Source organism: Rhinoderma darwinii, chromosome 2, assembly GCF_050947455.1.
Source record: "Rhinoderma darwinii isolate aRhiDar2 chromosome 2, aRhiDar2.hap1, whole genome shotgun sequence".
NCBI lineage: Eukaryota > Metazoa > Chordata > Amphibia > Anura > Rhinodermatidae > Rhinoderma > Rhinoderma darwinii.
Window position 1 is genome coordinate 355537592 of NC_134688.1, and position 72089 is coordinate 355609680.

The window sequence follows — 72089 nt, forward strand, 5'->3', positions numbered from 1 at the left end:
TGTTGTGCAGATTTGGTTTTGTGGAGGGTTTTATTAAATGGGTTTCTATGTTGTACCGCTCTCCTATAGCTCAGGTTTTGGTGAATGGGATACTGTCCCCTTCCTTTTGCCTTCATAGGGGCACGATGCCGGGGTGTCCCCTTTCGCCACTCCAATTTGCATTGGCCATTGAACCCTTAGCTATTCGAATTAGACAAGATTCTGCATATATGGGGATTAGAATAGGCCCTAGAGAGGACTGTATAGGTCTTTATGCAGATGACATGGCACTCTTTATGGCTAATCCTAATGCTACTCTTCCTAGAGCTATTTCCATTATAAATGTCTTCGGGAAGTATTCGGGTTTATTGATAAATTAGCCGAAGTCGTATTTGATGCCACTGAGACGGGATGATTGTGGGTGGGGTTCCGAATTTTGTGGTTTAAGGGTTACCCCAGACTTCAAATATTTGGGGATTCATATTGCTAGGGACAGTTCTCGATCTTATGATTTAAATGTCGCACCCTTGTTGAAATATCTTAGGGATAAATTTCAAGCGTGGAAACTTCTGCCTCTGTCGGTGGCGGGTCGCATTCATTTATTGAAAATGATTGCTTTGCCCAAGTTCTTGTACGTTCTGGAACACATAGATGTGATTGTGCCTAAACTTCTTTTTCAAAATAGTGAACTCACTGTACTGTTTGTGCCATTTGTATGGGGGGGGGGGGGGATCTAAACTTAAAATTTCTACTCTTCAGAGACCTAAGAATGAAGCTGGAGCTGCGTTGCCAGATGTATTTTTGTATTATCTGATGGGCCAGCTTCGATACCTGGTGTCTTGGGTCTCTCCCCCTTGAATTCTAATGCTGAATTTCATTTGGCTCATGTCCTGGGATTGACAACTTTGTGGCCAGTACTGGAGCCACATGACTTACGCCACCGCCCTTTTTTACCCTTGCATAAGTTAGCCAGACGTGTTTGGCAACAGGCGGACGTTCCACTATGGAATAATCTGAGTTTTTCCCACCTTTTTGGATTATTGGGGAAGAATTATTGGATTTCTAGAGATGTACATGCCTTGTTACAAATTCTTACACCAGATAATTCTGTCATGTTGTTGAGTGAGATTCGAGCGGCTTTTAATATACCTCCTGGGGATACATTCTATTGTATGCAATTTCATCATGCCATAGTTACTCAGTTTCCACCGGCGTCCACCATATTTTCTAGTAATCCCCTGGTGACACCCAGACTGCGAGGGGATACGTCTCTCTGATTTACTCTTATTTATTGGATGCTAAATTGCGATTCGAACCCATGGTGGTAGAGAGTAGATGGCGGGAATTAATTCCATGGCTGTCTGATGAGGATTGGAAGGAATTTCGGAGATCTCATCTGTTTGTCTCTCCTACTGCAAATAATAAATTGGTGCAGTTATATATCATGCATCAATGTTACTTAACACCGATAAGACTGCAGCATATGGGAAGGATAGCATCCTCGCATTGCCATAGATGTGGGGAGGATAGAGCTGATTTGATACATTTAATGTGGCACTGTAGGTGGATTTTTAGCTTTTGGGAGGATGTAGTAGCCTTATTAACTGCAGTCAGGGCCGCCATCAGGGGGGTATTAGGGGTACTACTGTAGGGGCCCCTGCCAAACTTAATTGAAAGGGGGGCCCGGCAACTGCCGCGACTTGCCTTTGATAGAAAAAAACAGGCCCCTGCAATGGGGCCTGTTCTTTTCACCAAAACAATGTCGTGAGCTGCGAGCCCCCCTCTTGTCAAACACCGCCGTGAGCTGCGGGCCCCCCTCTCAACAAACACCGCCGCAAAACACCGCCCACTTGCGCCTGCCTCTGACTCTGCCTCCTCGTCCTCCTCCTCCGCCTCCTCGTCCTCCTCCTCGGCCTCCTCGTCCGACTCCGCCTCCTCGTCCGACTCCGCCTCCTCGTCCGACTCCGCCTCTTCCAGAGCGTAGCTACGTAAGGAGAGGGGGAGGAGTCCAGTTCTTGCGTGGCGGCAGGAGTTCTACGAACCCCGCCATTTTCTGGAGCCTGGAGGTGAAGGACTGGACCGAAGGCATCGCCTGAAGAGGACTGGAGTGGGAGCAGCTCTTCTGACACAGTGAGTAAAGTGTCTCAAAGTGCTGTTTATGTATGGCCCTGTTCACACAGAGTATTTTGCAGGCCGAAAAAAAATCTGCCTCAAAATTCCTTAAAGAATTTTGAGGCAGATTTTGACCTGCCCACACTATCTTGCCGCGTTTTTTGCTGCGTTTTTTGCCCGCGGCGATTGAGGACAGCAGACAAAAAACGCAGCGAAAAATGCATTTTCTGCCTCCCATTGATTTCGATGGGAGGTCAGAGGCGGAACCGCGGCAAGAAAGGACGTGCTGCTTTTTCTTTTTTCCATGACTGGCTCCCATTGATTTCAGATTAAATCAATGGGAGGCGGTTTTGGAAGTTGTTTGGTGCTGATTCTGACGCAGTGTCCGAGTCAATATCAAGGCCCAAAAACTCTGTGAACTGGGCCTTATGGTTAGGACTTATTCAGACGAACGTGTAATACGTCCGTGCAACGTGCGTGATTTTCACGCACCTCGCACGGGCCTATGTTACTCTACGGGGCCGTGCAGACTGTCCGTGAGTTTCACGCAGCGTGTGTCCGCTGCGTAAAACTTACGACATGTACTATATTTGTGCATTGTTCGCGCATCACTCTCGCCATTGAAGTCAATGGGTGCGTGAAAATCACGCCCAGCACTTCCGCAGCAGTATAAACTATGAATGAAAACAGAAAAGCACCACGTGCTACAAACATACAAACAGAGTGTCATAATGATGGCGGCTGAGCGAAAATCACGCAGCCACGCATCATACGCTGCTGACACACGGAGCTGTTATGGACCTTTTGAATGCGCAAAATGCCATGTTTTTTGCGCACGCAAAAAGCACACGCTCGTGTAAATCCGGCCTTAGGGTAGGAACACACTAGGCATGAACACTGCAGATTTTATGCAACACATTTTATTGCGGAAAATCCGCAGCGTATTACAGTCGCAGCCGAGTGGATGAGATTTGAACAAATCTCATCCACACGCTGCAAAAAAATTTGGCCTGCAGTGTGGCTTTTTAAGCCGCAGCATGTCAATGTATTCTGTGGTAATCGCTGCTCCTCTGTTGCGGAAATGCTGCGGTTCTGCCGCAAAAAATCACAAATGAGAAAAAAAAAAAGGTACTTTTTAAAATTGATAAAAAAGTTTAGACTTACCCCGGCCGTAGTCCTGGTGACACGATCCTCTATTCTTAGCGCAACCCGGCCTCCTGTCATGACGTTTCATCCCATGTGACTGCTGTATGTTTTTTTGTGAACCAGCTTAAAAAAAATACAAAACTTTTGTGTTAGGGCCTGTTCACATCACCGTTCGCTTCCGTTTCCGTCACCATTAGCGCAGTCGACTACGCTATTGATTCCGTCCGAAAACCAGCCGGAATGGTGACGAACGGAAACCATTAGCGATGTTTCCGTCACCATTGAGATCAATGGTGACTGAAATGGAAGCTGTGCTGTCACTTTCACTTTCCGTTGCGGGGTTCACCCGACAGAAACCTCAGACGGAACCCCGGAATGGAAGCGAACAGTGATGTGAACAGGCCCTAACACAAAAGTTTTTTATTTTTTTAAGCTGGTTCATAAAAAAAAATAATTCCAAATTCTACTGGACCAACTGCCTATTTAGAGACAGGCAGCAGCTCCAGGAGCGACATCACAAGGGACACACTAGGCGGATATGCTGAGTAAAGCTACACAGCTTATCCACCCCGGTAGCCGCAGGGAATTCTGCCAGCAAAACCGCACCAAATAGTGGCGCAGGTTTCGTGAGGCGTGTCCGCTGCGGGAATCCTGCAGGGAAAAAAAAGTTTAGACTTACCCCGGCCGTAGTCCTGGTGACGAATCTCTCTCTTCTGAACGTAGCCCCACCTCCTGGGATGACGCTGTAGACCATGTGACCGCTGCAGCAGTCACATGGGATGAAACGTCATGACAGGAGGCCGAGCTGCGCTAAGAATAGAGGATCGCGTCACCAGGACTACGGCCGGGGTAAGTCTAAACTTTTTTATAAATTTAAAAAAGTGCCTTTTTTTTTCTTTCTCATTTGTGATTTTTGCGGCAGAACCGCAGCATTTCCGCAACAGAGGAGCAGCGATTCTGCAGCATAAATTGACAAGCTGCGGCTTAAAAAGCCAAAAGCCAGACTGCAGGTCCATTTTTTTTGCAGCGTGTGGATGAGATTTGTTCAAATCTCATCCACTCTGCTGCGACTGTAATACGCTGTGGATTTTCCACAATAAAATGTGTTGCATAAAATCCGCAGTGTTCATGCCTAGTGTGTTCCTACCCTAAGGCCGGATTTACACGAGCGTGTGCTTTTTGCGCGCGCAAAAAATATGGCGGTTTGCGCATGCAAAAGGTCCATAACCGCTCCGTGTGGCAGCAGCGTATGATGCGTGGCTGCGTGATTTTCGCGCAGCCGCCATCATTATGACACTCTGTTTGTATGTTTGTAGCACGTGGTGCTTTTCTTTTTTTCATTCATAGTTTATACTGCTGCGGATGTGCTGGGCGTGATTTTCACGCACCCATTGACTTCAATGGGTGCGTGATGCTCGAACAATGCACAAATATCGGACATGTCGTGAGTTTTACGCAGCGGACACACGGACACACTCTGCGTGAAAATCACTGACAGTCTGCACGGCCCCATAGACTAACATAGGTCCGTGCGAGGCGCGTGAAAATCACGCGCGCTGCACGTATGTATTACACGTTCGTCTGAATAAGCCCTAACAATAAGGCCCAGTTCACAGAGTTTTTGGGCCTTGATATTGACTCGGACACTGCGTCAGAATCAGCACCAAACAACTTCCAAAACTGCCTCCCATTGATTTAATCTGAAATCAATGGGAGCCAGTCGCAGAAAAAAGAAAAAGCAGCACGTCCTTTCTTGCCGCTGTTCCGCCTCTGACCTCCCATCGAAATCAATGGGAGGCAGAAAATGCATTTTTCCCTGCGTTTTTTGTCTGCTGTCCTCAATCGCCGCGGGCAAAAAACGTGGCAAGATCGTGTGGGCAGGTCAAAATCTGCCTCAAAATTCGGTGCGCGGTTCCTGGCGGTCGCGGGTGCGCATGCGCGGGAGTTTGCGGGTGCGCGCGATCGGTCGCACGGGCGGCGGTGTTTGACGGCCCCCATGACGACCCCCATGCTACCCAGGGAGCCATCAGGGGGCTATTAGGGGTACTGATGTGAGAGGCCCGGCCAAACCTAATTGAAAGGGGGGCCCGCAGCTCACGACATTCTTTTGGTGAAAAAAACGGGCCCCATTGCAGGGGCCTGTTGTTTTTCTACCCAAGGCAAGTCGCGGCAGTTTGCCGGGCCCCCCTTTCAATTAGGTTTGGCCATGCCTCTCACATCAGTACCCCTAATACCCCCCTGATGGCGGCCCTGTGTACCATGATATAGTGCTGGACGGAGTACCGTTAACAGGCGGTGCCACGGTAGGGGGGCCCAGAAAATTTAGCTGTAGGGTCCCTGAAATTCCTGATGGCGGCCCTGACTGCAGTATTGGGGAGGGTGGTTCCACTTAAGCCTGAAGTGTGTTTGTTGGGATTGGTATCGGAGGAGCAGTGGTCGGTACATGAGAGAATCTTTCTCAGGGAATCACTCTTTATGGCAAGGAAGGCGGTGGCTATACGTTGGATGGCTGATAGGAGGCCGACGGTAGCTCAATGGCGTAAACTGATAAATGATATCCTTCCATTTGAGAAAATTGTATATAAGCATCGTGGTCGTCCGGCTAAATTTACCTTGATCTGGGTTGATTGGTGCTCATCGAATCTCACTCACTGTACAGTTCAGGGTTTATCCGATTCTTTGACGCATGCTTTGATTGGGAGTGGCTAGGGTGCATTGGTGGAGTGGATCATATTCACATGGTCATGTATTTCTGGGCCAATAAGAGGGGTGGATGTTTCCTATCTGATTGTATTTTAGTTTACATAATTTTGTAACATTTGTCTAATTTTCCTTTAACAGGTTATACGGCCAGCGGTCAGGGTCTCTGAAGTCCGCCGTATAGACTATTTACGGCGGCACTTCAGAGACTGTGCACGCGTGATCGCGTGCACACAGCTCTATGCCCTGGCTGTTGCTAACAGCCATGGGCACTGGGCAGAATTTCAGGGGCCAATCTTTTGGCCCCTGAACATGTGATCGCTGTGACAACCAATCACAGCGATCACATGCATTTCTGCATATAAAACAGTGTGCACGCGATCGCGTGCACACAGCCCTGTGACCACGCTGTTACCAACAGCTCTGGGCACTGGGCAGAGTATCAGGGACCAATCTGATGGTTCCTGAACATGTGGTCGCTGTGAAAACCTATCACAGCGACCACATTTGTTTTATTTTGACTTTTCTGGCAGTAAATCTCCTGCCTCTTTTCTTCTCCTCAAACATTGTTTGAGGAGAAGAAGAGACTCGGGAGAATTGCTGCCAGAAGATTACAGTTACAGTTACAAAAAAATACAGTTACACTCATAAAACATTCTCTGTATAGATAGATTTCTATCTATCTATACAATCTATCTATCCATCTATCTTTTTTTCTATCTATCTATCTACCTTTCTTTCTTTTATTCTATTAGAATAGTCAGGTAGGGAGTATATAATTATATATATATATCCACATATATATAATATATATCGCAATAGCGGTTTATTTTTTTGTTAGCGGTAGTGTAGATATATATACCAGTTAGTTTGTGACGTTATGGCGAGGAAGTTGTTTAGCGCCGAGGAGGCATACGCCATGCTGTGGTCTGAGTCGGAGACCGCATCAGAGATGGCGTCCGAGATGGAACCTGTTTTAGGTAGTGACGATGACAGCGTCACTTCAGGTTCATCTTCAGGGGACGTTATCCCTGACGCAGTTGAAACTGCAGAACATGAAAGCGCAGGGCCAAGTAGCGCTGTAGCACGGGACAGCCTGGTCCCTCCAGTCCAGGCTATTGTATGGGCACCTGCCCCATCTTTTGGGCCTAGAATCCACGGATTTACTGCCACTCCTGGCATAACCGTGGACAATACAAATTTTGTCCAAATGGATTACTTCCATTTATTTATAACGGACGACATGCTAAATCAGATTGTCCACGAAACAAATTTATATGCCACTCAATATATAAGGCAGAAACCTTCATTCACCCATGCCAGAGATTGGACGCCCACCAATTTGCAGGAATTAAAAAAAAATTTGGGGCTCACCCTAAATATGGGTATTGTCAAAAAGCCCTCCATTAGGTCTTACTGGTCAACAAGACCCGCCCAAGCCACCCCAGTATATTCTGCAGTAATGCCCAGGTCTCGTTATGAGACAATAATGAGGTTCCTCCACTTCAATGACAACGCACAGGCCCCCCCAAGTACCGATGCAAACCGGGATCGGTTGTTCAAAATAAGACCGCTAATAAATTCCCTGAATAATTTATTTCTACAACTTTACACCCCTGAGCAGAATGTAAGTGTGGACGAATCCCTCCTCAACTTTCGTGGCAGACTTAGCTTTCGCCAATATCTACCTTCCAAAAGGGCAAGATATGGCGTTAAGCTCTACAAATTGTGTGAAAGCGGGTCAGGATATACCACCGCCTTCAGGATTTATGAAGGGCGGGACCGCTCAATAAATGTTCCTGGATGCCCACCTGATCTTTCCACCAGCAGCAAAATTGTGTGGGAGATAATGCAGCCTCTGCTTCACAAGGGGTACCACCTGTACTGTGATAATTTTTATTCCAGTGTGCCCCTGTTTAGGCATTTGCATGCTGCAAGGACTGGGGCATGTGGTACCATGCGCAAAAACAGAATTGGTTTTCCACAGCAATTAGTGGGCAAGCGCATGGTAAAGGGGGACTCCTGTGCTTATGCATCTGAAGAATTGGTGGCGGTCAAGTTCAGGGATCGCAAAGATGTGTATGTGCTAAGCACGATTCATACCGCAGGAACAGTGGCAGTGAGGGAAAGAGGGGCAACATCGGACAAGCACAAACCTGTGAGCGTGTCCGAATATAACAAGTACATGGGGGGAGGGGGGGGTGGATTTAAGCGACCAGGTTTTACAGCCCTATTTAGTAAAACGCAAAACTAAAACCTGGTACAAAAAAGTGGCCATTTATTTGTTACAGGTGGCAATCCACAACTCATTTGTGCTCTACAAAAAAAACAGAGGCAGAGACATATACCTGGATTTCCAGGAAAAAAATATTGAAGGCCTCATTTTTGAAGTTCAGGACACCCGAGAATGCCCCCAGTCTGAGGATGTCACGCGACTGACTGAAAGACACTTCATCAGTCGGATTCCCCCAACAGCAACCAGAAGCAACCCCCAGAAAAAGTGCCGCGTCTGCAGAAAAGACGGGCACCGCAAAGATTCCCGATATTTCTGTCCCTCATGTCCCTCACAACCAGGCCTGTGCATTGAGCCATGTTTTAAAAAATACCACACTGTTCTGAATTATTAGATTTTAGTTAATTCGTTGAAAATATATTTGCCCTACATTACGTTTTTATTTTTCCCCTGATTTTACTCCAAGGGTGAGGGAGGGAATGGGTGGGGGGTGGATGTCATGTTTGCATGTTTTCTAAAGTTCATCTGCTGAATAGCTCCATTTGCATAAACCTGCAATTTCTTATTTTAGAAAACCCAAAAAAATCAATTCCCATTATACCCCTAGATGAATATTTTGGGATTTCTGCTTCAAGAGCAGATATTTTGGAAGTGTTCTAGAAACTCTGTTGAGTTTTGTAAAACCAGCTTTGAAAAAAAGCGATTTGTGAAATAAGCTTCTTCTATCGTCCGCCCTCCTACTTCTCTATGTGATAAATAAGGCACACATATTTGGTATCCCCATGCACGGGAGAAGTGGAAGAATGTGAAAGGAGATTAATTTTGGCCGTGGTCTATGCCGTGTGTGAAAAATGCTGGTATAAACTGACGCATTTGCTAAAAAATTGCTAATTTTATTTTGATCCATCTTATTCAAGAAACTTTCAGAAGAAAACTGGACTGTCTAAAAATATGATAAACCCCTTGAAGAAAACCTTGTGGGGTCTACTTGCGTGAATGAAGTAATTTATGGGGTGATTCTAATCTTTCAGCAGCATTAGGCCCCCCAGAAAACAGTATGCGGCTATAAAGTCAAGTGCAGAATTGCTGGACCGAAAAGGCCAAAAAGCCTCATTTATGCCAAGCCCTGGCACATGCCCGTGAATAAAGCACACATATTTGGTATCCCCATGCACAGGAGAAGTGGAAGAATGTGAGTTGAATCCAGCGATGTAGAGGATAAAATGGAAAGTTTCCAAGTTTACTAAATATCAAGGTTAAAACAGGATCCAGTGGAAAGTAATCCTGGTGTGCAGATAGAAGAGTGTCTCGGTCCAGTCTAGGGGCCTACGCGTTTCAGACGCTGTGCACGTCCTTAATCATGGCTATTTGGTGTTTTAGAAACTGGGGCTCTGTTTTTATGTGTCTGTCAGTTCCGGTTTTACCAGCTGTCATGCTTAATTGCGGTTCACACTTGGGTGAGTCACTGAAGCGCACGCTAATGAGGTAAGTAAATACAGCCAATATTAGATATGCTTTCTGATAAGAATACTTACAAAAAACTCGACACAAATCCTACAGTCAAAATAAAGTTTCTAATGAAAAGTCTACTAAATGAGGGTCTCCAAGGGGGGTTCATCAATCAGAAACAATTCAACTACCTGTATGTTGAACAACCCATCACACCTATAATTCATGCTTTACCTAAAACTCACAAGCAAATCAACCCTCCACCAATGAGACCCATAGTCTCAGGGATAGGCTCGATATTAGAAAAACTATCAGAATGGCTCGACACCCTTCTACAACCTTTGGCTCAGCGAACTCCAGGTTTTTTGAAGGATACAAAAAATGTCCTCAACTCCCTGAAAGACAAAGTTTGGAACGATGATTATACCTGGTTAACCTGCGATGTCGTTTCGCTCTATACATCCATCCCCCATCATGTAGCCTACACTGCTTTAGAAAACCATCTTCAAAAACACAGTACTTATGAAAAAAATTTTCAAACCTACATTCTAAATGTACTGATGTTTCTAATGAAGCACAACTTCTTCCAATTTGATGGCAAGTATTTTCTCCAACTGAAAGGCGTCTCTATGGGAGCCAAATTCTCCCCATCAATTGCAAACCTGGTAATGGCGTGGTGGGAGGAATTATACATCTTCTCCAGCAACAACATATATGGCAAAGACATCGAGTGGTACGGAAGATACATCGATGACCTCCTGTTGATTTGGAAAGGTTCCATCGATCTCATCCCAAATTTCATTGATTATCTTAACCATAATCCCTACAACCTCAAGTTCACCTATAACCACGATAAAAAGTCTATAGTCTTTCTAGACTTAGAATTAGAGGGAAAAATAGGTCAAATCATCTCGACCCAAACACATCGGAAACCTACCTCCGCCAACTCCATTTTGCATGCCAAGAGCAACCACTCCAAACATACCATTAAGGCCATCCCAGTAGGAGAACTCCATCGTGCAAAAAGAAACTGCACCTCAGCGAAACAATTCAACACAGAACAGGAACAAATAACAACAAGATTAATCAATAGAGGTTATCCATTATGGTCCCTTTCCAGGGCTCGCGACATCATAACTAAAAAACCAAGAGCTCAACTTCTAGAACACCATCAAACATGTAAACTGGATTCCAATCAGCCGACACTGGTTTTACAGCAAAGCAACCAGTTTCAGGAAATAAAACACCTAGTAAATAGGTATCTACCTATCCTTATGGAGGACAGTGACCTGCGGTCTATACTTAAGGAAGGATGCAAAGTAATAGCAAGAAAAGCTCCATCAATAGGCAGCATCCTCTCACCATCTGCATTCACATCACAAGAGACCAAATCGACCTGGCTAGAAACCAAAGGGTTCTACAAATGTGGACAGCACCCCTGTAAGGTATGCCAATTTGCATATCCCACGAAAACCTTTTGTGACTCCACACAGTCAGACACATACACCATCCAAAATTACATTAACTGTAATACTGAGTCGGTCATCTACGTCATCGAATGTACTGAATGCTTATTAAAATATATTGGCTGCACGAACCGAAAACTAAAAATTAGGATCCTCGAACACCTCAGCTACATAAGAAATCCAAATATTACAAATATCTCAAGTGCCTCCAAACATTTCATACATTTCCATAACCGCACAATTAATACTTTTCGTTGCTTTGCCATAGAAAAAATGAATCTCCCTAAAAGAGGAGGAGATTTGAAACACAAAACTCACCTGCGAGAGGCATTTTGGATATATAGATTAAAAACAAGGTTCCCTCTGGGACTCAATCTCAAGAAAGAACTCATGTTCCAGTACTAATCCAGGTCATTACATCCTTCGTACACCGTGTCCTCCCATAGTTGTAGTCATGCCAGAATAGGATTTTTTCACAACATGTACTTTCTCCACTTGTATACCCGAGTCTACAATATCTTTTTGCTGACATAACATGTGCTTTTTGTACAGCAAATCAACAAAATATTCGAGACTTTTTTAGCCACTTTTCTTTTATTTTTCAATCAATTTTTCTTCATTTCTTCTGCATTCCCTGCACTCTCAAATTCTCGCTCCATGCATAGAAACTCAGGGCCTCGCCCCTCCTCCAACATGAATCTCTTCGCAAGATCATGTTAAATCATCAACTCTAGTACAGTTCCGCTACAGGTCATACATTTAGGCGAATAGATGATTATAAGTCTTACAATGGCCAAAATACTGTATGTCACAAACCACACAAGAATAACAATCCAAATGTCACAAATAATCACGCCAAATCCTATCTTCATTAGACATGCAAAGAGTTTTACTCAACCACAACATACTTTGGAGCACTCCAGCCGCCATCTACGTGATCAGTGTGGCTTGTTTTCACTGCCGGCTGTTTCTCAGACTTAGTATTAAAATCTGTTAATCAAATAAAAACCAATGTCAACAGCCTTAAGAGACGAGAACATAGCCTCAATCGATATTACTACATAGGGTCACATGTCACTTCACCGTACTCCTACAGTGCTTTCCATTCGCGTTCAATACCTAACCAATACATGTCATTCCGTTCATTAATCTATAATCTACAGTAGTCTCCTACTAGTAAACAAGGAATATATATTTACCTTGCACCACATCAAACTGGAACACCGGCTGATTGCTGGAGGCCTGCCAAGTGCCCTTGCCTCTGATTGGTCCGCACCGTGGTCCAGCACTATACATGGAATCTGGAACGCCAACAAAAAACCAGACACTATGTAACACACCAGATGAAATTTCTCCAATAATGACGGGAGCAAAATCATAAAGTCCTCTTTAGTGTCGTTAGTCGGCCAGACCTAGTATAGTTATTCGCCATTTAATAAAGGCTGACGTCTATATCTTCACAAGACTATAACATAGCCCTAATTGATACTGCCCTACAGGGTCAAACGTTATTTATCGTATTTATGCATGTCATTATAGCTGAATCAAAACTTAACTAAAACATGTCCCTTTCCATATCTATTAGAAAATATTCAAAGTTCTGTTGATAGAAACCACGGCACATACATATTTACCTTGCTTTTCATCAGATCGGAGCGACAGCTGATTGCGGGAGGCCGGTCAGTTTCTCCCGCGTCTGATTGGTCTGTTTTGCGGTCCAGCACCACACAAGATTCTGGAACGCAAACAAAAATCCCGATATTACGTAACATACCATATGAAGTGAACAAAACCACAGAGTCACCAGACAAATACAAGTTTGCTCTTGTCTTTATGGTTTCCTTCCTCTCCCTAATGATAATTTCTTTTAGATCACTGATCACTATGTAGTAACCCCTGGCTGTATTTACTTACCTCATTAGCGTGCGCTTCAGTGACTCACCCAAGTGTGAACCGCAATTAAGCATGACAGCTGGTAAAACCGGAACTGACAGACACATAAAAACAGAGCCCCAGTTTCTAAAACACCAAATAGCCATGATTAAGGACGTGCACAGCGTCTGAAACGCGTAGGCCCCTAGACTGGACCGAGACACTCTTCTATCTGCACACCAGGATTACTTTCCACTGGATCCTGTTTTAACCTTGATATTTAGTAAACTTGGAAACTTTCCATTTTATCCTCTACATCGCTGGATTCAACTCCCTGCCTTGCCTGTCTTCATACATCGTGTGCCGACACGAGATTCCGTGCGATGTCCGCGACACACATGCCAAGTGTCAGGTGAGCTGGAGGATCTCTCCCATATCTTCTGTGTTATCTGCTCGGCTTTTTCCTCTCGTGCTCACCCCCTCAACATATACGTCCCAGTGTGGACAAACAAGACCCTACTATCCACGGTTGTGTATAATTATCTTGTTTTGAACAATTGTGCTGCAGAAGGAGTTCTTCCATACAAGTCTGTTACCTGAATAAGTCTACAGGGAATTAATTATCTATATATCTCAAGATTTATAATTGTCATATGCTGGCTAAAGTTTTTCTTTTTCTATTGTTTTTAAACCAAACTGAACTTTCTGCTCTCTAAACATTTGGAGAAAATACCTACTGTACATAGGCAACCGGACATACAACACTACAACTATTCACTGTTCTCGAGACTTAATACAATATGTCTAACGAAGCTCAGTTAACCAGATCTGAACTAGCCGCAAAAGTTTTTGGCAATAAGGGAAAAACCTTCGAAAGAAACCTTGATCTGGAAGACTTATTCCACAACTTGGAAAAACATTTGGCACAACAGGCAAAATTGTGGTGGGACCTTACCACCCTGAAAAATTATGTCTCAAAAGACATGATCCCAAGGGGTCTACGCCTAAGAAAAATGCCCTCCTTTGTATACTCTGAGGATTTCCAGAAAGAATGGAACCAAACCTTATCTGACTGTTCAATCAAGCTAATGAATCTAATTACAAAACAAGAAGAGCAAAAACTAACAGAACTGGAAATAAAAATAGCAGATATCAAAAAGGAATTGGATGCTCTTTCAAATTCACCTTCTTATTCACAACTTGATGCTCGCATGTCTTCTCACATTGATAAGCTAGATCTTTCTATAGCAGAAACAAAAAAATCCAAATTTCAACGAGATACTAGAGATTACATGAACAACGAAGTATACAATTGGAACAGAAAAGAACGCAATTTTAATAGACCCAGACCCATTTTGAAAAAACGTAATCAACAATACAAAAGATACAGAGACATGCCCAGTAGAGTAAGCTTCAGCTCTACGGAACCCGACTCAGCAGAAGGTTTCTCAGAAGAAGACAATGGGGGAAGATATCCCCGTCTCTACCACAGACAAGAAGACACTACACAATCATCAAAAAACGAGGAAGGAGGGGCGGGAGGAAGCACAAATCGGCCCTATCAAGAACAAACCCGCCACCTCCGATCCAGAAAATTTCAACACCATTAAACCCCAATATAACGAATCTTTCATCTTGTCCCCTCACGATAGAACAAGAAGAAGTCCTTTCATTGGGCCTCAACTTTGCCCCCAACAATAACTTCAATTTGTTCAATACACTACTAGATATTAACAAATTCATTCGCAACTTGACCGTCAAAAAATATTTTCTCAATGCAGATTCCACCACAAACGAAGATCCCAATACATCTATAGTATCTCCAAGCCTTCCCACTATCAATCTTCAAGAAAACAAACAACAACTCATATCTAATTTTTCCTTTCAAGAACATAGAACCTTAGCATGTTTGGAAAGTCTACAGGAAGAAATTCCAGAACAAACAGTTACGATGGCTTCCAACTTCACCACGTCCAACTCCAAATTCTATCCCGTGAACTCACGAACAGAATCTATGGATCGTTTTCAACTCATCATTGAACAAGAACTACAAATTTTAGCGGATGGACTCAAAACCAATCATGTAGAATCCAACATGCCTAATCGTTTTAAGAAAGCAATAAAGTCCTTGAAGGACAACAAAGAACTAACGATAAAAATGGCAGATAAAGGCGGAGGAATTGCCATCATGAACAGATCGGATTATCAACAATCAATATTAGATATGCTTTCTGATAAGAATACTTACAAAAAACTCGACACAAATCCTACAGTCAAAATAAAGTTTCTAATGAAAAGTCTACTAAATGAGGGTCTCCAAGGGGGGTTCATCAATCAGAAACAATTCAACTACCTGTATGTTGAACAACCCATCACACCTATAATTCATGCTTTACCTAAAACTCACAAGCAAATCAACCCTCCACCAATGAGACCCATAGTCTCAGGGATAGGCTCGATATTAGAAAAACTATCAGAATGGCTCGACACCCTTCTACAACCTTTGGCTCAGCGAACTCCAGGTTTTTTGAAGGATACAAAAAATGTCCTCAACTCCCTGAAAGACAAAGTTTGGAACGATGATTATACCTGGTTAACCTGCGATGTCGTTTCGCTCTATACATCCATCCCCCATCATGTAGCCTACACTGCTTTAGAAAACCATCTTCAAAAACACAGTACTTATGAAAAAAATTTTCAAACCTACATTCTAAATGTACTGATGTTTCTAATGAAGCACAACTTCTTCCAATTTGATGGCAAGTATTTTCTCCAACTGAAAGGCGTCTCTATGGGAGCCAAATTCTCCCCATCAATTGCAAACCTGGTAATGGCGTGGTGGGAGGAATTATACATCTTCTCCAGCAACAACATATATGGCAAAGACATCGAGTGGTACGGAAGATACATCGATGACCTCCTGTTGATTTGGAAAGGTTCCATCGATCTCATCCCAAATTTCATTGATTATCTTAACCATAATCCCTACAACCTCAAGTTCACCTATAACCACGATAAAAAGTCTATAGTCTTTCTAGACTTAGAATTAGAGGGAAAAATAGGTCAAATCATCTCGACCCAAACACATCGGAAACCTACCTCCGCCAACTCCATTTTGCATGCCAAGAGCAACCACTCCAAACATACCATTAAGGCCATCCCAGTAGGAGAACTCCATCGTGCAAAAAGAAACTGCACCTCAGCGAAACAATTCAACACAGAACAGGAACAAATAACAACAAGATTAATCAATAGAGGTTATCCATTATGGTCCCTTTCCAGGGCTCGCGACATCATAACTAAAAAACCAAGAGCTCAACTTCTAGAACACCATCAAACATGTAAACTGGATTCCAATCAGCCGACACTGGTTTTACAGCAAAGCAACCAGTTTCAGGAAATAAAACACCTAGTAAATAGGTATCTACCTATCCTTATGGAGGACAGTGACCTGCGGTCTATACTTAAGGAAGGATGCAAAGTAATAGCAAGAAAAGCTCCATCAATAGGCAGCATCCTCTCACCATCTGCATTCACATCACAAGAGACCAAATCGACCTGGCTAGAAACCAAAGGGTTCTACAAATGTGGACAGCACCCCTGTAAGGTATGCCAATTTGCATATCCCACGAAAACCTTTTGTGACTCCACACAGTCAGACACATACACCATCCAAAATTACATTAACTGTAATACTGAGTCGGTCATCTACGTCATCGAATGTACTGAATGCTTATTAAAATATATTGGCTGCACGAACCGAAAACTAAAAATTAGGATCCTCGAACACCTCAGCTACATAAGAAATCCAAATATTACAAATATCTCAAGTGCCTCCAAACATTTCATACATTTCCATAACCGCACAATTAATACTTTTCGTTGCTTTGCCATAGAAAAAATTAATCTCCCTAAAAGAGGAGGAGATTTGAAACACAAAACTCACCTGCGAGAGGCATTTTGGATATATAGATTAAAAACAAGGTTCCCTCTGGGACTCAATCTCAAGAAAGAACTCATGTTCCAGTACTAATCCAGGTCATTACATCCTTCGTACACCGTGTCCTCCCATAGTTGTAGTCATGCCAGAATAGGATTTTTTCACAACATGTACTTTCTCCACTTGTATACCCGAGTCTACAATATCTTTTTGCTGACATAACATGTGCTTTTTGTACAGCAAATCAACAAAATATTCGAGACTTTTTTAGCCACTTTTCTTTTATTTTTCAATCAATTTTTCTTCATTTCTTCTGCATTCCCTGCACTCTCAAATTCTTGCTCCATGCATAGAAACTCAGGGCCTCGCCCCTCCTCCAACATGAATCTCTTCGCAAGATCATGTTAAATCATCAACTCTAGTACAGTTCCGCTACAGGTCATACATTTAGGCGAATAGATGATTATAAGTCTTACAATGGCCAAAATACTGTATGTCACAAACCACACAAGAATAACAATCCAAATGTCACAAATAATCACGCCAAATCCTATCTTCATTAGACATGCAAAGAGTTTTACTCAACCACAACATACTTTGGAGCACTCCAGCCGCCATCTACGTGATCAGTGTGGCTTGTTTTCACTGCCGGCTGTTTCTCAGACTTAGTATTAAAATCTGTTAATCAAATAAAAACCAATGTCAACAGCCTTAAGAGACGAGAACATAGCCTCAATCGATATTACTACATAGGGTCACATGTCACTTCACCGTACTCCTACAGTGCTTTCCATTCGCGTTCAATACCTAACCAATACATGTCATTCCGTTCATTAATCTATAATCTACAGTAGTCTCCTACTAGTAAACAAGGAATATATATTTACCTTGCACCACATCAAACTGGAACACCGGCTGATTGCTGGAGGCCTGCCAAGTGCCCTTGCCTCTGATTGGTCCGCACCGTGGTCCAGCACTATACATGGAATCTGGAACGCCAACAAAAAACCAGACACTATGTAACACACCAGATGAAATTTCTCCAATAATGACGGGAGCAAAATCATAAAGTCCTCTTTAGTGTCGTTAGTCGGCCAGACCTAGTATAGTTATTCGCCATTTAATAAAGGCTGACGTCTATATCTTCACAAGACTATAACATAGCCCTAATTGATACTGCCCTACAGGGTCAAACGTTATTTATCGTATTTATGCATGTCATTATAGCTGAATCAAAACTTAACTAAAACATGTCCCTTTCCATATCTATTAGAAAATATTCAAAGTTCTGTTGATAGAAACCACGGCACATACATATTTACCTTGCTTTTCATCAGATCGGAGCGACAGCTGATTGCGGGAGGCCGGTCAGTTTCTCCCGCGTCTGATTGGTCTGTTTTGCGGTCCAGCACCACACAAGATTCTGGAACGCAAACAAAAATCCCGATATTACGTAACATACCATATGAAGTGAACAAAACCACAGAGTCACCAGACAAATACAAGTTTGCTCTTGTCTTTATGGTTTCCTTCCTCTCCCTAATGATAATTTCTTTTAGATCACTGATCACTATGTAGTAACCCCTGGCTGTATTTACTTACCTCATTAGCGTGCGCTTCAGTGACTCACCCAAGTGTGAACCGCAATTAAGCATGACAGCTGGTAAAACCGGAACTGACAGACACATAAAAACAGAGCCCCAGTTTCTAAAACACCAAATAGCCATGATTAAGGACGTGCACAGCGTCTGAAACGCGTAGGCCCCTAGACTGGACCGAGACACTCTTCTATCTGCACACCAGGATTACTTTCCACTGGATCCTGTTTTAACCTTGATATTTAGTAAACTTGGAAACTTTCCATTTTATCCTCTACATCGCTGGATTCAACTCCCTGCCTTGCCTGTCTTCATACATCGTGTGCCGACACGAGATTCCGTGCGATGTCCGCGACACACATGCCAAGTGTCAGGTGAGCTGGAGGATCTCTCCCATATCTTCTGTGTTATCTGCTCGGCTTTTTCCTCTCGTGCTCACCCCCTCAACATATACGTCCCAGTGTGGACAAACAAGACCCTACTATCCACGGTTGTGTATAATTATCTTGTTTTGAACAATTGTGCTGCAGAAGGAGTTCTTCCATACAAGTCTGTTACCTGAATAAGTCTACAGGGAATTAATTATCTATATATCTCAAGATTTATAATTGTCATATGCTGGCTAAAGTTTTTCTTTTTCTATTGTTTTTAAACCAAACTGAACTTTCTGCTCTCTAAACATTTGGAGAAAATACCTACTGTACATAGGCAACCGGACATACAACACTACAACTATTCACTGTTCTCGAGACTTAATACAATATGTCTAACGAAGCTCAGTTAACCAGATCTGAACTAGCCGCAAAAGTTTTTGGCAATAAGGGAAAAACCTTCGAAAGAAACCTTGATCTGGAAGACTTATTCCACAACTTGGAAAAACATTTGGCACAACAGGCAAAATTGTGGTGGGACCTTACCACCCTGAAAAATTATGTCTCAAAAGACATGATCCCAAGGGGTCTACGCCTAAGAAAAATGCCCTCCTTTGTATACTCTGAGGATTTCCAGAAAGAATGGAACCAAACCTTATCTGACTGTTCAATCAAGCTAATGAATCTAATTACAAAACAAGAAGAGCAAAAACTAACAGAACTGGAAATAAAAATAGCAGATATCAAAAAGGAATTGGATGCTCTTTCAAATTCACCTTCTTATTCACAACTTGATGCTCGCATGTCTTCTCACATTGATAAGCTAGATCTTTCTATAGCAGAAACAAAAAAATCCAAATTTCAACGAGATACTAGAGATTACATGAACAACGAAGTATACAATTGGAACAGAAAAGAACGCAATTTTAATAGACCCAGACCCATTTTGAAAAAACGTAATCAACAATACAAAAGATACAGAGACATGCCCAGTAGAGTAAGCTTCAGCTCTACGGAACCCGACTCAGCAGAAGGTTTCTCAGAAGAAGACAATGGGGGAAGATATCCCCGTCTCTACCACAGACAAGAAGACACTACACAATCATCAAAAAACGAGGAAGGAGGGGCGGGAGGAAGCACAAATCGGCCCTATCAAGAACAAACCCGCCACCTCCGATCCAGAAAATTTCAACACCATTAAACCCCAATATAACGAATCTTTCATCTTGTCCCCTCACGATAGAACAAGAAGAAGTCCTTTCATTGGGCCTCAACTTTGCCCCCAACAATAACTTCAATTTGTTCAATACACTACTAGATATTAACAAATTCATTCGCAACTTGACCGTCAAAAAATATTTTCTCAATGCAGATTCCACCACAAACGAAGATCCCAATACATCTATAGTATCTCCAAGCCTTCCCACTATCAATCTTCAAGAAAACAAACAACAACTCATATCTAATTTTTCCTTTCAAGAACATAGAACCTTAGCATGTTTGGAAAGTCTACAGGAAGAAATTCCAGAACAAACAGTTACGATGGCTTCCAACTTCACCACGTCCAACTCCAAATTCTATCCCGTGAACTCACGAACAGAATCTATGGATCGTTTTCAACTCATCATTGAACAAGAACTACAAATTTTAGCGGATGGACTCAAAACCAATCATGTAGAATCCAACATGCCTAATCGTTTTAAGAAAGCAATAAAGTCCTTGAAGGACAACAAAGAACTAACGATAAAAATGGCAGATAAAGGCGGAGGAATTGCCATCATGAACAGATCGGATTATCAACAATCAATATTAGATATGCTTTCTGATAAGAATACTTACAAAAAACTCGACACAAATCCTACAGTCAAAATAAAGTTTCTAATGAAAAGTCTACTAAATGAGGGTCTCCAAGGGGGGTTCATCAATCAGAAACAATTCAACTACCTGTATGTTGAACAACCCATCACACCTATAATTCATGCTTTACCTAAAACTCACAAGCAAATCAACCCTCCACCAATGAGACCCATAGTCTCAGGGATAGGCTCGATATTAGAAAAACTATCAGAATGGCTCGACACCCTTCTACAACCTTTGGCTCAGCGAACTCCAGGTTTTTTGAAGGATACAAAAAATGTCCTCAACTCCCTGAAAGACAAAGTTTGGAACGATGATTATACCTGGTTAACCTGCGATGTCGTTTCGCTCTATACATCCATCCCCCATCATGTAGCCTACACTGCTTTAGAAAACCATCTTCAAAAACACAGTACTTATGAAAAAAATTTTCAAACCTACATTCTAAATGTACTGATGTTTCTAATGAAGCACAACTTCTTCCAATTTGATGGCAAGTATTTTCTCCAACTGAAAGGCGTCTCTATGGGAGCCAAATTCTCCCCATCAATTGCAAACCTGGTAATGGCGTGGTGGGAGGAATTATACATCTTCTCCAGCAACAACATATATGGCAAAGACATCGAGTGGTACGGAAGATACATCGATGACCTCCTGTTGATTTGGAAAGGTTCCATCGATCTCATCCCAAATTTCATTGATTATCTTAACCATAATCCCTACAACCTCAAGTTCACCTATAACCACGATAAAAAGTCTATAGTCTTTCTAGACTTAGAATTAGAGGGAAAAATAGGTCAAATCATCTCGACCCAAACACATCGGAAACCTACCTCCGCCAACTCCATTTTGCATGCCAAGAGCAACCACTCCAAACATACCATTAAGGCCATCCCAGTAGGAGAACTCCATCGTGCAAAAAGAAACTGCACCTCAGCGAAACAATTCAACACAGAACAGGAACAAATAACAACAAGATTAATCAATAGAGGTTATCCATTATGGTCCCTTTCCAGGGCTCGCGACATCATAACTAAAAAACCAAGAGCTCAACTTCTAGAACACCATCAAACATGTAAACTGGATTCCAATCAGCCGACACTGGTTTTACAGCAAAGCAACCAGTTTCAGGAAATAAAACACCTAGTAAATAGGTATCTACCTATCCTTATGGAGGACAGTGACCTGCGGTCTATACTTAAGGAAGGATGCAAAGTAATAGCAAGAAAAGCTCCATCAATAGGCAGCATCCTCTCACCATCTGCATTCACATCACAAGAGACCAAATCGACCTGGCTAGAAACCAAAGGGTTCTACAAATGTGGACAGCACCCCTGTAAGGTATGCCAATTTGCATATCCCACGAAAACCTTTTGTGACTCCACACAGTCAGACACATACACCATCCAAAATTACATTAACTGTAATACTGAGTCGGTCATCTACGTCATCGAATGTACTGAATGCTTATTAAAATATATTGGCTGCACGAACCGAAAACTAAAAATTAGGATCCTCGAACACCTCAGCTACATAAGAAATCCAAATATTACAAATATCTCAAGTGCCTCCAAACATTTCATACATTTCCATAACCGCACAATTAATACTTTTCGTTGCTTTGCCATAGAAAAAATTAATCTCCCTAAAAGAGGAGGAGATTTGAAACACAAAACTCACCTGCGAGAGGCATTTTGGATATATAGATTAAAAACAAGGTTCCCTCTGGGACTCAATCTCAAGAAAGAACTCATGTTCCAGTACTAATCCAGGTCATTACATCCTTCGTACACCGTGTCCTCCCATAGTTGTAGTCATGCCAGAATAGGATTTTTTCACAACATGTACTTTCTCCACTTGTATACCCGAGTCTACAATATCTTTTTGCTGACATAACATGTGCTTTTTGTACAGCAAATCAACAAAATATTCGAGACTTTTTTAGCCACTTTTCTTTTATTTTTCAATCAATTTTTCTTCATTTCTTCTGCATTCCCTGCACTCTCAAATTCTTGCTCCATGCATAGAAACTCAGGGCCTCGCCCCTCCTCCAACATGAATCTCTTCGCAAGATCATGTTAAATCATCAACTCTAGTACAGTTCCGCTACAGGTCATACATTTAGGCGAATAGATGATTATAAGTCTTACAATGGCCAAAATACTGTATGTCACAAACCACACAAGAATAACAATCCAAATGTCACAAATAATCACGCCAAATCCTATCTTCATTAGACATGCAAAGAGTTTTACTCAACCACAACATACTTTGGAGCACTCCAGCCGCCATCTACGTGATCAGTGTGGCTTGTTTTCACTGCCGGCTGTTTCTCAGACTTAGTATTAAAATCTGTTAATCAAATAAAAACCAATGTCAACAGCCTTAAGAGACGAGAACATAGCCTCAATCGATATTACTACATAGGGTCACATGTCACTTCACCGTACTCCTACAGTGCTTTCCATTCGCGTTCAATACCTAACCAATACATGTCATTCCGTTCATTAATCTATAATCTACAGTAGTCTCCTACTAGTAAACAAGGAATATATATTTACCTTGCACCACATCAAACTGGAACACCGGCTGATTGCTGGAGGCCTGCCAAGTGCCCTTGCCTCTGATTGGTCCGCACCGTGGTCCAGCACTATACATGGAATCTGGAACGCCAACAAAAAACCAGACACTATGTAACACACCAGATGAAATTTCTCCAATAATGACGGGAGCAAAATCATAAAGTCCTCTTTAGTGTCGTTAGTCGGCCAGACCTAGTATAGTTATTCGCCATTTAATAAAGGCTGACGTCTATATCTTCACAAGACTATAACATAGCCCTAATTGATACTGCCCTACAGGGTCAAACGTTATTTATCGTATTTATGCATGTCATTATAGCTGAATCAAAACTTAACTAAAACATGTCCCTTTCCATATCTATTAGAAAATATTCAAAGTTCTGTTGATAGAAACCACGGCACATACATATTTACCTTGCTTTTCATCAGATCGGAGCGACAGCTGATTGCGGGAGGCCGGTCAGTTTCTCCCGCGTCTGATTGGTCTGTTTTGCGGTCCAGCACCACACAAGATTCTGGAACGCAAACAAAAATCCCGATATTACGTAACATACCATATGAAGTGAACAAAACCACAGAGTCACCAGACAAATACAAGTTTGCTCTTGTCTTTATGGTTTCCTTCCTCTCCCTAATGATAATTTCTTTTAGATCACTGATCACTATGTAGTAACCCCTGGCTGTATTTACTTACCTCATTAGCGTGCGCTTCAGTGACTCACCCAAGTGTGAACCGCAATTAAGCATGACAGCTGGTAAAACCGGAACTGACAGACACATAAAAACAGAGCCCCAGTTTCTAAAACACCAAATAGCCATGATTAAGGACGTGCACAGCGTCTGAAACGCGTAGGCCCCTAGACTGGACCGAGACACTCTTCTATCTGCACACCAGGATTACTTTCCACTGGATCCTGTTTTAACCTTGATATTTAGTAAACTTGGAAACTTTCCATTTTATCCTCTACATCGCTGGATTCAACTCCCTGCCTTGCCTGTCTTCATACATCGTGTGCCGACACGAGATTCCGTGCGATGTCCGCGACACACATGCCAAGTGTCAGGTGAGCTGGAGGATCTCTCCCATATCTTCTGTGTTATCTGCTCGGCTTTTTCTTCTCGTGCTCACCCCCTCAACATATACGTCCCAGTGTGGACAAACAAGACCCTACTATCCACGGTTGTGTATAATTATCTTGTTTTGAACAATTGTGCTGCAGAAGGAGTTCTTCCATACAAGTCTGTTACCTGAATAAGTCTACAGGGAATTAATTATCTATATATCTCAAGATTTATAATTGTCATATGCTGGCTAAAGTTTTTCTTTTTCTATTGTTTTTAAACCAAACTGAACTTTCTGCTCTCTAAACATTTGGAGAAAATACCTACTGTACATAGGCAACCGGACATACAACACTACAACTATTCACTGTTCTCGAGACTTAATACAATATGTCTAACGAAGCTCAGTTAACCAGATCTGAACTAGCCGCAAAAGTTTTTGGCAATAAGGGAAAAACCTTCGAAAGAAACCTTGATCTGGAAGACTTATTCCACAACTTGGAAAAACATTTGGCACAACAGGCAAAATTGTGGTGGGACCTTACCACCCTGAAAAATTATGTCTCAAAAGACATGATCCCAAGGGGTCTACGCCTAAGAAAAATGCCCTCCTTTGTATACTCTGAGGATTTCCAGAAAGAATGGAACCAAACCTTATCTGACTGTTCAATCAAGCTAATGAATCTAATTACAAAACAAGAAGAGCAAAAACTAACAGAACTGGAAATAAAAATAGCAGATATCAAAAAGGAATTGGATGCTCTTTCAAATTCACCTTCTTATTCACAACTTGATGCTCGCATGTCTTCTCACATTGATAAGCTAGATCTTTCTATAGCAGAAACAAAAAAATCCAAATTTCAACGAGATACTAGAGATTACATGAACAACGAAGTATACAATTGGAACAGAAAAGAACGCAATTTTAATAGACCCAGACCCATTTTGAAAAAACGTAATCAACAATACAAAAGATACAGAGACATGCCCAGTAGAGTAAGCTTCAGCTCTACGGAACCCGACTCAGCAGAAGGTTTCTCAGAAGAAGACAATGGGGGAAGATATCCCCGTCTCTACCACAGACAAGAAGACACTACACAATCATCAAAAAACGAGGAAGGAGGGGCGGGAGGAAGCACAAATCGGCCCTATCAAGAACAAACCCGCCACCTCCGATCCAGAAAATTTCAACACCATTAAACCCCAATATAACGAATCTTTCATCTTGTCCCCTCACGATAGAACAAGAAGAAGTCCTTTCATTGGGCCTCAACTTTGCCCCCAACAATAACTTCAATTTGTTCAATACACTACTAGATATTAACAAATTCATTCGCAACTTGACCGTCAAAAAATATTTTCTCAATGCAGATTCCACCACAAACGAAGATCCCAATACATCTATAGTATCTCCAAGCCTTCCCACTATCAATCTTCAAGAAAACAAACAACAACTCATATCTAATTTTTCCTTTCAAGAACATAGAACCTTAGCATGTTTGGAAAGTCTACAGGAAGAAATTCCAGAACAAACAGTTACGATGGCTTCCAACTTCACCACGTCCAACTCCAAATTCTATCCCGTGAACTCACGAACAGAATCTATGGATCGTTTTCAACTCATCATTGAACAAGAACTACAAATTTTAGCGGATGGACTCAAAACCAATCATGTAGAATCCAACATGCCTAATCGTTTTAAGAAAGCAATAAAGTCCTTGAAGGACAACAAAGAACTAACGATAAAAATGGCAGATAAAGGCGGAGGAATTGCCATCATGAACAGATCGGATTATCAACAATCAATATTAGATATGCTTTCTGATAAGAATACTTACAAAAAACTCGACACAAATCCTACAGTCAAAATAAAGTTTCTAATGAAAAGTCTACTAAATGAGGGTCTCCAAGGGGGGTTCATCAATCAGAAACAATTCAACTACCTGTATGTTGAACAACCCATCACACCTATAATTCATGCTTTACCTAAAACTCACAAGCAAATCAACCCTCCACCAATGAGACCCATAGTCTCAGGGATAGGCTCGATATTAGAAAAACTATCAGAATGGCTCGACACCCTTCTACAACCTTTGGCTCAGCGAACTCCAGGTTTTTTGAAGGATACAAAAAATGTCCTCAACTCCCTGAAAGACAAAGTTTGGAACGATGATTATACCTGGTTAACCTGCGATGTCGTTTCGCTCTATACATCCATCCCCCATCATGTAGCCTACACTGCTTTAGAAAACCATCTTCAAAAACACAGTACTTATGAAAAAAATTTTCAAACCTACATTCTAAATGTACTGATGTTTCTAATGAAGCACAACTTCTTCCAATTTGATGGCAAGTATTTTCTCCAACTGAAAGGCGTCTCTATGGGAGCCAAATTCTCCCCATCAATTGCAAACCTGGTAATGGCGTGGTGGGAGGAATTATACATCTTCTCCAGCAACAACATATATGGCAAAGACATCGAGTGGTACGGAAGATACATCGATGACCTCCTGTTGATTTGGAAAGGTTCCATCGATCTCATCCCAAATTTCATTGATTATCTTAACCATAATCCCTACAACCTCAAGTTCACCTATAACCACGATAAAAAGTCTATAGTCTTTCTAGACTTAGAATTAGAGGGAAAAATAGGTCAAATCATCTCGACCCAAACACATCGGAAACCTACCTCCGCCAACTCCATTTTGCATGCCAAGAGCAACCACTCCAAACATACCATTAAGGCCATCCCAGTAGGAGAACTCCATCGTGCAAAAAGAAACTGCACCTCAGCGAAACAATTCAACACAGAACAGGAACAAATAACAACAAGATTAATCAATAGAGGTTATCCATTATGGTCCCTTTCCAGGGCTCGCGACATCATAACTAAAAAACCAAGAGCTCAACTTCTAGAACACCATCAAACATGTAAACTGGATTCCAATCAGCCGACACTGGTTTTACAGCAAAGCAACCAGTTTCAGGAAATAAAACACCTAGTAAATAGGTATCTACCTATCCTTATGGAGGACAGTGACCTGCGGTCTATACTTAAGGAAGGATGCAAAGTAATAGCAAGAAAAGCTCCATCAATAGGCAGCATCCTCTCACCATCTGCATTCACATCACAAGAGACCAAATCGACCTGGCTAGAAACCAAAGGGTTCTACAAATGTGGACAGCACCCCTGTAAGGTATGCCAATTTGCATATCCCACGAAAACCTTTTGTGACTCCACACAGTCAGACACATACACCATCCAAAATTACATTAACTGTAATACTGAGTCGGTCATCTACGTCATCGAATGTACTGAATGCTTATTAAAATATATTGGCTGCACGAACCGAAAACTAAAAATTAGGATCCTCGAACACCTCAGCTACATAAGAAATCCAAATATTACAAATATCTCAAGTGCCTCCAAACATTTCATACATTTCCATAACCGCACAATTAATACTTTTCGTTGCTTTGCCATAGAAAAAATTAATCTCCCTAAAAGAGGAGGAGATTTGAAACACAAAACTCACCTGCGAGAGGCATTTTGGATATATAGATTAAAAACAAGGTTCCCTCTGGGACTCAATCTCAAGAAAGAACTCATGTTCCAGTACTAATCCAGGTCATTACATCCTTCGTACACCGTGTCCTCCCATAGTTGTAGTCATGCCAGAATAGGATTTTTTCACAACATGTACTTTCTCCACTCGTATACCCGAGTCTACAATATCTTTTTGCTGACATAACATGTGCTTTTTGTACAGCAAATCAACAAAATATTCGAGACTTTTTTAGCCACTTTTCTTTTATTTTTCAATCAATTTTTCTTCATTTCTTCTGCATTCCCTGCACTCTCAAATTCTCGCTCCATGCATAGAAACTCAGGGCCTCGCCCCTCCTCCAACATGAATCTCTTCGCAAGATCATGTTAAATCATCAACTCTAGTACAGTTCCGCTACAGGTCATACATTTAGGCGAATAGATGATTATAAGTCTTACAATGGCCAAAATACTGTATGTCACAAACCACACAAGAATAACAATCCAAATGTCACAAATAATCACGCCAAATCCTATCTTCATTAGACATGCAAAGAGTTTTACTCAACCACAACATACTTTGGAGCACTCCAGCCGCCATCTACGTGATCAGTGTGGCTTGTTTTCACTGCCGGCTGTTTCTCAGACTTAGTATTAAAATCTGTTAATCAAATAAAAACCAATGTCAACAGCCTTAAGAGACGAGAACATAGCCTCAATCGATATTACTACATAGGGTCACATGTCACTTCACCGTACTCCTACAGTGCTTTCCATTCGCGTTCAATACCTAACCAATAAATGTCATTCCGTTCATTAATCTATAATCTACAGTAGTCTCCTACTAGTAAACAAGGAATATATATTTACCTTGCACCACATCAAACTGGAACACCGGCTGATTGCTGGAGGCCTGCCAAGTGCCCTTGCCTCTGATTGGTCCGCACCGTGGTCCAGCACTATACATGGAATCTGGAACGCCAACAAAAAACCAGACACTATGTAACACACCAGATGAAATTTCTCCAATAATGACGGGAGCAAAATCATAAAGTCCTCTTTAGTGTCGTTAGTCGGCCAGACCTAGTATAGTTATTCGCCATTTAATAAAGGCTGACGTCTATATCTTCACAAGACTATAACATAGCCCTAATTGATACTGCCCTACAGGGTCAAACGTTATTTATCGTATTTATGCATGTCATTATAGCTGAATCAAAACTTAACTAAAACATGTCCCTTTCCATATCTATTAGAAAATATTCAAAGTTCTGTTGATAGAAACCACGGCACATACATATTTACCTTGCTTTTCATCAGATCGGAGCGACAGCTGATTGCGGGAGGCCGGTCAGTTTCTCCCGCGTCTGATTGGTCTGTTTTGCGGTCCAGCACCACACAAGATTCTGGAACGCAAACAAAAATCCCGATATTACGTAACATACCATATGAAGTGAACAAAACCACAGAGTCACCAGACAAATACAAGTTTGCTCTTGTCTTTATGGTTTCCTTCCTCTCCCTAATGATAATTTCTTTTAGATCACTGATCACTATGTAGTAACCCCTGGCTGTATTTACTTACCTCATTAGCGTGCGCTTCAGTGACTCACCCAAGTGTGAACCGCAATTAAGCATGACAGCTGGTAAAACCGGAACTGACAGACACATAAAAACAGAGCCCCAGTTTCTAAAACACCAAATAGCCATGATTAAGGACGTGCACAGCGTCTGAAACGCGTAGGCCCCTAGACTGGACCGAGACACTCTTCTATCTGCACACCAGGATTACTTTCCACTGGATCCTGTTTTAACCTTGATATTTAGTAAACTTGGAAACTTTCCATTTTATCCTCTACATCGCTGGATTCAACTCCCTGCCTTGCCTGTCTTCATACATCGTGTGCCGACACGAGATTCCGTGCGATGTCCGCGACACACATGCCAAGTGTCAGGTGAGCTGGAGGATCTCTCCCATATCTTCTGTGGAAGAATGTGAAATGCGATGAATTTTGTCCGTGGTCCATTTTGTGTGTGAAAAAGCTAGCATAAACTGACGCATTTGTTAAAAAAAAAGCTAATTTTATTTTGTTCCATCTTATTCAAGAAACTTTCAGAAGAAAACTGGACTGTCTAAAAATATGATAAAGCCCTTGAAGGAAACCTTGTGGGGTCTAGTTGTGTGAATGAAGTAATTTATGGGGTGTTTCTAATGTTTCAGCAGCATTAGGCCCCCAGAAAACAGTATGCGGCTATAAAATCAAATGCAAAATTCCTGGACCGAAAAGGCCAAAAAGCCTCCTTTTATTCCAAGCCCTGGCACATGCCCGCACAGTGAATAAGGCACACATATTTGGTATCCCCATGCACGGGAGAAGTGGAAGAATGTGAAAGGAGATGAATTTTGTCCGTGGTCTATACCGTGTGTGAAAATACTAGCCTAAACTGACGCATTTGCTAAAAAAGCGCTGATTTTATTTTGTTTCATCTTATTCAAGAAACTTTCAGAAGAAAACTGGACTGTCTAAAAATATGATAAACCCCTTGAAGAAAACCTTGTGGGGTCTACTTGTGTGAATGAAGTCATTTATGGGGTGTTTCTAATGTTTCAGCAGCATTACGCCCCCCAGAAAACAGTATGCGGCTATAAAATCAAAAGCAGAATTCCTGGACCGAAAAGGCCAAAAAGCCTCCTTTTATGCCAAGCCCTGGCACATGCCCGCACAGTGAATAAGGCACACATATTTGGTATCCCCATGCACGGGAGAAGTGGAAGAATGTGAAAGGAGATGAATTTTGTCCGTGGTCCATACCGTGTGTGAAAAATGCTATCATAAACTGACGCAATTGCTAAATTCTTGCATTTTTTTCCAATTTTGCCCACTTTAGAGAAAAAAATAAAAATGATATATACTGACAAATGCCACTAAAACAAAGCCCTATCTGTCCTTTAAAAAGAGTGTAAAATTCAAAGATGAACTTTATTCACCTGCAGAGTTATAGTCATCTAAAGAAGCGCATAGCAAAATTGTCAAATTTGCTCTGGTCATTTAGCTGTAAAACAGCCTAGTCCTTAACCGGTTAAATTGTACTGCTATGTGGTTTGCGTACCACTGCTATGCCCTGTGTGCATGATAGTTATCATTCCTTTCTGTTTTATGGAATGTTTGCTGCATATTCTTATCCTAATGTATCTGTACAATTGACTCTGTTACTTTATTTTCAATAAAACAAGGGTTTTTTTTTTTTTTTTAGAATTTATCAATTTTTACAAGGAATAAAGAAGAAAAAGCGCCCCAAGATTTGTAAAACAATTTCTCCTGATTACTGCAATACCCCATATGTGGTAATAAACGGCTGTTTGGAAACACAGCGGGGCTCAGAAGGGAAGGAGCGGTATTTGACTTATGGAGCTCAAGTTTACTCAATTGGTTTTCGGGTGTCATGTTGCATTTGCAAAGTCCATGAGGGACCAAAACAGTGGACACCCCCCAGAAGTGACCCCATTTGGGAAACTACAGCCCTAAAAATAATTTGTCTAGAGGTATTGTGAGCATTTTGATCCCATAGGTTTTTTGCTGAAACTAGGCCGTCAAAACTTCTATTGTTTTTTATTCTTTTTTTTTACGGCGTTCACTGTGTGCTATAAATTACATATTTAATTTATTCTGTGGGTTGATGCGATTACGGCGATACCATATGTATATAGGCTTTTTATGTTTTAGGGTGTTTGCACGATAAAATCACAGTTTTAAAAAAATGATTTAGTTTTTGTGTCACCATATTCTAAGAGCCACGACTTTTTTATTTTTCTATCAGGAAAGCTGTGTGAGAGCTTGTTTTTTGCCAAACAATTTTTGGATATATGCGACTTTTTGATCCCTATTTATGCAATAATTTGGGAGCTGAAGTGACTAAAAATAGCGATTCCGGTATATTTTTTTATTATTTTTTTGTATGGCGGTCATCGTGCGGGATAAATTACATTATATTTTTATAGTTCAGGTCATTACGGATGCGGCGATACCAATTATGCATAGTTTATTTATTTTTTTCATTTTTTTCTAGTAATAAAGGACTTCATAAGGGAAAAAGGGCAATTTTTTAATTTTAGGCTATGTTCACACGGAGTATTTTGGGGGAGGAATATCTGCCTCAAAATTCCGTTTGGAACTTTGAGGCAGATATTCCTCTCCCTGCACGCCGATTTTCGAGGCGATTATCGCGCCGTTTTTCGCCCGCGGCCATTGAGCGCCGCGGGCATAAAACAGTGAGAAATACGCTTTCTCCTGCCTCCCATTGAAGTCAATGGGAGGTCAGAGGCGGAAGCGCCCGAAGATAGGGCATGTCGCTTCTTTTTCCCGCGAGGCAGTTTTACTGCTCGCGGGAAAAAGACGCCGACGCCTCCCATTGAAATCAATCGGAGGCGTTCTCGGGCCGTTTTTGCCGAGTTTTGCGACGCGGTTTCCGCGTCAAAAAACTCGGCAAAATACCCCGTGTGAACATAGCCTTATTATTTTCACATTTTACTTTTGTAAATTTTTTTAACTTTCTTTTTAGTCCCACTAGGGACTTGAAGATCCAATTGTTGGATTGTTATTATAATACCCTACAATACTCATTTATTGCAGGGTATTATACCTGTTAGAGTCACACTGACAGTTTCCTCTGGCAGGACCTAATCGCCTTCCATAGATGGCAGACCAGAAGCCTTTGTTAGGCTTCCGGTTGCCATAGCCATTGCCCCCCGCAACAATCGGCCCCTACAATCACGTAGTGGGGTGCCGATGTTACTATAACAACTTAAATTCGGGGGTCGCTATTGACTGCTGGATATAAGGGTTTAATCGGTTTGGATCACCACTGTGATCCGACCCAATGTTTTCTAGTAGCAGCCCGTACTGGAAGATGCCGGGCTGCGGGGACCGCCTGTGTGCTCTGTTAGGGCTTATTCAGACGAACGTATAATACGTCCGTGCAACGCGCGTGATTTTCACGCGCGTCGCACGGACCTACGTTAGTCAATGGAGCCGTTCAGACAGTCAGTGATTTTCACGCAGCGTATGTCCGCTGCGTAAAACTCACGACATGTCCTATATTTGCACGTTTTTGGCGCATCACGCACCCATTGAAGTCAATGGGTGCGTGAAAACCGCGCACGGCACACGGACGCACTTCCGTGTGCCGCGCACTACAGTAGTCAAAACTATGAATGAAAACAGAAAAGCACCACGTGCTTTTCGGTTTACAAACATACAGAGTGTCATAATGATGGCGGCTGCGCGAAAATCACGCAGCCACGCATCATATGCTGCTGACACATGGAGCTTTTATGGACCTTTTGCACGCGCAAAACACACACGATCGTGTGAATCCAGCCTAAGGAGCACACGTAGATTAACGGGTTGCAGGCACAAGGACCAGTGCTGCAACCCATTAATCTACGCGGGGTGGTCGGGAAGGGGTTTAAGAATGAGGGTTAGTGAACTAAGACCCTTACCGATTGCCAGAACCCAAGGGGACAACACTCTGCTAAGTGTTGTACCCCTATGGCTCTTCTCACCATTTTCCACTTTCATCAAAAAGCCACAGCTAGATGAAGAAGGTCTAATAGAGTTTCTATCGGCCGTTTTCTGCGCACCACACCTCTTTTGGAGGAGTCATAGCAACTGTTCACAGGACCCGAAGGACAGTAGAGCACTTTTGTTTCATTCTGGCAAATGGTGGTGTCCACTTGTGTTGCGGATTCTACAGTGGGTTTCCAGGCAAAAATTTTTTTTGACAATTATATCATGTATATTATACAATGTAGTAGTATTATTAAAAGGGTATGTCCAGGTTTAGAGAACAGAGTCCCTTTTCTCTATGTCCTGTGTCTGGTATGGCAGTTCATCCCCATTTAAATGGGTTCTCCTGTTTCAGCAATTTAATTAATTTTTTTTGTATAATTAAAAGTTATTCAATTATCCAATACACTTTCTGTATTAATTCTTCATGGTTTTCAAGATCTCTGCTTGTTGTTATTCAGTAGAAACATTTATTGTTTACTTCCAGTGGATAAAATTCTGTCCATAGTCATGTGATGGACACACAGACGCTGGGATCGTTAGTTACAGTATGTGTATCAGAACTGTGTCTTCTAATGATTCCAGCACCTGTGTGTCCATCACATGACCATGGACAGAATTGTATCCACTGGAAGTAAATAATGAGGGTATGTTCACACAGGGCGGATACGCTACGTAAAAGCACACAGTGTACTGCCCTGGTCACCGCATTGAATTCCGACCGAAAAACCGCACCAAATTGTTTGTCCGCTGTGGAAAGCTGCATGTAAAAAAAAAAAAGGTTTCATACTTACCCGTAGCCATGACAACAATTGACATGCTGCGGATTAAAAAACTGCACCACAGGTACATTTCTGAGAAGCTTTTCCGCTTATCATTTATGTAGCGTGTGCATGAGATTTGTTCAAATCTCTTCCACTCTGCTGCTACTGTATTATGCTGCGGATTTTCCGCAACGGAATCTGTTGCAGAAAATCTGCAGTATTTACGCTTCGCGTGAATCCAGCCTGAGTGTTCCTACTGAATGACAACAAGCAGAGAACTTAACCCCTTCCCGACATTTGACGTATCCATACGCCAAAGTCGGGTAGGGGAAGTATGGAACTGGCTCACGGAGTGAACCCGCTCCATATGATGCGGGTGTCGGCTGTATGTTACAGCCGACACTTTAGAGTAAGGCCTTATTCACACGAACGTGTCCGTTTTGCCACACTGAACTTTTGCGCGCGCAAAACGCAGCATTTATTGCGCGCGCAAAAGTTCAGTGTGGCATCTGTACATGATGCGTGATTTTCGCGCAGCCGGCATCATTATGACACTGTTTTTAGGTTACGAAACAGTAAAGAAGGGGGGGCTTTTATGTTTCCCTTCACTTCTTTAACAGCTGTAGCGTGAATCACGTGCGTCACCCGGAAGTGCTTCCGTGTGATGTGAAACACGGGCAAGTATAGGACATGTCGTGAGTTCTACGCAGCGGACACACGCTGCATGAAAATCACGACCTGTTAGAACGGCCCCATTGACTTACATAAGTCCGTGCGACGTGCATGATTTCCAGGCAAGTACTGCAGATGTAATACACGTTCGTGTGAATAAGGCTTAATGAGCGGGATCGCGCTAGAGCGTGATCCCGCTCGCTTAAATCGTTAAATGCCGAGGACAATAGCGACCACGGCATTTCAATCGTTAGAAAGAGGGGGCAACCCCCTCTAACAGCTCATCGCGCCCCTCCGCAATGCAATCACAGGCTGGCGATGGTTGCTATGGCCGCCTGGGGGCCTAATGAAGGACCCCAGGTCGGCCATCTTTGTGCTCCTATTAAGCGCTGCCTTCGGCAGGGCTTCAGAGGAGCCTGTCAGAATCACGATATACTGCCATACATTAGCATGGCAGTATATAGTCCAAGCGATCTAACAATAGTTGGTTGAAGTCCCCTAGGGGGACTAATAAAAAAAGTAAAAATTTGTAAAATAAAGGGTTTTTTTAAATTTAAAACCCTTTTCCCATTTTCCCCATAGAGCATAGTAAAAAAATAAATAAATAAACATAATTGGTATCGCCGCACCCGTAAAAGTCTGAACTATTACAATATAACATTATTTAACCCGCACGGTGTATGCCATAAAAAAAAAAAAAATTTAAATGCCAGAATCCCAATTTTTTGGTCACAGCTTATCCTGCAAAAAATAAGCCCTCATACCACTTAATCGACGGAAAAATAAATAAGTCATGGCTCTCGGAATTTGGCGACACAAAATAAATTTTATTTTTTACACTTAAAATATAAACACGTAAAATATAGAAAAAACAATATATATTTGGTATCGCCGTAATAGTATTGACCCGCAGAATAAAGTTAACATGTTGTTTTAATTGCACAGTGATTTACGTAAAAACGAAGCGCAAAAAACAATTGAGGAATCGCTGTTTGTTTAATTTTCTACCCCACAAATGCCCGTTTCCTAGTACATTATATGGCACAATAAATGGTGCTACGAAAAACAACAACTCATCCCGCAAAAATCAAGCCCTCATAGGACTATATCGACTGAAAAATAAAAAAGTTATGGCTTCTGGAATGTGGGGAGGAAAAAACGAAAATGAAAATCTGAAAGTAATACATAAAGTATGTTGGAAAATTGTATAACTTTTTATTATACAAAAAAGGTAATTTGCTTAAAGGGAATGTGTCGCTAGAAATTTTTTTTTCTTTCAGTTAAACAGTTAGTATATAAATGATTACACATTGTTTTAATTTTTTAATTTTTTCACAAGTCAGGAAATATTATAAATTAGATTCTAATTTATAACATTTCCATGTGCTGGTCACTAGAGGGAGAAATTCCCAAAATTGAAGCATTGGCATGTGGTAAAGCAACCTCATTGCTTTATGCTGCAAATTTGGAGTAGACACACTCGCTCTAGTGTCCTCACACAATCCCCCCTCCTTTATCCTGGCTAGTGCCAGGAGAAAGGAGGGGGTTGAGTGTTCAAACCTCCTACACTGTGTGCGAATGCACAGTGTAGGAGGATTAGATACAGTGGTAATCAGACAGTATAACACTAAGGGTATGTGCACACGATGAGAGGCTTTTACGTCTGAAAAGACAGACTGTTTTCAGGAGAAAACAGCTGCGTCGTTTCAGACGTAAATGCTGCTCCTCGTATTATGCGAGGCGTCTTTGACGCCTGTAAACTTAAGCTGCTCTTCGTTGACTTCAATGAAGAACGGCTCAAATTACGTTGCAAAGAAGTGCCCTGCACTTCTTTGCCGAGGCAGTCAATTTACGCGTCGTTGTTTGACAGCTGTCAAACGACGACGCGTAAATGACAGGTCGTCTGCACAGTACGTCGGCAAACCCATTCAAATGAATGGGCAGATGTTTGCCGACGTATTGTAGCCCTATTTTCAGACGTAAAACGAGGCATAATACGCCTCGTTTATGTCTGAAAATAGGTCGTGTGAACCCAGCCTAACATACACACACATCACATACACAAACATAACTTACCTTCTCCTGCCGCCGCCGCTGCCGCCTCCGCTCCTAGACCTTGCATCTGCGCTGCTTTGAACATATGGCCGGAAGCCGCGACCGGAAGTCGTCATCTTACTGTCCGGCTGCGGCTTCCGGTCCACATGAAAATGGCGGCGGATGTCGCTCTACCAAAGACCTTCCTTTTGGTCTGTGTGGGAGCGGCGCATGCGCCGTTCCCACACAGACGGCGTACACCATAGTGAATGGAACGGCTCCCGTTCGCATTCTCTATGGGGTGTATGTGCCGTATTCCATCTCTGTATGTGTCGTTAATCGACACATACAGAGATGAAAAAAAAAATGGCAGCCCCCATAGAGAAGTAAAAGAAAGTAAAAAGTACAACACAAAAACACAAATAAATAAAATTTATTTTAATGAAATACTAAAAGCAATATTATATAAAACATTTTTTGGGGATGACACCTTCCCTTTAAACTGGACAACCCCTTTAACTGACACACTAGTAGATTGTAACTTAAAAATGGCCATAAACATTTCTGCCGACCTCACCATTAACATCTGTGATTGTCAGCCGATATCACTGGGTTCAGCATAATTTTATCTCCTGTGTATTGTCATGTTAAGGGTTTTATTATGTAAAAAAATGAAAAAGGATTAAATACATACTACATTCTGCCTGGGCCTACTGTCCAAACACACTACAGAGTTTTCTAAAAAAAAAACAACTTGATAAACGTATGCATAAGGTAGTGAGGTAACCTGCTCTTATCTCTTGATACATTTCTAGACATTCCTGGAGAGATTACGCAGTCGGTAGACTATACTAGAGATTAAAATTTAACCCATGTCAAACTAAACCATTAAATGGTTAATATATGAAAATGGATAAGCTCTACCTTCGGGTTGTTTGTTCTCTTAGTCAGTTAACTATTTTTTTTTCATGCATTAGGTTTTGAAATCACCAGTAGCCTCTGTTCTAATTGGATTATACATTGATATTCTTTTAAATCTTCATTTAATTAAAGAGGCCCCCAGAGTGAAGGAATTTACACGGATATCAGTCAGCGAGACGAAAAGCATTTTGTTTTTCAAATTTCTGGATATGAGCCTCTATTAGATTACATGATCCTAAGAAACATGAGTTTTCTATGGCTATTTAATATAACAAGTGTTATTAAAGTCCAGTGCTGCTGTGAATCACATTTAGTTCTCAATTTTATGAACTTATAAACACTTCATGGCATTGTTTTCAGGTACATATTGCACTATTTTACTCATTGTTTAAAAATAAAATAGAAAGTCTAAGTTTTATTAAGGCCTTAGGGCCTGTTCAATAACGCAGTCGACTGAGCTAATGATTCCATCGTAAAAACGGAAACCTGCCGGAATGGTGACGAAGGGAAACCATTAGCAACGTTTCCGTCACCATTGATATCAATGGTGACTGAAACGGAAGCTGTGGTTTCAGTTTGACTTTCCGTTGCAGGGTTCACCCGACGGAAACCTCAGACGGAACCCCAGAACGGAAAGCCAACGCTGATGTGAACAGGCCCTTATTCACGCGAGCTGGTCTGATATCCATCAGCTAAAAACTGATAATTTTTCATCCATATAAATGTCCACGTTGCGTCCGTGTGTTTTTTTTGTGTGTCATCCGTTTTTCTGGGCTGTTTTTTCCTCACACCCATAGACTTTAATGGGTGAGTCGTCCGCAAAAATGGATCAGAATAAGACAAGCTGTGAGATTCTCACAATAGATACACACTTCGTTAAATAAAATGGATGAGTGAATAGCTAAATTAACTTGTATGGGGTCAGTGTGCTGTCCATTGTTAAAACGGACAGCACACAGACGAAAAATACATTCGTGTGAATAAGGCCTAAAGGTCTACAAGGAACTATAGAACTAATTGCCGATCGGAGGGTCTGAACCCTGGGACCTCTTCAGTTTTTTTTACAGAATCAATAGCGCAGTCGACTGCACTATTGTTTCCGCCAAAACAAACAGAAACCTTACAGAACGGACACAAACAGAAACCATTAGCAACGGAAGCATTACCATTGAAATCAATGGTAATGCTAACCGAAAGCTATGGCTTATGTTTGCCTTTCTGTTGATGGATTCCCCTGACGGAAAGCTCTGGCGGAAACCATCAACGCAACTAACGCTGATGTGAACAGGCAATATTGGTTTCCCGTCTGGAATTTTGAGGCAGATTTTGATCTGCCTGTGTGCCGTTTGCCGCATTTTTCGCAGCGTTTTTCACTTGCGGACATTGAGCGCTGTGGGCAAAAACGCAGCGAAAAACGCTTTCTGTGCCTCGCATTGATGTCAATGGGAGGTCAGAAACGTAAACACCCAAAGATAGGGCATGGCGCTTCTTTTTCCCGCGGGCCTGTTTTACCGCTCACGGGAAAGAAAAGCCTCCGCCTCCCATTTAAATCAATCGGAGGCGTTTTCGGCAGTTTTTTGGTTCGTTTTCCGCGTGGTTTCCACATAAAAAAAACGTGTTAAAAAACTCTGTCTGAACAGAGCCTAAAATTCTGCCTGGAAAAATCAGCTCCGGTTTTGTTACCTACCTCCTTAACAGGCAAAGGGAAAAACCGCAAGCAGTTTTTGACATAAAACGTGTCAATAAACGCCTCAAAAAACACCTCCCATTTTCGTCTCACATTGAGTTCAATGGGGTTTTTGAGGCGTAAAACGACTCAAGATAGGGCATGTCGCTTCTTTTTCCCGCGAGCGTTTTTTTCTGCTCCCGTTTCTGCTCTCTTAGTGTGACTAATAAAAAAGTTTAAAAATGTTTAATAAAGTTTATAATAAATAATTAAAAATCCAAATTAACCCCTTCCCGACATCCGCCGTATATATACGGCGCACGCCGGGTGGGGGAATATGGAGCGGGCTCACGGGCTGAGTCCGCTCCATAGAGCGAATCTGTCGGCTGTGTGTTATAGCCGACACTTCCGGGTTACGAGCAGGATCGCGCTTTAGCGCGATCCCGCTTGTTTAACCCGTTAAATGCCGCGTTCAATAGAGATCGCGGCATTTAAATTACTAAAAACAGGGGGGCGACCCCCTGTAACGTCTCAACGGCCCCCCTGCGGCGAGATCGGGGGGAGCCGTTGGTTCACACGGCTGCCTGGGGGTCTGACGAAGTCCCCCAGGTCCGCCATCTTGGTACTCCTAAGAAGCTCTGCCTCCGGCAGGGCTTCATAGGAGACTGTCAGAATCACGATATACTGCATTACATTAGTATTGCAGTATATCGTGCAAGCGATCTAACGATCGCTGGTTGAAGTCCCCTAGGGGGACTAATAAAAAATGTAAAAATTAGTTAAATAAAGTTGTTTTTTTTGTGTAAAAAAAAATAAAATATTAAAAGTTCAAAAAACCCCCCTTTTCCCATTTTCCCCCTAGAGCATAGTAAAAAATTAAATAAATAAACATAATTGGTATCGCCGCGTCCGTAAAAGTCTGAACTATCACAATATATCATTATTTAACCCTCACGGTGAACGCCGTAAAAAAAACAAAATTGTAAACGCCAGAATCTCTATTTTTTGTTCACCTAATCTCCCACAAAAAATGAAATAAAAAGTGATCAAACCGTCACATTTACACCAAAATGGTATTATTAAAAACTACAGCTTATCCCGCAAAAAATAAGCCCTTATACCACTTAATCGACGGAAAAATAAAGACGTTACGGCTCTCGGAATTTGGCGAAACAAAATAAATTTTCTTTTTTACACTTAGGTTTTTACTTGTAAAAGTAGTAAAATATAGAAAAACCTACACATATTTGGTATCGGCGTAATCGTATTGACCCATAGAATAAAATGAATATGTTGTTTTAATTGTACAGTGAATTCCGTAAAAATGGCGCGCAAAAAACCATGGCGGAATCACTGTTTTTTTCATTTTCTACCCCACAAATAATTTTTTCCCCGTTTCCTAGTACATTATACGGCAAAATAAATGGTGCTACGAAAAACTACAACTTGTCCCGCAAAAATCAAGCCCTCATAGTACTATATAGACGGAAGAATAAAGGCGTTATGGCCTTTGGAAGGTGGGGAGGGAAAAACGAAAATGAAAATCTGAAAAAGGGCTGCGGCGGGAAGGGGTTAAAAAAATATATGAAAAACCCAACTTTTGCCCTTACAAAATGCATTATTATGTAAAAAAGTTACACATATTTCCGTAACGTCCCCATCTATAAAGCTATTGCATTATTTAACCTGCTCGGCAAACGCCGTAAAAAATAAAATAAAAAACAATGCAAGAATTGCTGTTTTCTGTGCATCCTGCCTTAAAAAAATTTGATAAAAAGTGATCAAGAAGTCGCATGTACTCCAAAATGGTACCAATAAAAACGATACATTGTCCTGCGGAAAAAAAGCCGTCATACGCTGCATCGGCGGAAAAATAAAAAAGTAATGGCTTTTCGAATATGGAGACACAAAAAAAAACATTTTGAAAAAAAAGTGTTTTTACTATATAAGGTCTCATTCTGACGAGCGTATTTCACGACTGTGTGCTGTCCGTTTTTTTTCACGAACACCACACGGACCTGAGAAATTCAATGGGTTTATTCAGACATGCGTTGATTCAGACATGCGTGTGTCTGTTGTGTGAAACTCACTGCATGTCCTATTCTGGTGCGTTTTTGCGGATCACGCACCCATTGACACGTCATTCGAGTGCTGTCCGTGATGCACGCATCAGTTGCTAAGAAATGTAGAACAAAATTTTGTCAAATTCTGATGCCACACATAACTGTAACGCAGAAAAAACTATGCGTTTTTTTGCAGACGCAAAACGGACACGTTCGTGTTAATCTAGCCTAAATGTGGTCAGCAGGATGAGGGGTTTGTGTTGTTAGAAAGTGGAAAGATGTGCAGAAAAAGATGTCTGGGTGGTAAAGTCTGCAGAGACGAGTCAGCTGGAAGGAAAAGGGCCCCAATCAGTTCGATATGCCTGTTTCAGTAGTCAGGGCCACTCTACTCATTTTTTTGTTAGGGTATGTTCACACGACAGCGTCCGTAACGGCTGAAATTACGGGGATGTTTTCAGGAGGAAACATCCCCGTAAGTTCAGCCGTAACGGCATGTGCAGGCGCTTGAACGCCGCGTCCATTACGGACGTAATTGGCGCTGCTTTTCATTGGAGTCAATGAATAACGGCTCCAATTACGCCCCAAGAAGTGACAGGTCACTTCTTTGACGCGGGCGTCTAATTACGCGCCGTCATTTGACAGCGGCGCGTAAATATACGCTTCGTGTGAACAGACAAACGTCTGCCCATTGCTTTCAATGGGCAGATGTTTGTCAACGCTATTGAGGCGCATTTTTCGGACGTAATTCGGGGCAAAAACGCCCGAATTACGTCCGTAATTAGTGTGTGTGTGAACATACCCTTACTGTGCAGCAGAGTCAAGATTCATTTTGAAGTCTGGATTAATTTTAGGGTCTGGTCTCGGGTGTGAATTAATAATGGGGTCAGGTCTGGGGCTTAAATACATTTTAGGGTCTGGTCTGGATTCTGAATTTATTTTAGGGTCTTGGAATCGCTACTCTCTCCCCGTGTTCTAAACCTAGCAAACATACTAAGTCTAGCAAACATTTTTACTAAAAATACCACTTTTGACAGTGGATTCAAGGATTGCAAAAATAAATAGGTTCACACACAATTGCTAAGTGAATAGATATAGTTTACTTAAAGTGAACTTGTCATCCACATTATGTCTTGGCTGTGAATGTAAGTTCTCAGAAAAGGATTCACGTATGAGGGCAACATAATGTGGATGTCAGTTTTCCTTTAAAGAGCCTCTGTCACCACATTATAAGTGCCCTATCTCCTACATAAGGAAAATTTTATGGGCCAGTTTGTGGAAGACCCGACTAGAGGTGAAGCTCTGTTGGATCTGGTCATTTCTAATAATGCAGATCTTGTTGGGAATGTCAATGTTCGTGAAAACCTCGGTAACAGTGATCACAATATAGTTACATTTTACCTATACTGTAAAAAACAAACGCAGGCTGGGAGGGCAAAAACATTTAATTTTAAGAAAGCCAATTTCCCCAGGATGAGGGCGGCAATTCAGGATATAGACTGGGAAGAACTAATGTCAAATAATGGAACAAATGATAAATGGGAGATTTTCAAATCTACTTTGAGTTATTATAGTGCAAAATGTATTCCTATAGGTAACAAGTATAAACGACTCAAATTAAACCCCACATGGCTTACACCTTCTGTGAAAGGGGCAATACATGACAAAAAAAGGGCATTTAAAAAATACAAATCTGAGGGTACAGCTGTAGCCTTTGTAAAATATAAAGAGCTTAATAAAATCTGTAAAAATGTAATAAAATTAGCAAAAATACAAAATGAAAGGCAGGTGGCCAAGGATAGTAAAACAAATCCTAAAAAATTCTTCAAGCATATAAATGCAAAAAAGCCCAGGTCTGAACATGTAGGACCCCTAGATAATGGTAATGGGGAGTTGATCACAGGGGATCAAGAGAAGGCAGAGTTACTAAATGGGTTCTTTAGCTGTGTATATACAACTGAAGAAGGAGCAGCTGATGTAGCTGGTGCCAGTGCTGTTAATATATCAGTTGATATACTGAATTGGATGAATGTAGAGATGGTCCAAGCTATATTAAATAAAATAAATGTGCACAAGGCCCCGGGACCAGATGGGTTACACCCTAGAGTTCTTAAAGAGCTTAGTTCAGTTATTTCTGTCCCCCTTTTCATAATATTCAGAGAATCTCTAGTGACTGGTATAGTGCCAAGGGACTGGCGCAGGGCAAATGTGGTGCCTATTTTCAAAAAGGGCTCTAGGTCTTCCCCAGGTAATTATAGACCAGTAAGCTTAACATCCATCATGGGGAAAATGTTTGAGGGGCTATTGAGGGACTATATACAGGATTATGTGACAATAAATAGCATTATAAGTGACAGCCAGCACGGTTTTACTAAGGACAGAAGTTGTCAAACTAACCTAATCTGTTTTTATGAAGAGGTGAGCAGAAGTCTAGACAGAGGGGCCGCTGTGGATTTAGTGTTTTTGGACTTTGCAAAGGCATTTGACACTGTCCCCCATAGACGCCTAATGGGTAAATTAAGGACTATAGGTTTAGAAAATATAGTTTGTAATTGGATTGAGAATTGGCTCAAGGACCGTATCCAGAGAGTTGTGGTCAATGATTCCTACTCTGAATGGTCCCCGGTAATAAGTGGTGTACCCCAGGGTTCAGTGCTGGGACCACTATTATTCAACTTATTTATTAATGATATAGAGGAAGGGATTAATAGCACTATTTCTATTTTTGCAGATGACACCAAGCTATGTAATATAGTTCAGACTATGGAAGATGTTCATGAATTACAGGCAGATTTAAACAAACTAAGTGTTTGGGCGTCCACTTGGCAGATGAAGTTTAATGTAGATAAATGTAAAGTTATGCATCTGGGTACCAACAACCTGCATGCATCATATGTCCTAGGGGGAGCTACACTAGCGGATTCACTTGTTGAGAAGGATCTGGGTGTACTTGTAAATCATAAACTCAATAACAGCATGCAGTGTCAATCAGCTGCTTCAAAGGCCAGCAGGATATTGTGGTGTATTAAAAGAGGCATGGACTCGCGGGACAGGGATGTAATATTACCACTTTACAAAGCATTAGTGAGGCCTCATCTAGAATATGCAGTCCAGTTCTGGGCTCCAGTTCATAGAAAGGATGCCCTGGAGTTGGAAAAAATACAAAGAAGAGCAACGAAGCTAATTAGGGGCATGGAGAATTTAAGTTATGAGGAAAGATTGAAAGAATTAAACCTATTTAGCCTTGAAAAAAGACGACTAAGGGGGGATATGATTAACTTATATAAATATATTAATGGCACATACAAAAAATATGGTGAAATCCTGTTCCTTGTAAAACCCCCTCAAAAAACAAGGGGGCACTCCCTCCGTCTGGAGAAAAAAAGGTTCAAGCTGCAGAGGCGACAAGGCTTCTTTACAGTGAGAACTGTGAATCTATGGAATAGTCTACCGCAGGAGCTGGTCACAGCAGGGACAGTAGATGGCTTTAAAAAAGGGTTAGATAATTTCCTAGAACAAAAAAATATTCGCTCCTATGTGTAGAAATTTTTCCTTCCCTTTTCCCTTCCCTTGGTTGAACTTGATGGACATGTGTCTTTTTTCAGCCGTACTAACTATGTAACTATGTAACTATGTAACTATGTAATGTAGGTGACAGTAATGCTTTTTATTTAAAAAAACGATCTATTTTTACCACTTTATTAGCAATTTTGGTTTATGCTAATGAGTTTCTTAATGCCCAAGTGGGCGTGTTTTTACTTTCGACCAAGTGGGCGTTGTACAGAGGAGTGTATGACGATGACCAATCAGCGTCATGCACTCCTCCCCAATCGTTTGCACAGCAGCATCGCGTTCTTACTAGAACAAGATGTGCAGCCACATACACAGACATTAACGTTAATCAAGTGTCCTGATAATGAATATACATGACCTCCAGCCTGGACTTCATGTGTATTCAGAATCCTGACACTTCTGAATCTTTTCTGTGAGATTTCCAGCAAGGGAAACGAAATCTCGTTTACCTCGTAATCTTGCGAGATTACGCGTGACTTGCTGGAATCTCACAGAAAAGATTCAGAAGTGTCAGGATTTTGAATACACATGACGTCCAGGCTGGAGGTCATGTATATTCATTATCAGGACACTTGATTAACGTTAATGTCTGTGTATGTGGCTGCACATCGTGTTCCAGTAAGAACGCGATGCTGCTGTGTAAATGAATGGAGAGGAATGTATGACGCTGACTGGTCACTGATTGGTCAGCGTCATACACTCTGTACAACGCCCACTTGGTCGAAAGTAAAAACACGCCCACTTGGTCATTAAGAAACTCATTAGCATAAAGCTAAAAATCGCTAATAAAGTGGTTTAAAATAGATCATTTTTCTAAATAAAAAGCACTGCTGTCACCTACATTATAGCGCTGCTCTCCTTATATAGGTGATAGGGCACTTATAATGTGGTGACAGAGCCTCTTTAAGTGAAATATACAAGACATATCAACAAGATAAACGTAAAAGTAAACATACCAAAAATACAAAAGCACCTGATAAAAAAGACCTAGCTACCACGATCTGGGGGAGCCCACTACGTTATACCAACACCCAGAGTTCCAATGACAGTAGCATAGGCCCTGGACACTTGCATAGGTCCTGATGAGCTTTTCCCCTTGAGAGTGCACTAAATTTTTATACCCCCTGGTATTTTTTGTTTCACTATGCACCACAGTGGCTAATCCCCCACAAGACCTTTGAACATCCAATTCTGTATGTCAGGAAAACTCCTGGTGTACACGTTACATGGGGTTCCATTAACCCGACAGAGGCTAAAAAGTGTGTTCTTTTAGCCCATGTCGGGTTGGTATACGTCATTTCCTTTTTTTTTTTTTTAGTTGTAGAGGTTTAGTAGACTACAATAGTCCAAGCAACGGAATAATATAAAAAAATTAGTACCAAGCGGGATACGTTGTTTTAGCATGGGTGATATGAGGTACAAGTCACAGGCATATATTTAAAGAGGCTCTGTCACCACATTATAAGTGCCCTATATTGTACATGATGTGATCATCGCTGTAATGTGGATTACAGCAGTGTTTTTTATTTAGAAAAACGATCATTTTTGACGGAGTTATGACCTATATTAGCTTTATGCTAATGAGTTTCTTAATGACCAACTGGGCGTGTTTTACTTTTTGATCAAGTGGGCGTTGTGGAGAGAAGTGTATGGCGCTGACCAATCAGCGTCATACACTTCTCTCCATTCATTTACTCTGCACATGATGAAGAAGAAGACCATCGACCATGCCTTCTCACTCCACCGGATCTGCGACGTCTGCAATGGCCATGGCGACGATGCTTTCCAGAACGACGTTTCCTCCCCCATCTGGAACGCTCCCTCACCGGACCTGCGGAAGAAAAATGAGACAGGGCAGGAGAAGGGCAAACAGTTCAAGCACTCTCCCTGACCCTACCATCCCTAGAACCGGCTCTACTCCGCATCAACCCCTGTGGGAAGGAGCCCACAAGACCTGCCTGCAGAGTAGGAGAAGCAGCAGATGCAGCAGAAGCCCCAGCAACAAGGCTGGGCTGCACACTCACCGCTCGCTTCATCCTGTCAGCATCCTTCTTTTTTCTATGGGCGCTGCCATCTTGCTTCCTGGCTGACCTGCGCCGAACAGGAAGTCCCGCCTCTGCCCTCTCTCCAACCACTTCCGGTTGAACAGAGATTAGAGCAGGGCGCTGGCGAGCAGGAAGACGTCATCGCAGGCTGCGCTCGCGAGCAGGCAGCAAGTCCCAGCTCCTGCGCACATGCCTCGTGGTAGGCAACCTTGGCGGACCAATCCCCTGGACCTACCATACTCACCCCACTATCAGGTAAGCTGAGCGCTGCATCCCATTCCGTAGCTGCTGATTGAGGTGGGTTGTACCGGGCAGACACCGATTTAACAGCAGCCCTCTTAGCACTGTGGGGAGGGATGCCAGCACAACGCAGGGGAGGGGGGGGGGAAGATGGCACAATCTCCACTGACGAAGCACCGTATGAAACAGGCTGAGGGCCTGTGCTGATCCCAGTACGCGGCGGCGCAGCACCCACTGCACCACCATGGGCATGAATGGGGCTGGGGCTTAAACAGGCAGGGGCGGACTACGCGCTGCGGCCTACCTCGGGTAGCTGCTGCTGGCTGTTCCACGACGGGATCCGACTCTACCCTTCTTCCACTCGCCAACAGGGATTCCAGCCAGGCAGTCCCCTCCAAGGCCATCCGCTGTGCAACCTGACGCAATAGATCCTCAGCCATCTGTAAAAAGGAACGTCCACCGAATCCAAGGAAAAGGATAGCTCAAGATCTTCCAGCTCCAACTGAAGGGTGTTCCTCACGCTGCAGCTTGAAGGTAAGAGGGCATTCTGCCCCACATCCAACACTTATATATCCTTTACCACGCCCCTCTTACCCCTTGTACACCAATCCTGGTCCTGGGCATTTTCTGTATATGTTTCCTCCTATATTTAACCCTTGCAGTCCCTGACACTTTCCCTAAGCGCTTCAGTGTCTACAAAACCTTGTGATAAGCTAGAGGCACCATACTGTCAGTGCCTGTGAGCGTCCAGGCCCATCCTGTGTCCCTGAGACATGCGCTGTGTGGTGTGAAGTGTGGGATGGTGTACCCCCCCCCCGCTAAGCCTGCTGAAGGGGTGAAGAAATGCCTACTGTTTTGCTGCAACACCTGTGGATTTCAACCTGCTGAAGGGGTGAGGAAATGCCTACTGTTCTTCTGCTGTGGATCCATGTCCAGGTCTTCAGAATAGTCAAAGTGAGGGTACTTGTGAGGTGCTGGGGAGAAAGAGTAAATTGACTTGTGTGTATCCTCCTCCTTCTGATATACAGGGATTAAAAAAGTTGTCACCAAGTTGTATGTGCAAGTGTTATGCAGCTTTTCTAACCTACAAAACAGATAAAAACAAGGGGACATATCACACAAAAACACAGAAAAAAGGCCATACTTACAAATGGACACAGCCAGGTCAGAAGCGCTGATGAAGGGGAGTGAGCAGGTGCTTTAAATAATAGTAACCACTCCCACTAGTCTTGAGGGGAGTGGCATGTGGTGCATGGGATGTGTAGTAAAAAATAATAAATGAATAGTGTATGTGCATGTGATAATAGGGGTGAAATATAGGGGGCAGTAATGAGTAAAGTGCATAAATAAAGATAAATGAATAATGGGGTGCCAGTGTGTGAAACATGGAGGGATAGTGTGTAGGTTATGAGGCGCAGCGTGTATATCCAGGTAGAAGCCTATTTGTGACGCCTTGATAATTCATAGAGCGGGCTACCCTACTTACTATGCCAAACAACAGCACACCATACTCTCCCAGCGTCAAAGACCCGGCTGTGTCCAAAAGAATCCAAGACTAGTGGGAGTGGTTACTATTATTTAAAGCACCTGCTCACTCCCCTTCATCAGCGTTTCTGACCTGGCTGTGTCCATTTGTAAGTATGGCCTTTTTTCGTTTTTTTTAGCTTTGCTAACCTGCTGCTTTTTTATCCCTTGGCCACGATATTGGCGGCCCTTAAAGAGACAGTACCCTAGGCGTATCACAGAACTGTATGTTGAACTGATACCTTTCTGTGTTCACTGGATCGTATTCATCTTCTGGACCATGAGTTCTTGGTGAAGTGTGCTCTAACTTTGCCACCAAGTTGGGTCCATGAAAGACAGTGGCGTCAAGAACCCATGTAGACGCTGTCCATTTCCATTAAAGTGACCGGTGTAGCTCCTCCATACTTCACGGTCGGGGGAGTTTGCTGTATATAGAGGGAAGTCCCTCGGTGACTCACAACGGCATAAATTGTGTAGACTGTGGATCCTACAGCCACTTTGGCAAAACCTGCAGTGGATGAGGTTTCTGTCCTCTGTTCAACGGTTGCATGTCCTTTTGCCTCATAACTACCGTGTACTCTGTGGAGAAATAAGTTCACTGCTGCTTACAATTCTGGTCGTCTTCTGTGACCAGTTACAAGGAGACTGCCAGACCCGGCGTAGCTTTTAAGCTGTGCAGCCTTGTAGCTTAAAAGCACGTTCAGACGTGGAAAAATTTTTCCACTGCAAATGTTGCTGCAGATTCGCTGCAATTTCGCCATGAATCTGCAGCAACATTTGCATATTCGACAGGTAAGTCAGACGTTGCGGATATCACAGCTGACTTGCCGCAGATTTCAGTTTTCGCATTGCAAAGGCTGAAATCCACCGTGAGAATCCGCTGCTTCTCCGCAAAAAAATGTGCATGCTGCGGAGTGAAAATTCTGCACTGCAGCCTAAAATCCGCCGTTATTTTCCGCAACGTCTGAACTAAGTTTCCTCAGAATGTATAGAAACCAATCTAAAAAACGGCTCCTGCAGATTTCCACTGCGGACTGTCCGCAGCGGAATTCAACAGCAATTCCGTGACATTTGAATGTGGCCTTAAAGGGAAAAGTGATTATTTTGGGATAAAAAAAAGACTTTTGCTAATAAAAAACTTTTTTCTTTGCAACCAAATAATAAGATATTTCCATAACAAAGAGAGATGAGACTAAACATTTGCATTTGTAATGCAAAAATAAGGTTTATTGAGTTCTTAGTCACTAATAGTTGTCACTTATCTTATCAGTAACTGAGAATAAATTAATTCATTTTCAACAGCCACCAGTCAATAGACATTTATTACTTTGGGTGTAAAAATCCATCGGATCGATCTATGAGAGAGATTTAAATGTGGATTTACAATGTTTCACTTTCATGCTAGAAGTATAAAAATTACCTATGGTCAAATAAAAAGCAGATATTCTTCTTCGAATGCTTTATTACTATATGTTTACATAAATATTCTATTCATCAGTACCGTTACCCACATCATTTGTCTGACCATTCCTGACCTCGACAAAATTAATGTCTATTAGAAAGTATTCACGGATCTGATACAGATTGCACTCTCTGTAATCATTGCTATACAAACCCGGCCTTACAGTGGTGCCAGAAAAACAGATTTAATATTGCTTTCTTTCAGTTTTTACTTTTTAACCCCTTAATGACTGCAATACGCCTTTTCACGGCGGACATTAAGGGTACTTATGCCACGGTGCCACCTTTTCACGACACTGTCACAAAAGTGCCACCTAGCCGAAAATGGGGGGCGGCATCAGTGGCGTAACTACCGCGATAGCAGCCGTGAGGGCGCCCATGCCGCATAGCTGACACTCCCCCCCATATGCCCGGTGGCGTCGCTAGCAGCCGTTATGGCTGCTACTGCTGTAGCGACGCTACTATGGGGCCCGCACCGCCGAGCCTCTAACATTTATGGGCCGGGCTACACAGTCCCTCTCATGCCCGGGGGCGTCGCTAGCACTGGAGGGGGCCCCGGTGCTAGCGACAGCCACCCCGTCTTGCAGTAATTGTACTTGCATCTATAGCACGCAGGTCCAAATACATGCATTAGTGCTGAATGGCCGGGCATGTTCCGAGCCTGACCATTTAACGCCTTACAATGACGCTGATAGGCGGGGCAAAATGACTTCGTGCTTGAAAGGCTTTGATTGACGGGGCAAGTCATTCTGCACCGTCAGTGCCTTTGAATGACGCGTCGTTCAGGTCCAGCAGTCCTGCTCAGAAGAAAGCAGATCTGTATTGTCACCGGACGGGATCATGTGAGTATGTAAAGTTTTATTTTTTTTCTCTACTAAAACTGTGAGTGGCCTTATGTACAGTGGGGGCACTATCTACAGGGGGGGTCGTCTATATGTGGGGATGTGGGCCACTGTATACAGGGGGGGTCGGGTCTATATGTGGGCCACTATATACAGGGGGGTCTATATGGGGATCTGGGCCACAGGGGGGGTCAATATGGGGATGTGGTGCACTATGCACAAGGGGTATATATGTGTGGATGTGGACCACTATATACAGGGGGGTCTATATGTGGGGATGTGGGGCACTATCTACAGATGGGTCTACTGTATGTACTGAGCTTGGTTCTGGAGCTGTAATTATATAGGATATATCTATAATAACAATATTGCAGGGCAGATGGAATTGTTCTCAATTCATTGTATATTTCATGGGAACCTGTTTGGTAGTTTTAACCCCTTGAACCGCCACCATGTGGTAATACATGACCTGACAATATTCCCTTGTATGTTTTTTCTCAGATGCAGCAAAATCTTTAAAATCCACTTTTAAAACAGCGCACACTATATGCTAATTACTCATTAAAGGGTCATGGGGCGGTGCCGCTATCCTAACGAGTCACATAGTCCTGCCTCCAAACCAAACTTTCCATGTTTGATTGACATACCCTGGCTGATACAACTTTCTTGGATGCGCCATTGCCTTGTGGCACTATATACAAAGGGGGGCTGCGTGGCACTATATAAAAGAGGAGCTGTGTGGCACTGTACACATGGGGAAGCTGTGTGGCACTATATACAAGGGGCCGTGTGGCACTACTAAGGGGGGGGGGGCTGTTGGCACTATTTAAAAGGTGGAGGGCTCTGGCTCTATCTACAGGGGGCTGTGTGTGGCGCAAACTACAGGGGTCTGTGTGTGGTACTAAGGGGGGGGGGCTGTGCAGCACTATATACAAGGGAGGGGGGCTGTATGGCCCTATCTACAAGGGGGAGGTGGGGGTCGCTATCTACAAGTGGGATGTGACACTGTTTATAACCAGGGCTGTATAGCACTGTCTACAATGGGGCTGTATGGCACATTCTACAGGGGGCACTATCTATGAGGGGGGCTGCTTGTGGCACCTGAGGGGGGGCCCAGTCAAGAGTTTTGTCTGCCTGCTATGGGGTCCATTCTTTCCTAGTTACGCCCCTGAGTGGCATTTTGAACCAGGGAAGGACTGGACCGGGGGGAGGGGGCATGCCTTATTTTACTTACCTGACGTGCCGCATGATGGTGCCCATCTGTAAGAACACTCCTCCTCTCTGATTCTGTACGCAGCACGTGCCGCCAGAGAGGAGCAGGTCTGCAGAAGGAGCGGTTGAGTGCTTCCCGGTATTCCTGGCGGCAGTGGGTAATAATAGGGGTTAGTGATAGCCTTGTTACTGGCTAATGCTAAGCCCCAGCCTTAGTAATTGAACGCTGTCAATCAGACAACAGCCATTACTAAGGCCATAATAAAGTATTAAAAAAAACAGACATAAGAATTTTTTTTATTGAAATTAAAACTCCCCAATGCAACCCTCTTTCACAATTTTTTTTTTTTTAAAAGTAGATCATTGAAGTAGTCCAATGAATCTACGACGTAGTCCGAACGGTCCAGCGGAACCTACCAAAAAAAAGTTAGCAGTATTAAATTTAAAAAAACTTAAATTTGCCACAATAGAAACCCCTGCTCCTCTGTTTGCTCTTGTAGGCCACTGCCTGGTTTAGGCCTGAGGCCTACAAGAGATCGGGAGCACGCTGATGATGTCAACTGCCTGGCACGATGACGTCACTGCATCATGCCGTCCACGCCGGGCCACTGAACTCCGTTAAAAATCATAAGTTAATTAGGTAATAAAAAGGAGGAATAGAAGATGCGTTAAACCATTTTCAGTGATAATGCTGCGTTGTTGATCTATGATACTAAAGCAATACAGTAAGTAGAATTCTTTAAATCTTTTCTATACCTCAAACAGCACTTTAGCAAATAAACAACAAATGTTTTCCAATTTAAAAAAAGTATATATTGCATGTTTGTTGTGTAAAGCTAATAATGAGAAAACTCGGATAGATTGGGGGCGGGGGGGCGGGGGGTCTTTTTATAGGTCGCCTCAGGCAGCAGAGGGGCTAGTTTCACCCCTGCCCCTTAAATGCCACGGTGAATAGTGACCGGGAATCTAAGTAGTATCAGGAGCACGCATTGTAACCCGTCCGACGCAATTGCAGGGTGTTGATGGTTTCCATGGCAGCCAAGGGCCTAACAAATGGTAACAGTGTGTGCAGGGCCTAAAAGAATGCATGTCAGTTTTACACGCAAACTCAAAAACTTCTGAAAATACGGCACTATTTCAAGGGAAAACAGTTTAGCCACTCGTGATTTTCGCTGCGTTTTTTTGTTTTTGGAGGTGTTTTCTATAGAGTCTATGAAAAACGGCCCGTCGGAACAGAACGCCATTTTTCCCATTGAAAACAATGGGCAGACGTTTGGAGGCGTTCTGCTACCAATTTTTCGGTCGTTTTTTGGGTGTTTACGGCCCGAAAAACGGCCGAAAATAGGCCGTGTGAACATACCCTTACACCGACAAGCATAATACACCACAATACAGAAGTATTGCAGTGTATCATAAAAGCAATCAAACGATCGCATAATGATGTCCCCTAGTGGAACTAAAGAAAAAGTAAAATGTTGGTTGCCACATCCATAAGTATATAAAATTATAAAAGAACTATAAAATTATTATGTTAAATAATCTGCATGGTGAATGCTGTAAAAATATAACAAAAAACAATGCAACGAGTCTGACCCAGCTTTTTCAGGCTCCTGAATAGCAAATGTGACTAATTATGCTACAATATGAGAGTTGTGGATTTATCAATGCATGATCTGGCATTTCTGGGATTTATCGCTATTTAAAGGGAACCTGTCACCAGCAATACCTGGTGGTAGTGGGTGAAAATAATTTTTATGTAACCTGTAATTATGTTCTAAGTAGGCTTTGTACCTTTAGTATTCAATTTTTTTGTGTTCCTGTGCCGTATGCTAATGAGCATAAAAGAGTAATATCTTCATTTCTCAAGCCTTTCTGAGTTAACCCCGCCTCCTTAATTTTGATTGACAGATCCTCGCCTCCCCGCAGCATACACTAAATCCTGCTCTTGCGCATCGATGTCCTGTTCTGGTGCGTGCGCACAACGGGACACCATAGCGACGCATGGGCAGTAACTAGATTTCAGGCCCGGACGAAGCAGGGAAGGGTATAGGACCATACACAACGGGCGCATGCGCACTATCTATATTATACTATATTTCGGCATTCAGGGCGGGCCAGTTTTCAGCAGGAACGGGCATAAGAAAAGAAACGAATGAGACTGCCAGATTATAACCATATAAAAGGCACAAAATGTTTGCAGACCGTTTAGGGGATGTACTTTTGACAGCAGCGGTCAGCGAGGGGTGATTAGAGTTCAATTGGTGAAATGCTGATGACAGGTTCCTTTTAAAGGCTATGTACACTTTTGAAAACATTATTGTCATATATATATATATATATATATATATATATATATATATATGTATATATATGTATAAAATCCCAAATAGAGCAACGTAGGAGGTAAAGATAATGGGTGCTGAGCTTCTAGGATCAAGCACGTGGCCCCTGGGGCTGTCATCTGCGGCCCGCGGGACACAGAGCCGCTAGTATCGGCTCTGCTCCGAGACTCTGGAATTCCCTGACATCGCTGTCCACATATGAACAGCGATGTCTGGGGCTTACCCAGAGCCGGAGTCCCGGGCAGAGCGCTAGTACAGGCTCTACTCTGGGACTCTGTGGAATACCCTGACATCGCTGTCAACATATGGACAGTGTGTCAGGGTCTTCCCCAGAGCCGAGTCCCATGCAGAGCGCTAGTATCCGCTCTGCTCCGGGACTCTGTGGAATTCCCTGAACATCGCTGCCCATATATGGACAGTGTGCCAGGGTCTTCCCCAGAGCGGAGTCCCGGGCAGAGCGCTAGTATCGGCTCTGCTCCGGGACTCTGTGGAATTCCCTGACATCGCTGTCCATATATGGACAGTGTGTCAGGGTCTTCCCCAGAGCGGAGTCCCAGGCAGAGCGCTAGTATCGGCTCTGCTCCGGTACACTGTGGAATTACCTGACATCGCTGCCCATATATGGAAAGTGTGTGAGAGTCTTCCCCAGAACGGAGTCCCGGGCAGAGCGCTAGTATCGGCGCTGCTCCGGGACTCTATGGAATTCCCGACATCGCTGCCCATATATGAACAGTGTGTCAGGGTCTTCCCCAGATCGGAGTCCCGGGCAGAGCGCTAGTACAGCCTCTGCTCCGGGACTCTGTGGAATTCCCTGACATCGCTGTCCATGTTTGGACACACGATGTCTGGGGCTTCCCCAGAGCCGGAGTCCTGGGCAGAGCGCTAGTATCGACGCTGCTCCGGGACTCTATGGAATTCCCTGACATCGCTGCCCATATATGAACAGTGTGTCAGGGTCTTCCCCAGAGCGGAGTCCCGGGCAGAGCGCTAGTACAGGCTCTGCTCCGGGACTCTGTGGAATTCCCTAACATCACTGCCCATATATGGACAGTGTGTCAGGGTCTTCCCCAGAGCGGAGTCCCGGGCAGAGCGCTAGTATCGGCTCTGCTCCGGGACTCTGGGGAAGCCTCTGACATCGCTGTCCATACATCGACAATGATGTCAGGGGCTTCCCCAGAGGAGGAGTTCCAGTCATGTCAGGAGCACAGCTGGAGTCCCAGGAAAAGCCTACTAGCACTCTGCCCGGGACTCCAGCTCTGGGGTTGCCTCTGACATCTCTGTCCATATATGGACAGTGATGTCAGGAGCAGAGCTGGAATCCCAGGCAGAGTGCCAGAAGCGGCTCTGCTCCGGGACTCCAGCTCTGGGCAAGCCCCTGACCTCACTGTGGTAGCATCTGCGAAGGGCACTGTGGCAGCATCTGCGGAGGGCACTGTGGCAGCATCTGCGGAGGGCACTGTGGCAGCATCTGCGGAGGGCACTGTGGCAGCATCTACGGAGGGCACTGTGGCAGCATCTACAGAGGGCACTGTTGCAGCATCTACAGTGGGCACTGTAGCAGCATCTACAGAGGGCACTGTGGCAGCATCAACAGAGGGCACTGTGGCAGCATCTACAGAGGGCACTGTGGCAGCATGTACAGAGGGCATTGTGGCAGCATCTACAGAGGGCACTGTGGCAGCATCTACAGAGGGCACTGTGGCAACATCTACAGAGGACACTGTGGCATTATCTAGGGGTGTGTTGCATTATCTACAGAGGGCACTGTGGCATTATCTACAGAGGGCACTGTGGCATTATCTACAGAGGGCACTGTGGCAGCATCTACAGAGGGCACTGTGGCAGCATCTACAGAGGGCACTGTGGCAGCATCTACAGAAGACACTGTGGCAGCATCTACAGAGGGCACCGTGGCAGCATCTACAGAGGGCACTGTGGCATTATCTACAAGTGGGTGTGTGGCAGTATCTGCAGAGGGCACTGTGGCATTTTCTAGGGGTGTGTTGCATTATCTACAGAGGGCACTGTGGCCTTATCTACAGAGGGCACTGTGGCCTTATCTAGGGGTGTGTTGCATTATCTACAGAGGGCACTGTAGCAGCATCTACAGAGGACACTGTGGCAGCATCTACAGAGGACTCTGTGGCAGCATCTACAGAAGGCACTGTGGCAGCATCTAAAGAGGGCACTGTGGCAGCATCTACAGAGGGCACTGTGCCAGCATCTACACAGGGCACCGTGGCAGCATCTACAGAGGGCACCGTGGCAGCATCTACAGAGGGCACCGTGGCAGCATCTACAGAGGGCACTGTGGCATTATCTACAAGTGGGTGTGTGGCAGTATCTGCAGAGGACACTGTGGCATTATCTAGGGGTGTGTTGCATTATCTACAGAGGGCACTGTGGCCTTATCTACAGAGGGCACTGTGGCCTTATCTAGGGGTGTGTTGCATTATCTACAGAGGGCACTGTAGCAGCATCTACAGAGGACACTGTGGCAGCATCTACCGAGGACACTGTGGCAGCATCTACAGAGGACTCTGTGGCAGCATCTACAGAGGACTCTGTGGCAGCATCTACAGAGGACTCTGTGGCAGCATCTACAGAGGACTCTGTGGCAGCATCTACAGAGGTCTCTGTTGCAGCATCTACAGAGGGCACTGCGGCAGCATCCACATTGGGCACTGCGGCAGCATCCACAGAGGGCACTGCGGCAGCATCCACAGAGGGCACTGCGGCAGCATCCACATAAGGCACTGAGGCAGCATCCACAGAGGGCACTGCGACAGCATCCACAGAAGACACTGCGGCAGCATCCACAGAGGGCACTGTGGCAGATGTTTGGAATGTTTTGTTTCCCTTTTTTATCATTTGCATATCATTAACATGTCTATCGATCCTGTGATTTCCACAATTCCAAAATGTTTCCTTCTGGTGTTGCAATTTCAATGTTGAGGAGTGTATTTAAAGCAGTAGTACATTCTCAACAACTGAACCTCACTGTTTCGTGGTGCCACACTGACATAAAACAGGTATACAGTTTTCACATGTTTAAATTTCTTATTCTAGAAAAGTACGTCACGGACAGTTGGAAGCCAGTGTGGCACCAGTTCTTCAAGCACCTGCGTGCAATTGAAATGAGTGGGTTCTCCCTTTCACGCCATCCAAAATGCTCTTTCCTAGAGGAGCTGCTGTTCCAACAGGGGCATAAGGACGCAAGAATAGAATTCTTTAAATCTGATTTTACATTTCATTTTTTTTCTCTTTATTCCCCTGAAAGTGGAAGGTGCGTTTTTGTTTAGGATTAAATACACATGTGGGGATGACTGTGACGGGACTGACTTTGAACAATGTAATATATGTTACTAAGGGCGTGTTCACATCTGGCTCCGTTAGGGGCCCCCTTAACAGCCAAAAATACCGGAAAAAAATAGTGCAACATGCTGCATCGGTAAATCCACTGACACCCGACCGAAACCCGACACCATTAAAGTCAATGGGTTCTGTCGGCTGCAGGTTGTCTTCGTTGTTCAACAGAGCCTGTGCTTCCGGCATGTTCCTTGTACTGTACCTCTGACGGAGCTGAACAATGGAAACCCCTACTCAGGTGTGAACGAGGCCTAACCCTCTAGTGGTCGCCCCACTCTGTGATGTTTTCTAAATTAAAATAAAGTAAATTATATACAAATAAAACAAAAAGTTGTTTCTATCAGTAAATAAACGCATTTCATAAAAAAAAAAAAAAGTAAAGACTTTAAGACCGTGTTTACACAGCGCGGTTACGCTACATAAAAGTACACATTGTATCTGTCCTGGAACCCGCAAGGAATTTCGCTCGAAAAACCGCACCAAAAAGTTTATAATTGTCCTTTTCTCCACTATAGTAACGCATTCTTTTGTTCTCGTCCAGGACGGCCGCATGTGACTGGCTGCAGCAGTCACATGGGATGAAATGAAGAAAATAAGAAATCATCGCTATGATAACAACCGAACTGTAATTATTAACTTTTTTATTCATTTTACACAAAAAGTTTTTTTCTTCTGAGTTGCGATTTTTGCGGTGGAATTACAACTTTTATATCGCAAAAATCGCAACCTTTGCCATCTCTTACGGGTTTTTAGAAAAGCAGCGATTCCGAAGCACAAATTGACATGCACCGGAGGTAAATTTTTTCGGTGGATTTTTTATGCAGCATGTGAATGAGATCTGGGACATGATACCGATAGTTTCTATAGGTGGCTAGTCTTTGTATAAATGTTCTTTTTAATATTAACTGTACACATAATGCACAAAGACAGAATAGTAAGTAGTCGTCTGTGTCTCCCACAGAGCGCCTCTGTGCCTGTCCTGTCTGTGTCTACACTGCATGCATTCCCGGACCTTTAATTCTTCTGGGAGCAGAGCCACTGCTGTTGTCTGCTTGTGCCCAGTTACATACCTCCCAACTGTCTCGGATTCAGCTGGACAGTCCCGGATTTCGGGTGTCTCGCTGTCCCGGGCAGGCGGTGGTGTGTCCAGGACTCCCGATGCCAACTGTATCTGCATCCTCAGGACTGGGTTTAGCATTGGGTTCAGCATTGAACCTATGCTAAAGCAGTGAACTGTCAGCTCCGTGCTTCAGCATTAGTACAGTGGACTCCCCGGGCACAGCGCTACTTTAAACGCTGAGCCTTTGGAAACACTTGACATCACTGTCCATATATGGACACTCTGGACGGGAATTCCGCTCCTAGAGAGATCCCCTGACGTCACTGTCTAAAAAAGGGCTCTGGTACGTTATATGTGGGCACTGGCACTAGGGGCAGCTAAGGGGGCAGCTAAGGGGGCATTATACTGTATCGTGTCTGCTAAAGGGGCATTATTCTGTATGGAGGCAACTATAGGGGTATTATACTGTATGGGGGAAGCTATGGGGGCATTATACTGTATGGGGGAAACTATAGAGGTATTATACTGTATGGGGGAGCTGTGGGGGAATTATAGTGTATGGTAGCAGCTAAAGGGGCATTATACTGTATGGGGCAGCTATGGGGGAATTATACTGTATGGCGGAATCTTTAGGGGCATTATACTGCTATGGGGCAGCTGTGTTGGCATTATACTGTATTGGGGCAGCTATGGGGGCATTATATTGTATGGATCAGCTTTGGGGGCATTTTGGTGTATGTAGCTATGGGGCATTATATGGGGGTATCTGTGTGGCCAATATACTGCATGGGGGCATCTGTGTGGGCATTATACTGCATGGGGGCATCTGTGTGGGCATTATACTGTATGGGAGCACCTGTGTTAGCATTATACTGTATGGGTGCATCTATGGGGCATTATACTGTATGGTGGCAGCTATAGGGCATTATACTGTATGGTGGCAGCTAGAGGGCATTATACTGTACTGTGTGGGGGAAGCTACAGTATTTGATATTATACTGTGTGGGAGGCTCTATGTGATCATGATACTGTGTGGACTGAACCGGTTGTGTATGGAACACATGTACATACCTTTAATCTGCCTTTGTCTTCACCTTCTATAGCTTAGGACAACCATTTCCTCCGGTGAGTGAAATCTTTTGCACGTAAGTCCTGGAACCAACAAAGTAGCAAATCTAACATGACAAAAAGACTAAGGTAAAAAAGGGTCTCCTATAGGTGAACAGTGCCATCCACACGAGTATTATGACTTGAAGTATTTAGCCCCTTTGCTGATATCCGCTGTATATGTACAGCGCTGTCGGGAATGGATTTCCCCAAACCGCAGTACCATTACATTACAGAAGCTGAGCCCACGCCATCATCAGTGGGTGTTGATTTCAGCTGACACTCTGTGGTAATGGAGAGGATTGGGGCTAGCTCCGATCCGAAAATTAACCCCTTAGTTGTTTGTATCCCATTGGCACCCCAGCGACACAATTGCAGGGGTACCAAAAGTAACTATGGCAACCAGAGGTCACATAATAGCCTCCAGGTCTGCCAAGTATGGAAGCCTATTATCGAATAGAATTCTTGTCAGTGTAAAACCGACAGTTCTAATACATTGATAAAAAAATACATACAAATAAATAATAAAAGTTTGAAGTTTTCCCTATAATAAGTCTTTTATATTGGAAAAGAAAAAAAACCTTAAAAGAAACCTATACATAATTGGTATAGCTGCGCCAGTGGAGACCCGAGCTATAAAACCATCACAATATTTATCCCGCACGGTGAACGCCGTAAAAAAATAATATGAGAAACAGTGCAAGCACTGCTGTTTTTTGGTCACATCTCCTCCCAAAAAATTAAATAAAAAGGCTTCAAAAAGTCATATTTTCCCCGAAATTGTACCAATAAAAACTACAGCCAGTCCTGCAAAAAACAAGCACCCACAGAGCTTGGTCTATGCAAAAAAATAAAAAGTTATGGCTTTCAGAATATGGTGACCCAGAAAACAAATGATTTTATTTAAAAAAGTGATATTTCTGTGAAAAATCTGTACTATATAAAAAAATCTATATACATTTGATATTGCCATAATCATATTGACCTGCAGAGTAAGGTTAACATGTAATTTATGGAGCACGTGAACGCCGAAAAAAACCCAAAAAGAATAAAAAACTATTCCAGAGTTGTGTTTTTTTTAATCACCTCCACTTCCAAAAGATTAAGTAAAAAGTGATCAAAAAGTCACATGTGTACCAAAATAATTGCAATAGAAACTACAGCTTGTCTCACAAAAAACAATCTCTCACATAACTCCATCGACGGAAAAATAACAAATTATGGATCTAGTAACGTGCAAATGCAAAACATCCTATGTGCCGGCCAGAGGGGAACATTCCTTCCTGTAGTAAAACATAAAAAAAACAATATAAACTTAATATCCACATAATCGTACTGGCCTGCCTTCACATTGGGTTCGTGGACCCACTGGGCCGTAACCCCTTGGCGGTATGGCAGCTGGCTAACAGGGCGCAGGTCACAGTCCACAGTTCGTATAAGGTACCTGTGGCAGCTCGGACAGTAGCAAGGCAGGCTCGGCTGGGACTAGGCAGCGGGTAGACGTCAGGCCTGGAGCAGCAGGACAGGCATAGATACAGCACAGCACGACTACAGCACAGCACGGCACTAGACCAGGTTAGCACGGGATACAGGATACAGGAACAGGGAACACTGGAACTGGAAAACACTAGGAGACCATTTGCATAGACAAACTAGGATATGACAAACAACGCTCAGGCAAGGACCAGAAGGGCAGAGGCCTTCTTATAGTCCAGGAAATCATGTGAGTTGATGATGATTGTTTTCATGTGCGCGCGCTGGACCTTTAAGAGCCCTATGGGACACAGCAGACCGGAGCGGAAGTGAGCGCTGGCGTCTCCTAGGAAGGAGATGGGGACCAGCGCTCACAGATCCATGGCTGCGGGCGTCGAGAGGTAAGTAAACCGGACGGCCCGCGGCCATGGACGCTACACCTGCCGAATAAAGTTAACATGTCATTTATAATGCACAGTGAAGGCTATAAACATTTTTTATAAATAAAAACAGTGCCATAATTGATGATTTTTGTCACCTTGCCTCCCAAAAAATTTATAAAAAGTGATCAAAAAGTCGCATGAACTCCAAATAGGTCCAATAAGAAATACAGCTCAACCCACAGAAAAAAAGCCCTCAAAAGCTACGTCGATGGAAAAATAAAAAAAGTTATGGCTCTAGTAAGCTGTAGAAGAGAAAGAAGAGAGCATGGCGCCACATAGTGCAAAATAAATGCTGGTAACAGATAGGCATATACAAGGTAGCGAAGGCAAAGGCTCACCTTGTAAGTTTGTGCTATACACAGGCACAATACTGGGAAAGAATTTTAAACAGCTGCAGCCAGGTCCAATCCGGTGAACCGTGAAGGTTACCGCAATAAATGAGTATTGTGTATTGTTTTTAGTTCATTTTAATTGTTCTCATGGCTCTAGCAAGGCAGGGATGAAAAAACATCCCCATAAGAAGGCCAGAGGGGAGCATTTCTTCAGTTTAAGCCCTTTGCGCACCACGACGTGCTATTACGCAATGGTGTCGGGGTGATGTATGGAGCGGGCTCACGCGCTGAGCCGGCTCTATACGCTGCTTCTGTCAGCTGTGTTTTACAGCTGAAACCTGGAACTAACGGCCAGGAACAGCGATCTCGCTGTTCCTGGCCATTTAACCCCTCAAATTCTGCGGTCAAACACGACCGCAGCATCTAATGCACTAAAAAGAGGGGGCGGTCCCCTCTGACAGCTCATCGGTGCTCCCCACAAGGCGATCATGGGGTGCCGATGGTTGTCATGGCAGCCCAGTGTCCTAATGAAGACCACCAGGTCTGCCTTCACTCTGCCTCTGTTAAGGCCTGCCTATGTCAGGGTTTAACAGAAGCCTGTAAAAATTACTACACACTGCAATACATTAGTCTAATGATCGCTGGTTCAAGTCCCCTAGGACTAATAAAATGTGTTAAAAAAGTTAAATAAAATTATTAGTAGTGAAAAAAATATATATATTAAAAGTTCCATAAACCCTCATTTTTCCTCTAAAGTAATAAACCATTACTTAACTCGCACGGTGAATGGCGCATAAAATAAAACATTTTAAATGCCAAAGTCTCAGTTTTTTTGGTCACCTTAGCTCTCAAAATTTTTTTTTATAAAAAGTGATCAAAAAGTTGTATGTACCAAAAAATTATACCAATAAAAGCTACAGCTCGTCTCGCAGAAAATAAGCCCTCACACTGCTCAATCCACAGAAAAATAACATTGTTACGGCTTTCAGAATGTGTTGTTTTTTTTTTTAACAAATAGTTTTTTTTTTTAAAAAGTAGTAAAATATAAAAAAAACCTATACGATTTGGTATCACCGTATTTGTATTGAGCCGCAGAATAAAGCTAAGTTGTTGTTTTTACCACACGGTGAAAGCCATAAAAACGAAACTCAAAAAACAATGGGGGAATCACAGTTTTTTCCAATTTCAGACAAAGAATTTTTTTTCAGTTTCCCAATACATTATATGGTACTTTAAATGGTGCCAACAGAAACGACAACTCTTTTTCCACAAATAATAAGCCCTCACACCATTCTATTGACGGAAAAATAAAAACGTTATGGCTCTTGGAAGGCGGGGAGTGAAAAACAAAAAATAAAAAATAGCTCAGTCCCCAAGGGGTTAAAGAAGGGGTTATAACGGCCTTAATATTTGGAAACCAGGAAGGGGAGGGCCCAAGTACATCTGCTTTAAGCGAGGGCACCCATATTATATCAGGGCAACACCTTCCCACCAAAGTTTCCCAGACTAAAAAGGAGGAAAGGTCCCAAAAATGGTGCAGAGTGTGTTTTAAAAAGGGGATAAGAATGGACACCATCTATGAGTGCGACACTGCCCTGTGCATAAAAGATTGCTTCAAAGTGTACCACACATCTATGGATTATTACTTTTATTATTTTTCCAATTATTTTACCAACTTATTATGCCCTAATGTACTCCACACAGTTTACATATGCTCCCACATTATAAACGGAAATACCAGCAAAACCCTAAACAGAACAACTACCAAGCAAAATCTGCACTCCAAAAATCCAAATGGCGCTCCTTCCTTTCTAAGCCCTACAGTGTGCCTAAACAGCAGTTTACATCCACATATATGCAGGGGTGGGATTCAAATTTTTAACAACAGGTTCCCTGTTTTGTGGACAAAGACATACGCGCTGTGAGGTGGGGGGTTCACTGTGTTTTGTGGTGTATCGCGCCATTGAAAATTATTCTAATAATAAAATAAAACAATTACGATATTCCAAATACCCCCTACATTAAAGTGGACTCTAAATAAAGGAATTCCCTGCCCAGAATGTTTTAGTGTGGATTGCCACGCTATGTATATAATTACATAAGCCTACAGACTACCCACACATTATATTAAACTCACCCATTACGTATAGACCTATATGCACACATTCAATATCCTAAGCATGCTCAGCCCATTTAGTTAGGCTGTGCACATGAGAAGGGTGGAGGACAGTGCGGTGTGCACAGTAAGCCACGACGGATCTGGCAGCTAATGCACAGATATGGTGCCAGGACCAAGCTCAATACATATATACTGCACTAGAACCAAACTCAGTACATAAATACAACACCAGAACCAAGCTCAGTAAATATATACAGAACCAGAACAAAGCTAGTAACTTATATACAGCACCAGAACAAAGCTCAGTACATATATACAGCACCAGAACCAAGGTCAGTACATATATACAGCACCAGAACAAAGCTCAGTATATATATATATATATATATATATATATATTTATATATACAACACCAGAACCAAGCTCGGTACATATATACAGCACCAGAACAAAGCTCAGTACATATATACAGGACCAGAACTAAGCTAGGAACTTATATACAGCACTGGAACCAAGCTCAGTACATATATATACAGCACCAGAACAAGCTCAGTACATATATACAGCACCAGAACCAAGTGCAGTACATATATACAGCACCAGAACAAAGCTCAGTACATATATACAACACCAGAACCAATCTCAGTACATATATACAGCACCAGAACCAAGCTCAGTATATATATATATATATATATATATATATATATGCTTTGAGCTTGGTTGTGCTGATATACATGTACTGAGCTTTGTTCTGGTGCTGTATATATGTACTGAGCTTTGTTCTGGTGCTGTATATATGTACTAAGCTTGGTTCTGGGGCTTTATTTATGTACTGAGCTTTGTTCAGGTGCTGTATATATGTACTGGTCTAGGTTCTGGTGCTGTATTTATGTACTGAGCTTGCTTCAGGTGCTGTATATATGTACTGGTCTAGGTTCTGGTGCTGTGTTTATGTACTGAGCTTTGTTCTGGTGCAGTATATATGTACTGAGCTTGGTTCTGGTGTTGTATATATGTACTGAGCTTGGTTCTGGAGCTGTATATGTGTACTGAGCTTGGTTCTGGTGCTGTATTTATGTACTTAGCTTGGTTCTGGTGTTGTATATATGTATTAAGCTTGGTTATGGTGCTGTATATATGTGCTGAGCTTTGTTTTGGTGATGCATTTATGTACTGAGCTTGGTTCTGGAGTTGTATATATGTTCTGAGCTTGGTTCTGGTGTTGTATATATATATCGAGTGTCACGATGCGGGGTGTGGACCCACTGGGCCGTACCGCTTAGCATGACGGCAGATGACCAAACAGGTATAGTACAGAGTCTATAGTCATAGTCCAGAAAGGGTACCTGTGGCAACTTGGACAGTAGCAAGGCAGGCTAGGCTGGGACCAGGCAGCGGGTAGACGTCAGACGTGGGGTAGCAGAACAGGCATGGAATGTAGCACAACACGACAACAGCTCAGCACGGTACTAGATCTGGATAGCACGGGAAACAGGATACAGGATACAGGAACAGGGAACACTTGGGAACTGGAAGACACTAGGAGACCATTTGCAAGACAAACTTTGGGTAACGAACAATGCTCAGGCAAAGAACAAGAGGGCAGAGCCCCTGTTATAGTCCAGTAGCATTCTGGGCTTGATTGCAGACTTCCTGCAATTATGCGCGCACTGGCCCTTTAAGACCGTGCACGCGCGGGCGCGCGCGCCCTCTGGGAGACAGTCTAGATACCAGGACGTAAGTGCCGGTGCCTCACTGGGGGGCGATGCAGCAGAGAACACACATGTCCATGGCTATGGCCGTCGAGGGGCAAGTCAGATCGTCGGGCCGTGGCCATAGACATTACAGTATCCCCCCTCTTACGCCCCCCTCTACTTGGGGCCAGAGCGGGAGTGAAACTTCCTCATGAGGACAGGAGCATCAATGTTCTCCTCTGGCTCCCAAGACCTCTCTTCTGTACCGAACCCCCTCCAATCCACTAAATAAAACGTCCATCCTCCCACCTTCTTTGTGGCCAGAATCTCCCTTACTTCAAAAGTCCCTGACGAGCCGCCAGGGGCCACTGCGGAACTAGGAGTCCTGGAGTAGCGGTTCAGGACCACGGGCTTCAGCAAGCAGGCATGGAAGGAGTTAGGGATCTTGAGGGTAGGAGGCAGCCGCAGCTTGTAAGACACTGGGTTAATCTGTAGCAGGATTTCGAAGGGTCTGAGGAACCTAGGGGCAAATTAGCAGGACGGCACCCTCAGCCGGATATTCTTTGAAGACAACCAGACCTTCGTACCTGGAAGAAACTGAGGAGGAGCCCGTCTTCTTGTATCTGACTTTCTTTTCATGCGGTCCACCGCCAGCAGGATAGAAGATCGGGTCTGTCGCCATATTTGCAGAAAGTCCCTGAAGGTAGAGTCAGCTGCAGGCACCTGGGACAGGGTAGAGACAGGAAGACGTATACGAGGGTGTTGGCCGTAGACGATAAAGAACGGATTGGAGGTGGTGAACTCACTAGTGTGGTCATTATAGGAGAACTCGGCCCAGTCATCATGCCGTCTGGAAACAACGTGACGCAGATAGTTCTCCATAATCTGGTTAACCTTCTCGACTTGCCCATTGGATTGGGGATGATAGGCCGAAGAGAAGTCCAACTTTACACCGAGGGGACCGCAGAGTGCTCTCCAAAACTTAGAGGTGAACTGGACCCCTCGGTCCGAGACAATATACAGGGGCAAGCCGTGCAGACGGAAGATGTGTTGAATGAAGAGGTCGGCCAATCACGCAGCAGAAGGCAGACCAGTCAAGGGAACAAAATGAGCCACCTTAGAAAATCGATCCACTACCACTCAGATCACACTGCTACCCGCAGAGAGAGGGAGATCCGTGGCAAAGTCCATTGAAACATGCTGCCAGGGGGCAACGGGCACAGATTTTTAGATTTTTTCCCCAGAAATCATATCAGTAATTAGCCTGATGAAGACGCCGGTCCGGCGTTGAAACGCGTTGCTTGTCGACCTGTACTTATTTATATTACTATTAAATTATGAACTTTGTTCATTTTTTTATAGCCTATCATTAGTAGCACCTTGTTGGTTCCTTTTTCCCTCTTTTTATTTATATAGGGAACAGTAACTACAAGGGACTCCGGCCCTTAATATAGGGAACAGTAACTACAGGGGACTATATAGGGAACAGTAACTACAGGGGACTGTAGGGAACTGTAACTACAGGGGACTATATATTTCTCCCTTTTTATTTATTATTGGCAACAAGCAGTATGTTTGTTGCATCTGTGGACCAGGCAGCAGCTTTTTATTGTAGTACATATTTTCCTTAGTCTTGTACCTGCAAGTATTAACACTCTATGGTGAGCAGTTTCTAATAATATAGTTGCTCTCTCAACATCAGCTGTATAATCTGCACTATGTGGCGCTGTGTCTCTTTTTCTCTTTTGTTGTTCCCTATATAGTCCCCTGTAGTTACTGTTCCCTATATAGTCCCCTGTAGTTACTGTTCCCTATATAGTCCCCTCTAGTTACTGTTACCTATGTATTGTCCCCTGTAGTTACTGTTCCCTATATAGTCCCCTGTAATTACTGTTACCTATGTATTGTCCCCTGTAGTTACTGTTCCCTATATAGTCCCCAGTAGTTACTGTTCCCTATATAGTCCCCTGTAGTTACTGTTTACTATGTATTGTCCCCTGTAGTTACTGTTCCCTATATAGTCCCCTGTAGTTACTATTCCCTATATAGTCCCCTGTAGTTACTGTTACCTATGTATTGTCCCCTGTTGTTACTGTTCCCTATGTAGTCCCCTGTAGTTACTGTTCCCTATATAGTCCCCTGTAGTTACTGTTACCTATGTATTGTCCCCTGTAGTTACTGTTCCCTATATAGTCCCCTGTAGTTACTGTTCCCTATGTAGTCCCCTGTAGTTACTGTTCCCTATATAGTTCCCCGTAGTTACTGTTACCTATGTATTGTCCTCTGTAGTTACTGTTCCCTGTATAGTCCCCTATAGATAAGGCCCCCAACGCTGCCCACAGTAGAAGGAAAAGAAAAAAAAACACATTATATTCTTACCTGTTCCGTTCCCAGGCCATTCTCCAGCGACGCCAGTCCCCCTCCAGTGGAGCGATGCAGTGGCGCAATGACGTCATCTCGCCGACTGCATCATCACTACAGCGCCGAATGGCAAGGCATCATGTGCCTCGCCAGGGCTGCGCTAAGCTACTCAAGTGTATCCGCGTCCTAAGGACATGGGTACAATTGAGTGCAGGGGACTGGTTCCGGCTTCCCGCTTCACCCGGTTCTGCGAACCGGCTGTAATTTTAACAACCGGTTCGGGAGAACTGGGGCGAACCGGCCGGATCCCACTCCTGCATATATGGCATTGCCATTCCCGGGAGAACTTGCTTAACAATTTATGGGGTATGTGTCTCCAATGGAACAAGCTGGGCACAATATATTGCGCACTAAAATAACATCAGTGGTGTCATTGGTAAAATTGCAATTTTCACTTTGCATAATCCGCTGCACATTAATTTCTGGAAAACACCTGTGGGGGTCTAAATGCTCACTACACCCCTTAATAAATGCCTTTAAAGGTTTAGTCTCCAAAATGGGGGTCACTTCTCAGGGGTTACTTTTATTATTTATTATTTCACATCACAGCCTTTACAATTCTGAACCAATTCTGTATAAATTGACAAATTAGGCCTAAAATGTGCATGGTGCTCTTTCAATCCTGAGCCCTGTCGAATGTCCAGGCAGAAGATTAGGGCCACATATAGTGTGTGTCTAAAACCCGGAAACACTGTATAATCATTTCAGACCTGTCTTTTCACAGTGACATGAGTTGAACACAACATATTGGGAACTGAAATGGCATAGCTATGGAAAAATTGCCATTTTCACTGTGCACTAATTAACACCTGTGATGTCATGCTCACTGCACTCCTAGATGAATGCCTTGAGGGGTGTTGTTTCTAAAAAGGTGTCCCTTCTGTTTTGGTACCTCAGGGGCTTTGCAAGTTTGACATGGCATCTGCAAACCATTCCAACAAATTTTGTGGTCCAAAAGCCAAATGGCACTACTTCCCTTTTGAGACAAAATAGCAGTTTATAACCACATTTTGGGTATTTACGTACTTGTGCGAAATTGTTTGACAAATATGGGGTTATTTTTCTCTTTATTGCTTGTAAAAATGAAAAATTTTGAGCTAAAACCACATATTTGTGGGAAAAAAAAAATCAATTTTTTATTTTCACTGACAAATTCTAATCAATTTAGCACAAAACCTCTGGGGTCAAAATACACACTACACCCCTAGATTAATTCCTCAAGGGGTGGAATGTTACAAATAGAGTCACATCTCAGGGTTTCCACTGTACTGGTACCTCAGATTATCTGCAAATGCAACATGGCACCCAGAAACCAATCCAGCAAAATCTGCACGACAAAAGCAATCTGGCACTTTTTCCCTACCGATCATTGCTGAGTGTCGAAACAGCAGTTAATGTCCACATATGGGGTATTGCCATACATGGGAGAAATTATTTTACAAATGTTGCTGTGCTTCTTCTATTTTATCTCTTGTGACAATAAAAATATTTTCGCTAAAACTAAATATTATTGGAAAATATGTAATTTTTAATTGTCATGGCCCAATTCTAATAAAATCTATGAAACACCTGTGCGGTCAAAATGCTCACTGCACCCTTAGATAAAGTCATTGAGAGGTGTATTTTCCAAAATGGGGTCTTTCGAGGGGTGTTTCTTATATAGTGGTGCCTAGAAAACTGCCTGATATAAAGTAGGCCCCAAAATCCAAAAGGTGCTCCTTCATTTCAGTCAAGTAGCACAATAGGGCCACGTATAGGCTATTTCTAAAAACTGCAGAATTGGGGTAATAAATATTGTGTTGCATTTCTCTGTTTCAAAATGCTGTTCTAAATAGTCCTTCATTTCTGAGGCCTGTGTTTTAGGCCTGTGTTTGACAGAAGTAGCACACTTGGGCCAAATATGGGATGTATCTATAAGACTGCAGAATCTGGGTAATAAATATTGACTTATGAACACCTAAAAAAAATTACTAAAATTGGATATCTGAAAAAAACAAACAAATTACATTTCCCTTCCAAATTGCTTTCATTCCTGTGAAATACCTATAGGGTAATAAACTTATTAAATGTTGTTTTGAAAACTCTGAGGGGTGCAGTTTTTAAAATGGGGTGATTAAGAGGGGTTTTCTGACATATAGAATCCTAAAAGCCACTTCGGATCTGAATTGGTCTCTAAAAACAATAGGTTTTGGAAATATTCTTGAAAAGTTATAATCCTTGTACTGTCTTGGAAAAATAAAATGACGTTCAAAAAATGATGCCACTATAAAGTAGGCACATGATAAGTGTTAAATAGTAACTATCTTGTGTGGTATTACTATCTGTCTTACAAGCAGATCAATTAAAGTTTAAAAAAATGCTAATTTTTCCCACGTTTTCTCAAAATTTTGGTGGTTTTCACAAATAACATAAAGTACAATGGTCATGATAAAATAAGCAAAAGCATTCCAAAGTTATTACTACATAAAATGACACATGTCCGATTAGAACAATGAGGTTCCGTCAGGAATGTCAAAACTGGCTGCAGCGGCAAAGGTTTCTGTAATAATCATAAAATTAAAACTTGAGGTTATCAGTGTTGCTACATCACTACAACATTACACAATTTGTTACCTAAAGGGTATTTTCACACGTCGTGGTCATATAGCGTTTTATTGCAGAGACTTTGCTGCAAACCACTGCATTTTGACACAATTTTGCTAAAATCTCAGAAAAAATACATGTTTTGTGAATAGACCCATATAGAGAATATCTCTATGTTCATAATGTACTTGACTGCACAAATTCATCGATGAAGCCTTGACAATTATTATACAGCTTCTTTCTTCTTATCTATTTCCCTGGGTAAATCAAAAGTAGTTTAACTATAAAGTGGTAAATTGGTACAATAAATACCAACCAACATGTCAGCTTTTTATTTATGTGTATTATTTATTGTTCTGTTTAACATGGAGTAACATGGAATAGAAGTTCCCGATCACATTTCTGAATTCCCTCTAAACAACATTTCACAGTTTAAATCTATGCAAAGACTTTGCTTACTGTATTTCAGCTATTTAGTATCTTTCTCTCCATTCATTCACATAGGTACATTACAAATACCCAAACTAAGACAAAGATTTTGCTAAGTATTTGAATATTGTATGGAAATGGCAAAATCTCAGCTTTTAACACTATTGGTAAGGGTCTATTTACACTGCGTTTGCTTTGTACGTTGGACGTATTCGCCA

At 42.9% G+C, this 72089-nt stretch overlaps 3 long non-coding RNA genes across 3 annotated transcripts; all 3 read right to left on the minus strand.

Moving 5' to 3' along the window:
• Positions 1–17517: 17517 nt before the first annotated feature.
• On the minus strand, positions 17518–18291 carry LOC142741338 (uncharacterized). Its single transcript, XR_012881102.1, has 3 exons — positions 18220–18291; positions 17785–17886; positions 17518–17575 (listed from the first exon to the last, which is right to left on the minus strand). It is a non-coding gene; the product is annotated as an uncharacterized LOC142741338 (long non-coding RNA).
• A 4726-nt stretch (positions 18292–23017) lies between these two features.
• LOC142741339 (uncharacterized) lies at positions 23018–23791 on the minus strand. The gene is made up of 3 exons (XR_012881103.1): positions 23720–23791; positions 23285–23386; positions 23018–23075 (listed from the first exon to the last, which is right to left on the minus strand). It is a non-coding gene; the product is annotated as an uncharacterized LOC142741339 (long non-coding RNA).
• Positions 23792–28517: 4726 nt separating this feature from the next.
• Positions 28518–29291, minus strand: LOC142741340 (uncharacterized). Its single transcript, XR_012881104.1, has 3 exons — positions 29220–29291; positions 28785–28886; positions 28518–28575 (listed from the first exon to the last, which is right to left on the minus strand). It is a non-coding gene; the product is annotated as an uncharacterized LOC142741340 (long non-coding RNA).
• Between the last annotated feature and the right edge of the window lie 42798 nt (positions 29292–72089).